This window comes from Nuphar pumila, chromosome 15 (genome assembly GCF_984573655.1).
Source record: "Nuphar pumila chromosome 15, dmNupPumi1.hap1.1, whole genome shotgun sequence".
Classification (NCBI taxonomy): domain Eukaryota; kingdom Viridiplantae; phylum Streptophyta; class Magnoliopsida; order Nymphaeales; family Nymphaeaceae; genus Nuphar; species Nuphar pumila.
In genome coordinates this window covers 63,497,544-63,569,632 of record NC_143263.1, presented here as the reverse complement: position 1 = coordinate 63,569,632, position 72,089 = coordinate 63,497,544, and the positions used below count along the sequence as shown (strand labels likewise).

Genomic DNA, 72,089 nt, shown 5'->3' with positions numbered 1-72,089 from the left:
GTAGTATTATCGGGCTTTCCTACAGCAATTTGTAGTATTTGTAGTGTCTTCCGTAAATCGCGAAACGCTATAGCGATTTGTAGTGTCTTCCGTAAATCGCTATAGCGATTTGTAGTGTATTCCGCAAATCGCTATAGCGATTCGCAACACTTGCTCGTCTATTGTGTTCGTAGGCAAGGCGACAGTTTGCGCTCGATTTGTAGTGTCTTCCGCAAATCGCTATAGCGATTCGCAAATCGCTATAGCGATTTGTAGTGTCTTTCGCAAATTAGGATCAACTTGTCAGAGCCATATCTCCCTAACCGGAGGTCATATTCCAAATCCGTAAAAAATGGTGTCTTCGTTATTGAGTCTAGTTTATTTCTGTAAATTTTCAACAATTTCTATTGTCATTTCATTCCCCATTTTAACTTCAACGATACATTAAAACCATAATCATCAAAAGAAAGATTGCCCAAGCTAAGAGTCACCGTTCTCGCCCTCCTCCTCGACAGCAACCCAGTCGGTGCAGTCGCGCTGAGGATGGTCAGCAGAAGCTCCACCATGTCGTCTTCCTCTCCCTAGCGAGGAGGTCTCAGCGGAGCCGTTGATCTTCTAATGGATGTGCACAGAAGCAGAAATAGAAGGGAGAGAGAGAGAGTAAGAGGGTTGATGTTCATGGCCTCCTCCAGGAGAGATTTCTTTTTCGGATAATCCTCCAGTGTAGAGACTGGGTCTTAAATAATCATCTTCGGGGCACTTAAGTCTTTACAATCACTCCTTTTCAAGAACCGTCATTTTTTTTTTGCACCATTGGAGGAGAGGGTACTTAAGTCTTTGCAATCGCATCAAACTCCAACGCTAATTAATGCTGACCAACATGGGGATACGAGACGCACATGCTTACATACGTGGTGCTCTTTGGGACCCCGATCATGAGATGTAGCTAACTGCCCTGTTCGGGGGGAACATATAACCTGCTTCGAAATTTTATTCATCAATGCCCTTTTCCAACAACATAAAAAAAAATAAAAGAGAATATTCCATTTCTACTAAATTTCTTGAATCCAATCATGTCCTGAATGGAACTTAAATCTATTTGAGATTAGGACGACTGAACCTCTAAATTCATGCAACTCTGAAGGGCAGGCAGCCTACCAGCCAAAATAGGGAAACCCAAATCCCTAAAATTAAGGACTTTTGTTGGCCATTACCATTTACCAATACCCGAAACAGGCAGCGGCATGAAGATCATTTTGGGAAAAGAAAAAAGAGAGTCACCGCCATACTGAACCCCTACTGCCTCATGCAATAAAAAGCTAAAAACTAAGGGCAAGATGGTCACCGAAAAAAACAAAGAGAGAGAGAGAGAGAGAGATTCAAAGTCATTTAATTAATCAAAAGAGTGGCGGTTTTGGAATTATTGGAAAGATTAGTGGCGATTTTTAGTATTTGATGAAAGAAGAAAAGAGCAGCAGAAAAAGAGTTGTGGGGAGAGAGAGAAAGTAGAGAGAGAGTCCGAGAGAGAGAAGGGGAGAGACGATGGGGATGGCGATGACCCTAATTCCCATGATTTTCTTCATCGAGTAGTCTTAAGTAAATTTTCTTCCTTCCTCTCTCTCTCTCTCTCTCTCTCTCTCTCTCTCTCTCTCTCGGAATGGAAATCCCTCGTCTCCATTGGTGCATTTTGTGATCCCCCAGTATACTTCTCCCTGTTGATTTCTGTTCGCGGTGGGTGTTAATCTCAATGTGCTTGTTTGTTAGTATGTCTGAATTTTTATGCGTATTTGACAAGTTAGTATCCTTAGGGTTTTGCTTGCTTCTTTATTTTGGTTTGTGCGGTGGGATTGATTCTGTTGTGTGGAACTTTGTCATGATGGGGGATCCCTTCATTTGAGAAAGATGGGGAACTGTAAATTGTTGTATTCTTAGTTACATGTTTGTTTGCTAGGCGGTTGGAGTTGCTAATTTGAAAAGCTTTTCATCGTTTTCGTTTCTCTCCTTTTTTTTTCTTTTGTACTTGTAAGGAAATGAGTTTGGTTCTGTTGTTTTGATTTTGTGGTCATGGGGTTTGTTGGATTTTTGTTTTGTTGCTTGTAGGGAGTTTATGGAATCTTTGGGTCCTTTTTCTTTTTTTCTTCTATTTTACTTCTTTTGGTGGTATTATAATGACAGAATTAGTTTGGTACTGATGTTTTGGCTTATGATGCAGAAAATCGTGAGTATTTAATGTTGGTGATTGGGATTTATTGTTCTTTGGAACTTTTTCCTTACCATGTTATTCTTATTTGTTTTTTCTCTTTTTATAATTTTGAGTTTTGATCTTTTGCACCGCCCCAGAGGTTTTTGCGATTCTGTTGAGAGCATAGGTCAATGCGTTGTTATTAGTTGGATTCGAGCTTTATTTTATATGTGCTATTCGAAAATAGCATCTTAGTGTGATCATAGCACCCATTGTTATGCTTCTGTTAGGTTGATGTTTAATAATTGTATTGATGGTTACAATGATAATAGTGAACAATGGTCATCGTGATCATTGCTCTTGATTCTTACTTTTTTATTTCAGCCAAGTAATTCAATTTGGTAATTGTCCTTGTATTTTTTACAGAAAAGGAAAAATCCTTTTGATTTTTCCTTCCATATTGATTTGTTCCTCATTTTTGGGATTTTTTTTTTGTTTAACTCGTCCGTTCAAAAGTTCAAGTTGGCTTTGGTGGCATCTGCATGACATTCATCTTTTTGGTTTCTCAAATTGATCCCAATTTGTTGTTTTGTGGTTTGTAAACAACCACAATGAGGGGTTGTTAGCTAGGATATTTAAGTGACCTTGATTTTGAAAACATCTGCATGGCATTCTTTGATCGTTGCTGATCTTATGCTAGGCAGATGTAAGTGCTTACATTTCAGTCCAAATTGGTCATTTTATATGCAATACTTATTTGTTCCTGCAATGATCATTTTTGTAATTCAGAACTGCATGTGCCAATGGTTTTTAGTGTTCACATATTTCACTGTTTTTCATCCTCGCAATGTTTAGGGGCTTTCTGTGTGTCGCCCTTCTCATTCCCATGCTTACACATTGATCTTTTTGTGCAACGTGTTGTGTCAGGATGAAATTTTCAGAGTTCCTTATTGCACGATATGAAGTAATACTATGTTTAGGCATTGAGGTGCAGATAACTCAATGTGTTTGAGTTGTCTTCTCTGTGTATTGTGATAAAAATTTTATCTTTTAATGTGGGCTTATGACAGGTTGTGATTTTAGTAGTGCATGATTACTTGCTAATGGTACTTTATTTCTGAGATTCATCATGTTGGCTTGGTTGGAATGGGAATAAAATTGATTGTTTTTTTTTCTAATTCTGCATTTGTGGCCGTTGTTCTAGATTCTATAAATCAGCAATACGTTGTTCGCTTTGTTCATCTGCAACAACATGCAGGCTCAACTATTATAGTTAAAAGAAAATGCTGGTACAAAGGAAACTGCACACCCATCTTTGATCTGTTTGATGGAAGCTCAGACATAGCGCTTGGGCCTGGAATAAGTGCAGCAGATTGTTGGCATCTTTATTTGATCTAGTTCTTTAACGATGGGTTCAAGATTCCCATCTCATCAGCTCAGTAATGGGCTGTATGTCTCAGGCCGGCCTGAACAGCCTAAAGAGAGGCCTGTAACAATGAGCTCCACAGTCATGCCCTACACGGGTGGGGATATTAAGAAATCTGGGGAGCTTGGGAAAATGTTTGACATTCCTGTAGATGGTTCAAAGTCAAGGAAGTCTGGACCTATATCTGGTGCACCTTCAAGAACTGGATCATTTGGTGGTGGTGCTTCACATTCAGGACCAACCACTGCTAACTCTGCAACAAGGGCTGGCTTCTCTACATCTGGTCCTGTTTCAACTGGTTCAGTCCCAGGTTCGGCTCAGGGGTCTAGACAAAAGTCCAACTCTGGACCACTAAACAGACATGGAGATCCTATCAAGAAGTCTTCTGGGCCTCAATCTGGAGGTGTGACTCCAATAGTACGCCAGAACTCTGGCCCTCTCACTCCAGTGCTTCCTACCACGGGTCTTATAACTTCAGGCCCAATTTCTTCGGGGCCACTTAATTCTTCCGGTGCACCACGCAAGGTCTCTGGTCCATTGGATTCTTCTGGATCAGTCAAATTACATAGTGCATCTATGGTTCATAATCAAGCTGTCACTAATCTCAGTCATGAGAATGACTATTCCTTCAAAAGGAGCTTCCCAAAGCCAATCTTTTGGTCATTGATTCTACTCTTTGTGATGGGATTTATAGCTGGTGGATTTATTCTTGGAGCTGTGCACAATCCCATTCTTCTTATTGTAGTTGTAATCCTCTTTGGGGCAGTTGCTGCAATCTTCCTTTGGAACACTTGTTGGGGAACTAGGGCAATTACAGGTTTCATTGCCCGGTACCCAGATGCAGAGCTCAGGACTGCTAAAAATGGGCAGTATGTCAAAGTCTCTGGGGTATGTACACTTCCACTAAGTCCATTTAAGTAAATGCATTGAGGGGTTTCATTGTAGATGTTTGGATATTCATATTGTGTAACAAAAAGAGCTGGGCATGTAAGATCATTTGCATTTTAGGTGCCTGGAGTTCATACCAATCATGTCTGCATGTGTCTACATCTACTGTATGAGTGTTTAATGAGATAGTTGACCTAGTCAGGTCCATACATCATTTCATCACCTGGCTGAGGCCAATGCTAGACAGCATTCAGTGATCTGGTTGAGATCTTGCCTGGAAGGACTGACGCCTTTCAAGCAAATAACACAATTTCATGATTTTTGGACATGTAATTTGGTAATTTTGGTGATCCCACAGTTTCTCAATCATTTTGGATTAGAATTGCAAAAATGTTATTGTAATTCCCATTCTGTATGTTTTTGCTTGTCACTTCTCATGCTAATGCTGATCTTTATTTTATTATCCTAGAACTCATGGAATGATTGAACCTTTTGCTATTGTAATCATGTTCCACTTATTCCTAGTATAAAGAAAAGAAAAAGTATGCTTTTATTTGATGTTACAATCTTGTGCTAGATTATCATTTCTGTTTAGTATTTGTACAAAATAACTATTTCTCAATTTTCAATTTCTTTATGTTTTTTTAGTTGATAGAACCAGTCTTTATTTACCCTAGTGCCTGGGCATGATAAGACCTATTGTTGAGGGCATGCTTGGTGCTTTTGATAAACTTGCAAACTACAGTTGTCAAACCTGCATTCTGTAGCATTGTCAGAGTCCTTGTCTTTCTAGAGTTCAGCATACCAATATCTCTGGGCACTTGCAGTCCTTGACCTGCAATATGTGAACATGGCAATTATAGGTTGATCATTGGTGGTGTTGTAAGTGTTTGTGTGGTGCCAGTCAGCAAGAATTTGAAGCCCTTTCTTTTCTTGGTGTTTATCTTTGCAATAGCTGAAATCTTAACTGCTCTACGAATAGGGTGTCTGGGTTATCTCTGAAACTTTTTTCTGCACAAGGCTTGTCATAGATATTACAACTTCCTTTCTCAGAAGGAAAGATTCTTTTGAAAGCATAGGTGACAAAAAAGAGAACAAACACTGGCAGAATTGGTCGCGGGACAGCTTAGCTAAGAAGCCATTGCAAATATATTGAAAGAAACAGAGACCTAACTACCTAGAAGACAGGTAGCCAGGTACGGGTAGGTGAGTTTAGGGTAGACGGTTCACATCATGGACTTGTGGTAGGCTACTTCTAGGCTCAGTTGCAACCAAAAAGCACTTGCAAAGCTTTGCGTCAGCATTATTGAAATGGGAGAACGTCTTCCATTTGATGACTAGCCTCGTCTTTACAGGAAACCTCTGGTTCCCTCGTCAATAGATGCTTCTTCTTCCCTTCATCTGCCTTTTTCTTCCTGGCAGTTTGCCTTCAATCAAATAGGCGGAACCATGGTGAACTGTTTTATTGTCTTGTTGAATATGATGTTTGTCATTGGACTCATGTAGCTCTTTGAGAACTTCATAGAATTATTCAAAACTAGTGAATCTTCATTTAAATTCCTCCCCCGCTTTTCTTGATGCTTCGACTATATTTTTAGCATTCTGGTCTGAGTCATTTGATTGAAATTTGAACCATATTTGCTTTGCAACTATTGTACACTATCTTGTTAGATTTCCATTTTAGCCGAACTGTATTTGTTGATATGACAAGTTTTGATTCTTTTCAGGTTGTTACTTGTGGAAATGTTCCACTGGAATCATCATTTCAGAGGGTTCCTAGGTGTGTGTACACTTCAACAAGCTTATATGAGTACCGTGGATGGGATTCAAAAGCTGCTAACACTAATCATCGTCGCTTTACTTGGGGACTTAGGTCTTTGGAGGTTGGTTATGAATGTCATGCATACACGCTACGCTTAGCATTTGATAATATTGTCTATGAACATCTTTTCGAGCTTTTTCCTTTTTTGCTAAAACCCTGACACTCTTTTGTGAGACAAGTATGAAATCTGTTGGTTTCTTGGTTTTTTGACTGTTGAGGATTTGCTTTTGAAGGATGTCTTTGAAGTATGAAAATCACACCTAATAGGCTTCTATTATTTTCTTTGCATTGAGAAGTTTACTCAGTGCTAGTTTGTGAAGAAATAATTCATCTACCATGTGTTTTGTTGTGATTTGGCATGTAACAGAGCCTCAAGCTTTCAGACATTTCCCCCTTAAAAAACAAAGATATTTTGTTTGCAGGAGCATTTACGAAGTATATGAGATTTTGGAGATAGAAAAATCTCAATGTCTGAGTGCTGAAAACTTTTGACCTAAGAGATTGTTTACAAGATTTTCAGCATTTATTCTAGCTTAGAACCATGTAGTTAGGCTGCCAATGAGATCTCGAGGATCTAATTGAGCTTAAACCAATGATATTAATCTGTTCTTTCAGTATTAATGTTGCTTTCATAGTTATCAACAGCTCCATATTGTACCCTTTATATTTTATCACTCAAGTTTATGTTATTGTCTTCATCATAAATAATTATGTCTTTTGATCTGCTTGGTTCAAGTGCTTGGTTTATCATGTAAATGGTCTTTTTACTGTTTATAAGCATGCATTACTTTTTGCTAGGTTGTCTTTTGTGTTCCTGTTATTCTTTTTATCTGTTATGCATTTTCTTGCATGAATTTCCTGTCCTAACGTTGAATTTTTTGGCAGAGGCATGTGGTCGACTTTTACATCTCTGATTTTCAGTCCGGATTGAGAGCACTGGTGAAAACTGGCTATGGTGCCAGAGTTACTTCCTATGTTGATGAGTCTGTGGTGGTTGATATAAATCAGAAGAACAGAGAATTGTCTCCTGAGTTTGTTAGGTGGTTAGGGGAGAGAAACCTGTCAAGTGATGATCGTAGTATGCATATGAAAGAAGGGTGAGCAGAACTTAAAATATCTCAGTTTCTAATTAAATATATTACTCTTTCACTTCCTTTTGCTTTTGATTTGATATGCAATTTTTTTCTGTATTTTACCATAGTATTAATGTTCCATCATTAACAGATAGGAACACATTCCCACTGGTTCCCAAAAAACGATTATCATTAATTTTGGACATTAATAATTCCAGCATAGAAGTATTGAAGAGACCCATATAAGCAAAGAGTTTCAATTTACAAATTATATGTTAGGTAGTTGCTGGCTTACAAACTTTTAAAACCATCACATTCACAACCTGATAAGAGCTTGTGTGGCTTTAAAATCTTAAATCTGCTCATGACTTTCACATGCAACTTGAGCTATTAATCAACCCGTTGCTAACCTAATTTTTTAAGAAGTCATTTCATGCTTTAGCCAAAACCACCTAATTGTATTATCTTTATATAATGATTATGCATTTGTAGCTCATTCGTATTAAGCACATGTCTACGTGAGGTTGTATCACTGTCAGTTGCTAGAAATTAGCAATGGTACTGTCATTGGATTTAGGTATTAGTATTGGGAAACATAAATCTAAAAAGTTTTGAGCCTGTTTCCCTGATTTGTATGGTTTTAGAATAGTTGGTATAGGTTTCCCATAAGTACTGGTACAGTTTCTGGAAGAATAGACCTGAGTTTCTAGACAATTTATATGAATTTTTAGAAAAGGAACTTAAATATTCTCATAAAAGTGCAAAAAAATTGGATCGTCAGTATGTGTACTGGTACTGGGTTCAAGTAATGTTGCTATTAATAAGTCTAAATTTGTTTTCTTACACCTTTATTTAAAATGTATATTAGTCTTGTTCCTTCACCCAACTAACCCACATTTTCTGGAGAATGCCGGACCCTCCTTGTTGAGGTTTCTACATACATACATCATGCTTCAGTTTTCTTTGATCTGGTCATATTCAGGATACCTATTGATCATGGAATTCCTTTTTATTCATTTCATCAACAATTCTAGCATGCCAGCTGTCTCCCCATGCTTTTCATACCCCCAATCATCAAGTTCCCTGAAACTGTTCCTGCCTTAATTAACCTTTTGCTTTGTCCTTCCTTTCACATGTTACTTATCTATCAATACCACATTCCTCATAACCAAGTCTCTCTAAGACATCAAATATACACAACTGGTAAGCAGCTTTTAATTTTCCCCAATTTGGCATATTTTCCCATCATGGGTCCCAGAATAAGGTTATCCAATATGAATCAATGCATCTGCCAGGGTGGCTGCCAACAGCGGAGGCTGCCTATGACTGAAAAAAGAAAACCACAAATAGTGAATGATGCAGTCATTTAGCCACTTGCCTGATAAATAGGAAAACTACAAGGGATCAGAGGTGGATTTGGCAAATGTCTTCCATGGATAGGAATGAGGAGGATTTGTCACTAACAGTGCCCATCCCAAATTTTTAATGCCTTCAATGCCCCCCCCTCCCACCCAAAAAAGAAAAGAGGTGGCCATTTCTGGTCCCTGGAATCACTGATCTTGATTATTTGCGGGGGGGGGGGGGGGGGGGGAGAATGCACATTTTGCTTCTCTATGTGAATCTAACTAGCCTTTTTAGGTCGTGGTGCATAAACATTTGCATTGACGTTACACAATACAAGTGGTATACTAGCATTTTGGTTGGCAGGGGAAAAACAGCCTTTAACCAGAGCACTCTGTAAAGTATTGTCATGAGGGTCTAAGTAGGTAGGCTTAGCTGTAATTTGTTTTTTTCTGGTTGGCCTGATGCAGTTTCTTAGTGCCCCTCTCAAAAGTCCAGTATCGGAGTGATATTATTGAGAATGTCTATTCTCTAAAGGTGGCATTTTAGTCGAGGCACTAGAAATTTGGGGGAAAATGCCATGCACTTGGTATATTTATAGGTAAATTTACTATGAATAAGTTTATTGCTATTTGGTATGTGGTTCATCCTATGATAACACATGTACTTATAGGTTATTTTCTTGCACGTGTGAGTGTAATGCTGGTATTATTGACAATATGCACTTCTTTTAGGTCATTAATTTCTTCCTCTTTAAATAGATAAACAACATATGGTAAAGGTATTCTATTACTCACTTGGATATAAATGAATGTCACCCTTTTCAGAAGCCTAGAAAATCCTGGCCGCATTGGGCCCCCAGTCACCTCTTCATGTTGAAATGTATTCTTGACGGCTATGTCACACGGACTCTTCTAACAGGGCACTGCACCCGCGTCGCACCCGTACCCATGTGGGTGCGACACTTGGACATGGCTTCCTTTGTGTCAGGTGAAGTCAACCACACTAAGTTCCATTTTTGTCCAAAAGTAGATTCAGTTAACCCTAACCAAGTCCAGTTATATCTATATTATGTATATAAATACATAAATGCACGAACATACACATAGGGTTAACTTAAAACTGTTCAAAATTATATATACCCTCCCGCACCCCAGTTTTTTTAATGTGCCGAATCGCCGCATCCACACCCGCACCCGCACCTATGTGACATTAGCTTGACAGACATTGTTGAGGTTACTCTTAATTTGCGTCTATTGGATATGAGTAGACATTTTTTTTAACAGTTGAAAGAAAGGAAAAGCATGCCTTCTGTATTGCAATCAGTGACAGTTCACTCTTCAATTTAGTGATTGCTCATTTTTGTGGTCGACGTAAATCCATGTCATCATGGTCCTAGCTATGTGACACATTTGTTGCTCATAATTAATAACAATAGTATATGTACAATGCACCAAATGCTTTATAAAATAAGTCAAATTTCCCATCTTCATGAAGATCTTTTATTAACTCAATTGACCTTGAGTTTGTAGAGTCGTTTATTGGATATACAATAGATGTTGTAAATATGATGACCAATTGCAATTTTGTCCTCCAAGTCTCAAAGCTTTTATGGTTATAATAGTTCCATCCTAGACCAACTTGTTTGGTGGTCTTAGTTAGCATATGGATATTTGTAGCTTGCTCTTTCGATGTAAGCCAATTAAAATTTGTGAATGCTCTGACTCTGCTAAGAAAAATTCTGAACTCAAAAGTTGCCAGAATGAAAGAAATAGCTCAGACCATGATCTGTCTTCTAAACATTTGCTAGATATTTGCCGGTAACTTTCATACGATGCTTTTGTGGTTGTGGAGGTGAGCTAATTATTTCACATATAAATTTTTGGTCTCGTGGTGGTCTTGCACCTGAATAACTATGTGAATGAGATTCACATCCCTTGCAGATTTAATTAGTACTATGATTCGCATTCTTGTTTCTCTTTTGATGATTGTTACTGACTGGTAGTGGTCTTGCACCTGAATAACTGTGGATGAGATCCACTTCCTTTTCTGATTTAACATGTTTTTTCCAAGATAGTACTATTCTAACGGGTCTGTGATATACCTGCCATTCTTGTGTTTCTTTTGATGATTGTTACTGCCTCTTCCTTTTGTTTTCCTCTACTTGTTGAAAATATGTTCCTTGGTGGCTGACATTGTTGTTAATATTGTAACTTTAATAGTACGTATACTTTTTGCCCTGTGTTATTTTATGGTGTTAATTGCTTGTAGTATTGGGATATGTTTACCAAATTTTTTCTTTCAGACATTGATGAGGAAAGAGTAGATTGCTTTTATTTGCCAGGATTTATTTGTATATATATTTGTTAGTTTGGGAAGCCTCTTCTGACTCTCTCTCTCTCTCTCTCTCTCTCTCTTGTATAGGTACATCAAAGAAGGAAGCACTGTGAGCGTGATGGGTGTGGTCCAAAGGAATGAGAACGTGCTTATGATTGTGCCGCCTCCTGAGCCATCCTCCACCGGATGCCAATGGGCCAAGTGCTTCCTTCCTGTGAACCTAGAAGGAATTGTGTTGAGGTGTGAGGACGCGTCAAAGGTAGATGTTATACCCGTGTAGAATTTGATGTATGTTTCCTCAGGTAGGTGAGATGACTTTGGTTGTGAGATGAAGAGAAAGATGATAGTTTGTTGGTGTTGCTTGTATAGCTTTAATTTCTTTTCTTTTCTTTTTTTACTTGTCCTTTATTTATAGTGTTTCTCCTTTTTTGGGCCCTTTTGTTTTCTTGTAAGCTTTTGTAAGGAATGACTTGCTAATTGATAGTTGGGGGCGGGGAGAGAATTTTGTTCTTGTTTGTTGTTGAAGAGGTCGTGTTGGGTTTCACTGGAAATATTTTGAAGAATCTAGTGAGACTCTCTCTCTCTCTCTCTCTCTCTCTCTCTTTTGTTGATGAGTATTGATGCAATGATGCTGTACCTCTTGGGTAGTGGTACAAAATTGCAACATGCCATCCCTGCTGGGCTTTTATTATACCATTATACATTTTTAGTAACACCACTGCTAGGTAGAATGGAAGCTGGTTGGTATTGCCCTTGTCTAAGAGATTGACCGGATCCGTGCATGGTTCACTTTTTGAGTTATATAATAGATGCAATGTGCTATGTTGCTGGTTGCTGTTATACATCTTCAGCAACACATGCTGGTGAGACAAGGCTGATTGATATATGGCCCCTTTGTGAATGACTGACTTGATCCAAACATGGACCTGGTCCAGCCACACAGGCTCCAAACCTAGCTGCTTAAAAGCCATTCTAAACCTCTTAATAGTAATTAGAGTGGTAATGACGTCGACGGGGCAGCTTTGTGGTAGGTGTTTGGATGCACCCACTTGTCCGTACAGTTGGGATAAGCTTGAACTTTGCTTTGTACTCCATGATGCAAATTTCCCAACTTATCCTGATGTCCAATCACCCTCTTCCAACCCTGTTTATCCAAAAAGTTGAATCAAATGCCACTTCGTCTTTTAATTCACGTTGTAACGTATGTTATTTTTCTGGCATATGGTTGAATCCATGTTTTCTATCTTTGCAATGTTTGCACTTGATATTAGCTCCCACATGACATAAAGGGGCTTTCATAGAGGAAACTAAGTATAAACTTATATATTACATTACCTTCCATCATCACTCCCATGACAACTTTAACATTATTAGACCGAAGGGGTTTGGCGTAGTGGGATGGGGCCTAGATCTTTTGACGGGCAGTTTAGGTTCAAATCTCATGGGTGTCACCCCCTCCTGCGTAATCCTTACGGCAGGCTGATCCAGCATGGCTAGGTATCTGCTCCTGAGTCTGTTTTTTCGAGTAAACAAAAAAAACTTTCATCATTCTCACCACTACCATCATCACCATTACTGTCACAGCTACCATCGTCGTCACTGCCTTCACCATTGGCATTATTCTCTACTAATCTCTTTTTCTTCATTTTAATTTAAATAGCTGGTCATCTAAACATTTAGTTAATTAAAAATAAAGATTTTTTTTTATAAAATGTGTTCATTTTGTATATGTAGATAGTAAATAAAAACATGTCCAAAAACTGTCTTAAATTAATAATGAGAATAGGCAAATTGCAAGAACATGTAATGCACGGGAGGAAGGGGCAGGGGCTTTGAAGAAGTTTGGTTTCTTAAGGGATGTTTGTTTCATGCCCTTTCTTATGTAAGGGGCTCTCTTTCATAGGAAATAAGATATCTTAACTACAAAGGGTTGAAACAAACATGTCTATGACTATGAGAAATGTATGGTGGGACCCAAACAAATGCAAAAGTTCGGCTTTCCTGTCAGTATGGGTTCATACACCCCTCCTCTTCCCTTGAGTGGGAGTGTCTAAGGGCATGTACTAAGCTGTTTTGATGCCAAGAGTGGTTACGTTAATTTGCTTGCTTGCTTGCCACCTGGTGCAGGGTTTGGTGCAAAATGACCAGTTTGTTGTTTCCTTACCTCATTTGTTACCTGCCAACAAATTTTATTTCAATTAAGTTTGGATCTGAATCTATTGTCTATAAAATGCCCAAATAGTATCCCACTTTGAAAGGACTTTATAGGATTCACTAGAACCAGAGGGATGATGAAACGCATGTCTCATTCACAAAATCATGCTACAATGATACCTTTACAGGGTCTAGATCTCCATGTCTGGGTTCATACATTGGACACCGAGTCTGGATCAGATTCAGTCAAGGGATGTGTAACGCATATTTGCATCTTAGATCTGCACAGGACCCGACCCATTTAACAACATTGCACCCATTAGCAAAATTATAGTAAACATGAGTAAATTGAAGAGGGTGCCAATCCACAAAAGATCTTGATCTTGGTGTGATGAGATCCAACGAAGGAACAGTCATAGTTGCAAAACTCTGTTGAAAATGTGTCTTTTTCAATAAAAATCATTATAAAAAAATGTGGCCTTTTGAGAGAAATATCACCAAAAAATTGTATTTAAAAATAGTTAAGAAAACTCAATTATGAATATAATTGGATCAGATTTTTGGTTCGGCTGATAATAATTATTGAATTTGAATCTTATAGTTCCTATACCTGACTTTATTTTGAAGGAAAAATCTCATAATATAAGTTTGTTTCTTTGACCCCATTTTATAAAACTAAAACCGAATTAAACCTGTATATATCGTTTGCCAATTCTTTTGCAACTCGTGTCTTAATTTTTTCAGCCATCTTTTTTATTGTGAAGCCTTTCAAATTACTGTATCCAGAATTTAACGAGCGATCTTTTGCCACTTCATGTATTGTTGTTACCTGTGGGAACACTTGCTGCCCATTTACATCTGGATCCACATGGGTCCGATCCGTTTAGGGATGAAATGCGCCTTTTAAATAAACTGTAACAACTAACGAATATCTGAAACTGGGTCCAACAAAAGAGTTTTGTTTCTCTCCAATAGGTCGGTCTCTGATCAGTGGACGTCACAGGGATAGTCCCATTTTGCTCCCGTCACCCCTCCATTCCAACCTACTATTCTTAACGAAGAACTGCAGAAAAATCAACGTGTTCCGTGTCATATTGTGCGTGTCCATGTGACATATCACTATTTTGACTCGCTCTTCTTTTCTCAGGGGTCGAGCAGTCCGTTGGGGGGAGAGAGAGAGAGGATGGCAACTCTGAGGCTCTTTGCCAACGTGCCCGTTGATTCGGTGGTGGCGTCAGACATCCTCAAGGATGCAACCAAGGAAATCTGAATCTGTAAGCTCTCTCTCTCTCTCTCTCTCTCTCTCTCTCTCTCTCTCTCTCTCTTTAGTGTTTCTGCTTTCAATGGCTTGTTGGTTACTTGATTGAGTTTCCTTCCTTTTACTGTGACTTACTTTTCTTTTTTCGAGTTGTTAGCTTTACCACGCATGAATTTTGCCTATTTTTCTTGCTTTCTTTCTGCTTCCCTGGTTGTTTTGACGTGATATAATTTTGATGGGTGATTATTGCTTCCCTTGTTATCCTGCCTTTCTGCATCAATGGGTTGTGCAGCATGTGGTGATTTTTGAAGGCTGGGTTTGTATTTTCTTATTAACTTGCATTTTGAGGCACTTTGATGGCTCTTTTTTATTTAAGTGATCTTTTTATATGCTTCTGTAATAAACAAGTTCTTTTTTGGTATATGATGGTTTTGATTGATGAATCTGTGAACTAAGTTTTAGTCGTTAATATTGTTTACTTGAGATATTTTTTGTGGCATTTTTCTTGCTTGCATGGGCAGATGGGGTTGCAGTGTGGTGATTTTAGTAATGCTACTGAAATGAGCTTGAAAGTTTCTATTTTTTTTATGAATAGTTTGTTTCTGATGGGTCCAATTAAGTGATGTCTATTCAAGGTTGCCAAAGAAGAAAGTGGAATCGAGAAGCAACTCAGGAAGTGGAAGTGAGAAATGAAAGGTCTATATGTGAAGAGGAAAGTGGGAAATGACTAAAGCATTTTAGAAGTGAATTAAGAAGTTTCTAGAACGCATAAAAGAAGAGTCAAAAGTTATAATATATGTGCTAATTCATCCAAATTTTATCAACTATTTTATTTTTTTTATAAAGTATGATCATAATAGTCACACACTGTTACAGTATATAGGAAAATTGGAATATGTAAACCAGCAAAATATGTAAACTAGTATGAACCGAGATTTTCAGAGGGTTTTTTGCAAATCTAACCCTGCAGATGCATTTGGCATGGTGCATTTGCTTGGAATCGACTATTGGATCATTGTAATCGGATCAAGAAATGTGATTTTGTATGCTTGAATATTTAAAAAAATTCTGAGTCATTGATTTTCAAGCCTTAAAAGACCCTTCCTGTACATCTTAATCGGATGATCTAAGAGTCTGTCTCTATAAAACCAAGCATCTAGATCACATTTGTACGGTGAAATTCTAGAAGAAACAGAGAACTATGAAAATCTCGGTGCATTTCAGTTTTTATATTTTGTTGGTTTACATATTCCAGTTACCCTATGTGTGTGTATATATATACTGTTGAGAAGCAGTCACCGTATATATACATATGTATTAAGGGTAGTTTTGTCATTGTTAAATAGGCTGGGTCTGTCTTGTTTATTTTATTTGTAGCAAAGGGTATTATTGTAAATAGTCTATTCTCGTCTAATCTCTATTTAAGAGAGATTAGACCTAATGAGAAAAGGGGATTCTTCTTGCCGCTCTGGGCGTCTGATCTAATCGAGCTTCTCTCCCTCCAGCACAACCGCATATCTGATTGCTCACACCGTCTGCAGTGACTAGGTTTACGTATGTGAGCAAGAAGATTCACGTTTTTCTATCTGACACCAGGTCCAAGACAGTCTGGTCACCATGAAGAAGATGTGATCCAGACTGCAGCTTGGATCTGACATCATATCCTGTCGGTGGTGGTGGTGTGAACGTCGAAGAGATCTGAAGCCTACCTCATGGTGCAGACGAGTCACGATCTCGGTAACCTGCAAGGTTGCAGTCATGGATTAGATCAGATCTGATATTGGGTGTCGTGGTTGTGGAATATATTTTGTCGCAGCCCTGGATGTTTTCAGGCGTGGTCCAATTCAACTTGGATTTGCAAGATTCAGATCTGACGTTGAAAGTTTTTGTGGTGGTAAAGATCAGATCTGAGCAGCGTGCCTAAAATCTAGTCAAATTTTTAGTCGTTAGTGGTGTAGATCAGATTTGATCAGTGTGATTAAAATCTGGTCAGATTCATAGTCGTCAGTGGGTGTACACATCAGATCTGAGTTCTCAGGTGGGCTTCATAAACCCGAAAGCAAAGGTCCATCTGTGGAGCATTCTGGTTTAGATCAGACTCAATATTTTTTCTTTGTTGCAGCAGGATGTGTTTGCGTGTGGTAGTGCCTGCATTTTGGAACAAATCCATTATCTAATCTCATGGCTGAAACATAGAAGTCAGGTCTGAAGACTGAAACAGTGGTTGATTATAAAGCATTTGCAAACCCCTTTTCATATGGATCATCCTTAAAGCTGGACGAGACCAACAATGCTAGATGGTCTGGTACATTCATGATATCTGTCTCGGGGCATCGCAGAAAACATATTTTGTTAGAAAGTGAGCCTAAAGACAAAACTATAAAGTATGCTACATGGGAAGAGGACAATGATATCGTCATGTCCTGGATTATGAATAGTGTACAACCTCACATAGCGGATGGGCTTATTTATTACACGACTAGCAAAACAAATGTGGGACAATTTGTGAGATACTTACTCACAAGAAACTAATGTGAGTCATATTCTTCAAGTGAAACAGGAGATCTATCAATTGCAGCAAAGAGAGCAAACACTAGCCCAGTATTATGCCTATGTGAAAGCAACTTTTGAGAGACTAAATGCACATAGACCATTGTGTTGTGATAAGCAGAAACTTCACCAGGAGCACACCATGGTTGCGCAGTTCCTTACTAGTTTGTCAGCTAAATTCTTAGTTGTCAAAGTTCAAATGTTGACGGGCTCAGATGTTCCCACTCTTGTTGAGGCATATAATCGGCTGAGTAGGCTTGCCATGTCTCTTCCTTCTGTTAGAAAGTGGCTTTGAATACTTTAGGTTCGATAATGAACCCATACACATGCACATTAAGTGCGAATATACCCACTCAAGGGAACAACACAAGCATATCATGTGCTAATACATAAACCCATAAAAAAGGGTAAATATGACATAAAGTCATAAGTTGAATATTATTGAAGAAAAAGGAAGAAGGGGATAAAAACCCTATACAATGGAGCATAAGCTCCTCCAAGGAGTGAAGAATACAAAGGGGGCAAGCCCCTATTTATAAGCACAAAAGGGACCACCTTGGGGGCTCCCAAGGGAGACGTTGTTGGAGAGCCCCCAACGGTCACATTTGTGACCGTTGGGAGCTCCCAACGTCTCTATTGGGAGGCCCCCAATGTGGTACGAATACAAAAAATAAAAAACAGAAATTTAAAGGAAAAATTACAATGCATATTTCAATTGGAATATGCGTAAAATGACAAATTACAAAAATACCCTTGAGGGTATTTTAGGAAGATAAAATATATATATATATATATATATATATATAAATAGAGATACGTATACATATATATATATATATATGTATACGTATCTTTATATATATATAAATATATATATGTACAATTAAGGATTGTATTTCAACAAATATGTGTAGGAGTACATATATTTTAACACCCCCCCTCAATCTTTGCGGGGAAACGAAAAGATTGAAAAAAAGGCAAGACTCCAAGAGGCTTCGGTAGGGATGCAATTGAAACTTGAAAATGCCTTCCTCCAATAGTCTTCAAATGGTGAACACATTTCTCGAACCATCCAGGGTACTTCTCTTTGTTCTATCTCCAACATCCTGTGGAATAATAACAAAGAACAAGTAAAAAATATCTTTGCACTTTACTCAAATGGAACATTCCTAACAAGGTGCAAAAATGTATGCATAATAGGAAAATTACTTTAGCATGAAAAGAAAATTTAGAAAACCAAAGTTTCAAAAAACAAATATCATGTTAAAGAGTGAGCGGAAACGAATTGCAAGAATGCATAATGCATTCATAAGGTCCAACATTGGACAAACACAACCCCATAATGGGGAATAACAAAATGGTCCACTAAGGGACACCACAATAAGCCTACGAAGAGGCATAAGCTACATATGCTTTATTGAATGAGGGCCTAAAAGGCCATAATGAGCATATGCATATACTATCATAAAATGAATTAACACTTAAAGCAATCATTAATGACCATGCTCCAAACATACTTTAGTTAAAATGAACACAATAGTTCAAAAGGTTTTTAAAAGAACACGGATACAAATGTTCAAAGGCATGACGAATATGATTTTAAAAAAAAAAGGGCTTTATAAAGGTATATTTAACATGCATAATATAGTTTTCACATTTTTAGGGAGAAGATCTATGTCAAACAAATGTCATAAATAAGAAGCATGATTTGACTAAGTATATTAAAATGTTCACCCTAGATTCAAAAATGAATATCATTTGAGACAAAAGACTCATTGTGCATATCAAAAAGTCGCTGAAAAACTGAAAGCACTTAATATATAAATTAAATGCTACAATATCAATTTGATTTAAAAACATATCATGGATATGATTTACTTAAAAACCCAAGTTATGAATGAAATTTTTGTAATTTTCAATAGTAGTTCATCCACTACAAGCAACTACTTCATTAGTCATTCAAAACCCACAAATCAAGTGTATAAGCTACTAGATCAAGAATATAAATATAATGTCATTAAAGGTCAAATAACACACACAAAGGTGTGCAAAAGAACATCTTGTCTACATGTAATAATACTTGAAATGAGTGTATCAACGATAAGAACAAGAGAATACACGCCAACATGGACTAAAAGCATCTCTTGTCTATGTAAAAATACACTCAAGACCAAGTATGTTCAGCTACTAGAACAAGAGTAACAAGCCAACCATGGGCTAAAAACATAATACATCTCTTGTCTACATAAAATGGCACTTGAATTGAGTGAAAGAAGCCAACCATGGGCATATATCTCAGCGACTAGAACAAGGACACAAATGCCAACATGGACTAAAGATCACACACCATGGTGTGAATCAATGTACCTTGTCTACATATGATAACACTCAAGGCAAGTGTGTTTAGCTACTAGAACAAGAGAAACAAAGCCAACAAAGGGCTATCAACACACAAAGGTGTAATAAAATTCTTGTCTACATATGATGACACTTAGATAAGGGTTATAAAAGGAGAAGACTTTTGAGGCAATAAAACTTGCAATGACAAACATATAAATAAAACCTTGAATTAATAAAACAATAAAAAGAATACCCATAACAACAATGTTTTGGAATAAATGTGTGAATATACACACACCAAGAATACTTGTGTACAAAAGCACAAAACACAAATGTGCAAATGCACTCATAAGATTCATAAACAATAAAAGGTTGGGTAATAATCCCAAAAAACTTGATTTTAATATACCTTAAAACATTTAAGGTTTCAAAGATCATATATCCATCACATTTATATATAAATAAGAGCATCCATAAAATCAATGGTAAAAAACAAACGAGTGACACACTCATAATTAGAGATCATATACCAAATCATTCTAGAGTCCCAAGGTGCCCATAACTCACCTCAATCACCATCTATAATATGACAAGTGGACAATCTAAAATGACATAACACAAGGTGCCCATAACTCACCTCAACAACCATCTCTAATATAATAATAAGGCCATAAGAAAAAGATTGATGCATCATATAACATGTGATGGATAGAAGATAAAATGCCATAAAAAGGCAATGAACTCTTAGGGAAAACATTTTCCAAATATGTGATTTTTACAAAGAGGGTCGATTCAAAGGTCCAAATTAATCACAACAATATGTCATATAACAATAATGTTGCATATATACGAAATTATGTTCAATCATGATCATTATACAAAAAAGGACTTTAATAAACACAACATGAAATATTTAAGCTATGTCATGTGTGAGAAAGGAATTGGAATAATCCAAGAAACAAATCAACCCTTTATAATTTGCAATTATACGTATACCAAGATGTAAAATGGTAATAATCTTAAAAGTGCAAATTTATGACATGTACCAAGATATTGCGGAATGATAAAAGAAACAATCCTACAAGTCCATTAAAAAGACAAACACAAGCCCTAAAGAAGGCAATAAAAACATCTCTTTATTGAAAAGATAGTACCATGAAAAAATGTCTATGAATAGACAATACGCATACAAGCATGAATACTTTATAAAAGAAGTGTACGAAGACACTCTCACAACACTTGAACAAAATACGAAAAGAAAAACGTAATAACATCAAACATGCAATAATGCATGTATTTCATAAAAGATGCAAATGCTTGAGACTCTCAAGCTTTAATGTATTTTAAGGCAAAGAAGACCATATTATGGTCAATGTAGGCATCCTTAGAGATAAAATCAAGAGGTTTTTGAAACCTTATGTGAAAATACAAAATTTGTTTATAAAGTTGCATCATTAGAAGAAAAATCAAAAAATAAATGAAATCTTTTATACCAAAGGATGCAATAGATACACTATGCATTCTATATAGTGTGGGAAATTCCTTTTAAAAAAAATCTTTTACAATGGTTCGAACAACCTATTTATCAAAAATCCTTTAAATAAACCAAAAACATTGAAATATCTTTTAGGAGTTCTCATAAATAGTTATCATTAACAAGAACTAGTTAGAATTCATAACAAAGATTTAGATGTAAGAGATTCTTATGCAAAATGAGAAAGGAAATGATTCAACTTATCAAAAACACTAAATGTGCAAAAAAAATATTTTCATAATGTAAAATATGTTAAGAAAAGAGATACATACCGAAAACTTCTAAAAAAAGAGAGGAACAATGAATACTTCACCATTTCTTGAGCACCACGCTTTCCGTTGCGCCAAGAGACAACCCCATCGTAACCTAGCTTTGATACCATGTTAGAAAGTGGCTTTGAATACTTTAGGTTCGATAATGAACCCATACACATGCACATTAAGTGCGAATATACCCACTCAAGGGAACAACACAAGCACATCATGTGCTAATACATAAACCCATAAAAAGGGGTAAATATGACATAAAGTCATAAGTTGAATATTATTGAAGAAAAAGGAAGAAGGGGGTAAAAACCCTATACAATGGAGCATAAGCTCCTCCAAGGAGTGAAGAATACAAAGGGGGCAAGCCCCTATTTATAAGCACAAAAGGGACCACCTTGGGGGCTCCCAAGGGAGACGTTGGAGAGCCCCCAACGGTCACATTTGTGACCGTTGGGAGCTCCCAACGTCTCTATTGGGAGGCCCCCAATGTGGTACGAATACAAAAAATAAAAAATAAAAAACAGAAATTTAAAGGAAAAATTACAATGCATATTCCAATTGGAATATGCGTAAAATGACAAATTACAAGAATACCCTTGAGGGTATTTTAGGAAGATAAAATATATATATTTATATATATATATATATATATATATATATATAAATAGAGATACGTATACATATATATGTATATGTATCTTTATATATATATATATATATATATATATATATATATATATATAAATATATATGTGTACAATTAAGGATTATATTTCAACAAATATGTGTAGGAGTACACATATTTTAACACCTTCGTCTCAATCGGAGTCTCAAACCTTGACTCTGTCTGTTTCCTATGGTCGAGGCCGAGGTTCTACTCCTAACCTATGGGAGCGTGGACGTGGTCGAGGCACAGGAGGAAGAGGCAAACTCCAGTGTACCTACTGCGAGAGATTTGGGCATTTAGAAGATAGATGTTTTGACAAGCATGGACGACCTCTCGCATCTTCAGCTAAATTTGCTCCTAAGGCACAAGTTGCCAAACCTAAGTCTCCCTTTGAGTCTCCTAGTGATTCAATTACACTTACTCGTGTTGAGTATGATGAGTTGCTGGTCCATCGTCCATCTAGTTCCCCCGTGGTTGATATTGCATGTTCCGCAGGTGATGGATTATCTTGTCAATGTAGTAGGTGAATTATTGATTTAGGGGCATCTAGACATGTGTGAAAATTCATGTGATTTTTCAAATTTGAGTTGTGTTGCTAACCATAAAAAGGTAGTTCTTGCCGATGGAAGTTCCTCTCTCATTGTTGGCCAAGGAAATATTTCTATCCTCCCTACTCTTCAACTATCAAATGTTCTTCATACCCCTTCATTTTCTCAAAATTTGTTATCGGTTAGTCGTGTTGCCAAAGAATTGAATTGTAGAGTGATATTTGATCCTGCCTGTTGCACTTTTCAAGACTTACTCACAGGGAAGAGGATTGGTGGAGGCTATTAGGAAGGTGGGGTTTATTACCTACACCAACCGGTTGGATCTGTTCATTCGGCAAATGAGTCCTCTTCCAGTCCACCGATTTGGCATCATCTGTAATGAAAAGAGGCGGAAGCACCAATAGAGCAAAAGTCACTCCTTAAGAGTGACTACAAGAGCCAAGAACACAAACACCAAATGTGAACACACAAAACTCACAAATATAGGAAATGACTTAAAGTCATAAGTTAGATTTATTGAAGAAAGGAAGAGAAGGGTGTAAAAACCCATACATTTACAAGGGGGAACCTCCTCTTTAAATAGAGGAGGGAAGCACTAAAGAGGACCCATAAAGGGGGCTCCCTTCTAGTCGTTGGGAGCCCCAACGGTCATAAATATGACTGTTGGGGCCCCAACGTCTAGATGGGTGGGGCCCCTTTATGATTCCAAAAAGCAAAAAAAAGAAATAAAAAGGAAAAAGGAAAAAAGGGAAAAAGAGAAAAAAGTGAAAAATAAAAAGGTACATTTGGGATTTACCAAAATACCCCTATTGGGTTTTTGGTTTATACAAAACAGAAAAAGAAAATATAATTATGTATATATACATATATACATATATATACTTATATATATATACTAATGTATATATATATAAGTATATATATATATATATATATTTATATATACATAATTTAACACGCCCCCTCAAACTTTACGGGGAGAAGACCGAAAGTTTGCCAAGAAGAAACATGAATCGTGGAGTTGGGAGCGCCTTGGTGAAGAAGTCAGCTAGTTGATACTCTGAAGTGACATATGGCAATGTGATGGTTCCTTTGAGATATTCGTCTCGAACATAATGACAATCCATTTCGATATGCTTGGTCCGCTCATGAAAAGTGTGATTGCTGGCAATGTATATCGCACTCTTGTTATCACAACATAGCTTGGTGGGAGTGGAAATGTTGACGCCCATGTCACTAAGAAGACTTCTGAGCCACACAATCTCCATAGTTGTCATTGCCATAGCTCGATATTCAGCTTCAGTAGATGATAAGGAGACCTTCTGCTGCTTCTTGCATCTCCACGAGATGAGAGATTCACCTAAAAAAATGCAAAGACCCGTAATTGAGATCCGATCATTGGGATTTCCTCCCCAGTCAGCATCAGTAAAAGCAGTTAATTCAAGAGATGAGGAAGAGGATAAGAAGAGTCCCTTGGAGATGGTATTTTTGATATATCGCACAATTCTCATTACGGCCGCCATATGGACCGTAGTAGGAGCGTGCTGAAATTGGCTCGCTGCATGAACCGCATGAGCTATATCTGGACGTGTGATGGATAGATAGGTGAGGGATCCAATTAATTGGCGGTAGGGAGTTGGATCTTCAAGAGGAACACCATCTTCAAGTCTTAGTTTCGCATTGATAACTTCAGGGGTCTCCACTTTCTTTTCATCAGATATTCCTGACTTGGTACAAATTTCCGCAGCTAACTTTATTTGAGATAAGATGTACCCTCGCGCTGAATAGGCCACTTCAATTCCTAAAAAATATCTCAAATAACCAAGGTAGGTCAGACATATCAAAAGTATCTTTTAATATAGACTTAACATCATTTACTCCCTTTTTGTCATTCCCAGTGATGATCATATCATCAACATACAGTAGAAGCATAATAATGGAGTCACCTGTTCTTTTGACAAAAAGAGCAGTGTCAGTATAACAAGAACAAAAACCTAAATTGATTAGTACAATACTAAACCTGTCATACCAAGCTTTAGGAGCTTGCTTAAGTCCATATAAAGCCTTTTTTAATTTTAAAACTTTTCCATTTAAATTCATACCTGGAGGTGGTTCCATATAAACTTCTTCATTTAAATTACCATTCAAGAAAGCATTTTTAACATCAAGTTGAAAGATGGGCCATTTTTTGACAGAAGCTATAGCAATAAGGGCTCGAACACTAGTCATTCGAGCAACCGGGGCAAAAGTTTCATCATAGTCTACCCCATACTCTTGGGCATAACCTTTGGCTACCAACCTAGCCTTATATCTTTCCAATGAACCATCACTCTTAGTTTTTACTTTAAACACCCATCTACATCCAATGGGTTTCTTGCCATTGGGAGGATCAATGACTTCCCAAGTTTGTGCCTTTTTAAGGGCATTAAGTTCAAGCTCCATAGCTTCATTCCAATGATCATATTGTTTAGCATCATTGTAATGTGATGGTTCATGAAAATAGTGAAGAGCAAGAAGACATGCTCGATAATTAGGGGAAAAAGAGTCATAAGAAACAAATCTATTTGGAATCTTAGGAATGCGATTTGATCTTCTTTGAGAGGTTTCTTCTATCGACTCATTTTGAGAAAATCTTTCAAGGGCACATGGAGGATTTCTTTCATTCCTTCTAGAGTAGACTTGTATTTGTCTTGAAGCATTCTCTTCTAAGTTTTGATCATTATTTGGATGCTCAACAAGATCTTCAAGAGGTTCATTAAGATTAATATGATCATCTATGATGTTTTCTTGAGGTAACAAGTCAAATAAAAAGGAATAGTCAATATTTTCATTTGGTTGATGCGAAAAACCATTTTCTTCTTCGAGGAATGTGACATCTTTTGAGATATAAAGTTTATTATTAAGGATGTCAAAACATCGATATCCTTTTTGTTTTTCGCCATATCCTAAAAAAATGCATTCAATAGCTCTAGGAGAAAGTTTATCATTTTTGCGAGTTAAAACAAAGCATTTACATCCAAAAATTCTTAATCTTTTATAATCGGGAGACATATTGTAAAGTTTTTCAAATGGAGAAAGATTTTTCAAAGAGGATGAAGGGATTCTATTGATGAGATATGTTGAAGTTAGAACCGCTTCAGCCCAAAAGGATTTTGGGATATTTTTTGAAATCAATAATGTTCTTGTAGTTTCTATTATGTGCCTATGTTTTCTTTCTGCAAGACCATTTTGTTGCGGAGTGTTGGGACAAGAACGTTGATGACAAATTCCATTTTCTTTTAAGTAAGTTTGAAAATCATTAGACATATATTCACCTCCCGAATCGGACCTAAGAATAGATAGATTTCCCAAAAATTGATTTTTAACCATAGCATGAAATTCTTTAAAGAACGAGAAGACTTCAGATTTGCGACTTAAGAAGTATATCCATGTAAATCTAGTGAAGTCATCAATAAATACCACATAATACGAAAAGCCTCCTTTAGATAAAATAGGGGAAGGTCCCCATACATCGGAATGAACAAGTTCAAATGGCCGAGTGGCAAAATAACTTCTTTGAGGAAACGGAATAGCTTTTGATTTCCCAAAAATGCAATCTTTACAAGTCATGTGATTGTCTTTACAAGTATTGTTCAAAAAAGGGAAAAGAGACATTTTTACAAAATTTGGATGACCAAGTCTCTCATGCCAAATTCCAATACTTTTATCTTTAACAAGATTGCAAGATGACTTAGATGGAAGCATCAAAAAGTCCATAAAATAGAGATCACCCCTTCTATGGCCTTGCCCAATCAGCTTCCCTGACTGGAGATCCTGCATGATGCAATCTTTAGGTGAGAAAGAGACTTGACATCCATGGTCGGTGATTTGGGAAATGAAAAAAAGATTTAAATTAATTTTTGGAACAACTCTTACTTTAGGAACAAAGAAATTTTGAGAATTTTTGAAATCAAGTGTTCCAATACTTTCAATTTTTAAAGACGTTCCATCGGCCGTTGAGACATAGGAGGACATAGGTTCGGAGAAAACATTGGAAAGGGAGTTTTTATGAGATGTCATATGGAAAGAAGCACCAGAGTCTAGTATCCACATACCTGGAGGTGATGAAGAGTAGGCGATGGCGGCCTCGGATGTTGAAGGAGAAGACTTGAGAAGGTGTTGGAGAACTTCGGAGATATGATTAAGAGTTTCTTTGATATCTCCTTCTTTGGTACTTTCTTCCTTCTTTGGAGAATTTTCTCCAACCGCGGCAACCTTTCCTTTAAGCTTAGGACAAACCGGTCTAATGTGTCCCGGTTCATTACAATAGTGACATATGATTCCCTTTCTAGGCCCATTGATATTTTTGTTAAAGTGGGGAGGTCTATATGCTTTAACATTAGAACCAGGCCTATTAACGGCCAAAACTTCATCATTTCTAATGCTCAAGCCAAGTCGAGTTTCTTCTTGACATACCTCGGCAAGAGCATCTTCAATAGGTAGGGCTTTGCTTCTATGGAGAAGAGATGCCCTCACTTGTTCGAATTCTGGGCGAAGTCCATGAAGGAATTGAAAAAAGTGCTCCTTTTCAATTTGTTCCCTTCTTAGTTCAATGTCTTGTAGAGCAACCCATTTGGGCTCAAGAAGGACAAGCTCATCCCAAAGAGGAGTTAGAGAGCTAAAATAGTCCCGGACACTCATATCCATTTGTTTGGTGGAACGAATTTTTTCTTGGCAAAAGAATTGCCGAGCAAGATCCTTTTGGGTATACATACCCTTAAGAAAAAACCAAGCCTCATTGGCTCTTCTAAACTTGGCAATATTGGCACAATTTTTAAGATCTACGTTGTTCATAAACCATGCCAAGATTTTGGCATGGTTGCTTTCCCAATCCTCGATTTTGGATTGATGTTCATTAATGGCTTTGATGCGCTCATCGCCATCTAAAGCCTTTTCAACTTCATTTTCAATTTTGGTAAGAACAAGAGAGGGTTTGGGAGTAGTCCCCATAACAAAACCCCAAAGTTTCTTACCTCTTAGATGATTTTCCATAGCGGAGGCCCACATGAGATAGTTGGACCCATTTAGCTTGAAAGAGAGCTTCACTTTAGAGTCACGTTCCATCGGCACCAACTATACTTCCTTTCTTCAAAAACTTTGAGAGGCACGCTTTCCAAGATGTCAAAAGAGAAGCCCAATCACCAACCGAGCTCTGATACCATGTAATGAAAAGAGGCGGAAGCACCAATAGAGCAAAAGTCACTCCTTAAGAGTGACTACAAGAGCCAAGAACACAAACACCAAATGTGAACACACAAAACTCACAAATATAGGAAATGACTTAAAGTCATAAGTTGGATTTATTGAAGAAAGGAAGAGAAGGGTGTAAAAACCCATACATTTACAAGGGGGAACCTCCTCTTTAAATAGAGGAGGGAAGCACTAAAGAGGACCCATAAAGGGGGCTCCCTTCTAGTCGTTGGGAGCCCCAACGGTCATAAATATGACTGTTGGGGCCCCAACGTCTAGATGGGTGGGGCCCCTTTATGATTCCAAAAAGCAAAAAAAAGAAATAAAAAAGAAAAAGGAAAAAAGGGAAAAAGAGAAAAAAGTGAAAAATAAAAAGGTACATTTGGGATTTACCAAAATACCCCTATCGGGTTTTTGGTTTATACAAAACAGAAAAAGAAAATATAATTATGTATATATACATATATACGTATATATACTTATATATATACTAATGTATATATATATATATATATATATATATAAGTATATGTATATATATATTTATATATACATAATTTAACATCATCATCTTGGTCATCACCCGTTGCTTAAACTGCGTAGAGTCATCCCTCATATCTCTCCTTCCACTACCTTGTTGTGTGAAGCATCACAAGAGTTTATTTCCATCCAGTCAGAGTCCTTCGAGTCAAAATTTGTTTGATCTTCTTCGTGTTGATGTTTAGGTCCAAGTAGAATTCCTAGTCATTTTAGGTGTCATTATTATTTAGTCATTTTAGATGATTTTTCCAGATTATCTTGGGTGTTCTTGTTAAAAGAAAGGACTGAAGTCCCAATTGTTCTCAAATCCTTGATTATTGAAATAAAAACTAAGTTTAATTCTTGTGTCAAAGTTGTTCACACTGACAATGCTTTTGAATTCAAATCCTTTGAGTTACTTCAATTTTATAAAAAACTTGGAATCCAACCTCAAACTTCCTATCCTCATACCTCGCAACAAAATGGAGGAGCTGAGCACAAGCATAGACAAATTCTAAATGTTGCTCGTTGCCTCATGATCCAGTCTAATATGCCCGCGTCCTACTGGGGAGATGCAGTTCTAATTATGGGATACTGATAAACCGTATGCCTTCAACCTCTGTAGGGGATTGCATTCCCATTCAAATTTTCACTCCTGGAGTTGCTCTTTTTCCCATCTCCCCAAAGGTATTTGGTTGCGTGTTCTTTATCCATAAACTTGGTCCCAACCGAGACAAATTGTCCCCTCGGTCTATAAAATGTGTTTTTGTTGGGTATCCCAAGCACCAAAAAGGATATCGTTGTTATGATCCCATATCTCAGAAAGAGTATGTCAGTGCGGATGTTTCCTTTTTTGAGTCCATCCCTTATTTTTCCAGTACTTCTCCTCGATTACATGCTAGTCAAGGTGATTCCTTCCATCTTCTTGTTCCTCCCTTTCCATTGGAGTTTGTCCCTCTTGAGCCTCTTGTTTCATGTTTGGCTGAGTCCCGTTACAAAAATCCTCCCATGGTGTACACACATCGAGCTCCACCCAACTCTATGACTTCGCCATCAGCTTCTCCAGAGGTGAGTGTACCTGATCCTACTAAAGAGCCAATTGTTGATGATGATTTACCTATTGCTCTTCGGAAGGGCAAGAGGCAATGTACGCTTCACCCTATTTCTCAGTTTGTTTCAGAGGCAAGACTTGGTGTTAATATGAAGAATTTTATATCCACATTATCTGCTTCCTCAGTTCCTCTCAATCATCATCAAGCCTTTTTGGACCCCAGATGGACGAAGGTCATGCAGGATGAAATGGATGCACTTCTCTCTAGGGGAACATGGGACTTAGTTGATCTACCACATGAGGTTGATATTGTTGGATGTAAATGGGTTTATACTATTAAGTATAACTCAGATGGATCGATTGAAAGGTTTAAAGCCTGCTTGGTTGCTAAAGGCTATACTCAAACCTATGGAGTGGACTTCTTTGAGACATTCTCTCCTGTTGCTCGCCTTGGGACTATTCGTCTTGTTTTGTCAGTTACAGTGCATCATGGTTAGCCTCTGTGTCAGCTTGACGTGAAAAATGTCTTTCTGTATGAAGATTTGGAGGAGACAGTTTACATGCAGCAACCTCTGGGGTTTGAATTTCAAATAGAGTGTCAGAAGGTATGCAAGTTGAACAAGGCAATCTATGGTCTTAAACAGAGTCCTCGTGCGTGGTTCTCCAAGCTGGTTGAGGTAATGTCGGCCTTTGGGTTTGCCCGGTTAGTCTCTGATCATTCTCTTTTTTTTTAAAAAGACTTGTGCAGGGATTGTGGTTATGGTAGTATATGTTGATGACATTATAGTCACAGGAAGCAGTGAAAAAGACATCTCTGAGACAAAGGCTCATCTTCATAAATACTTTGTGACTAAGGATCTGGGGCCACTCAGATATTTCTTGGGTATAGAGGTTACAAGAAGTAGAGAAGGATTGATTTTGTCACAGCGGAAATATGTCTTGGATCTGCTGAAGGAGACAGGGATGTTAGGGGCTAAACCTGCAAGGATTCCTATGGATCCTAAGGCTCATCTGTTTGATGAAAGATCAGAGTATATGGACAATAGCAGTTATCGCTCCTTAGTTGGTAAGCTATTATATGTGACTGTGACCAGACCTGACATATCTTTAGATGTGAGCAAGGTAAGTCAATTTATGGACAAGCCTATAAAGGCTCACTGGGAGGCCGCAATGATGATTCTAAAATATCTAAAGTTCTCCCTTGGTAAAGAACTATTGTTTAAACAAAATCCTTCTTTAGATATTGTTGCCTATTCATATGCAGATTATGCAGAGTCGATTGATGATAGGAAGTCAACAACTAGATTCTGTGTGTTTGTTGGAGAGAACCTGGTTACTTGGAGAAGTAAGAAAAAAATTGTTGCTGTCAGGTCGAGCGTTGGGTCAGAGTATCGGGCTATGGCTCAAACTGCTACAGAGATGATGTGGATTAAATCTGTGTTGACTGATCTCCAAGTGAAAGGTTTGTTACCCATGGTGATGATATGTGATAATAGATATGCTACTTACATTGCTAACAACCCAGTGTTTCATGAAAGGACGAAATATATTGAGGTGGATTGTCACTACGTACATGATCTGGTACAGACTGGGTACATTTGTACCAAGCACATATCTTCAGAAAATCAAATCACTGATGTCTTCACCAAGGCCCTAGCTAGTTCTAGTTTTTCAAGGTGTTGTGACAAGTTATTGATATCTATGCTCCAGCTTGAGGGGGAGTGTTGAGAAACAGTCACCATATACATACATATGTATTAAAGGTAGTTTTGTCATTGTTTAATAGGCTGGGTCTCTCTTGTATATTTTATTTGTAGCAAAGGGTATTATTATAAATAGTCTATTCTCGTCTAATCTCTATTTAAGAGAGATTAGACCTAATGAGAAAAGGGGATTCTTCTTTGTCGTTTTGAAAATATACATAAGAGAGAAAAATTGGTAGTTGCTCACACGTTAGGTGCTAAATGGGTTTTCTTGCTCTTCCGGTGTTTTTTCGTAGTTTTGACCCCATAAATGTGTTGGGCATGGTTGATTTACGAGGAATCCATACCTGGATCATGTGTTTTTGATGAAAAAAATTGATATTTGGAGCATTAAAAATTTACAAAGATTTTAGACTGTTGATTTTTCGAACCTTATAAAAACCCACCCATGTATCGGAATCGAATGCTTCAAGAGCTGATCCCTATAAAATTAAGCACATAGATCACATCTATACATTCAGAATTTATAAATAAAATGAAAAAAGACTGAAAAATCCATTTAGCACCTAACATGCGCGTAGCTGCCTATATATATATATATAGGGGAATGAAAACCTCAAACCCTCCCAAACCAATCCCAATGGATTTTTTTTTTGTTTTTCTCAAAATTTTGACCGTACAGATGCGTTTAGCATGATTGATTTACTATAAAACGACACTTTGATCTTGGATTTTGATAGAAAAAATGTTATTTGGAGCTTGAAAAATTTATGAAAATTATACGCCCGTTGATTTTGAAACTTATAAAAATCTATCCATGCATCAGAATCAAATGCTCCAAGAGCAGATTCCAATAAAAACAAGCATATATATCACATTTGTATGGTCAAAAAATTGAAAAAAAAAAAACACCAAAAATCCAATAAAACGTCCATTAGGGAGTTTTGGGAGGGTTTTTCATTTTCCCATATATATATATATAGTCACAAATATTGGTATCTGTAATATCTCGACAAAGTATAATATTGGGATATTATCAGTTCTTGGAAAATTATCAGGTTTTAAAAAAAAACAAAAAAATAAGAAAAAATAAATGTAAAGCAAATGAGCAATAATATGACATACATTTTTCTTTCTTCTTTCCTTCCTTTCTTCCTTCCCTTCTTCTTTCTCTTCTTTCTTTCTTTCCCTGTTCACGTTGATTACAACTCGAGGAGACGAAGCAAGCTGGAACGACAATGATGGAACTCGAGCAGATGAAGCAACTTCTTTCTCTTTCTTTCTCTTTCTTTTTTAAAAGGTGACACCTAGGTACATAACCCCCACAAAAGTAAAAAATGTATAAACTTTATACCCAAACTAACCTATTAAGAAACTTAGGAAAGACATATGTATCCCCCTTTTTTTTAAACCTAAAATACCCTTACACCAACTGTTTTAAAAAAACACCATTGTTGTGCTGCGATCACGATAATATTGCAATATTATCGCGATATATAAATTCTTGATATTTTGAAAATATCATGTTATTTTACCTTTAAAATTATTTTGCCATTGTACCATGTTAATATCACGATATTTTTAAAATATTGGCGATATCTGTGACTATGATATATATAGGGTGAATATTGGCTACTAATGAAGGTATGAAACTAATGAGCTAGAAATCATAGGTGCAAGTTGTATTGACTCAATCTAGCCACATAGATGTGTTCAACAGGTTTGTTTGCTAAGGATCAAACCTTGGATCATGTTTTTCTGATGTAAAAATGTGATCTTTTGAGTTATGAAATTTTGGCACATTGTAGGCCATTGATTTTTGGGCCCCTTTAAAAACCTAATTACTTGTCATAATCACATGATTCAAAACAAATTTCCTACTAAAAACCCCACATATCATATTTGTAACATTTGATCTACAAAAAAATGGAAATTTTTTAAGAAAAGAGTGATTTCTACTCATTAGTTTTGTACCTTCATTAGTAGCCAATATTAACCTATATATATAGGTAATGTCCATTAGGGGTATTTTTATCTTTTTACTGAATATAATTAGTTGTGTTCACTAGGGACACTTTAGAGATCTTTTTCTTTTTCTTTTTCTTTTTTACCTTTTATCAAGGGAATTATTGTCTTTATAATACCCTTGATTCAAAGAGCCGTTGGGAGTATATATATATATATATATATATATATATATATATATATATATATATATATATATATATATATATATATATATATATATATATATATATATATATAGGTAATGTCCATTAGGGGTATTTTTATCTTTTTATTGAATATAATTAGTTGTGTTCACTAGGGACACTTTAGAGGTTTGTTACTTTTTATTTTTTGCTTTTTATCAAGGGAATTATTGTCTTTATAATACCCTTGATCCAAAGAGCCATTGGGAGTGCTCCCAACGGCTATATTTCTAGCCATCGGGAACTCTCCCAATGGCCCTTTGGGTCCCTTTTTATGTATATTATAGGGGATGAACCCCCTCTTGTAAGTATGCTTGTGTCCACCACTTATTGAAATAAGATCCTATATTTTTTATATATGTTTTTTCTTGCCCACTAGTGGGTTTTTGTGTTTGTGTTTGTATCTTGACCCATAAGTAGTCTTTGGTTGTGTATACTTTTGTGTGTTTGTAAAGCCGATAAGTGGCATCCTATAGTTATTTCTTGTATTTCATGACACACACACACATACATATATATATATATATATATATATATATATATATATATATATATATATATATATATATATATATATATATATATATATATATAGAGAGAGAGAGAGAGAGAGAAAGAGAGAGAGAGAGTAACTGGAATATGAGAACTAGAAATATGGGCATTTCCATACTTTTTTTGCAAATCCAACCATATGGATGTGCTTGGCATGGTGAATTTGCTAGGAATCAACCAATGGATCATGTATTTTCGATGGAAAAATGTGACTTTTGAATGCTTGAATATTTATGAAGATTATGAGCCATTGATTTTAAAACCTTAAAAAATCGTGTTTATGCATAAAAAATGGATGATTTAAGAGCAGGTTCTTATAAAACCAAACATGCAGATTACATCCATATGGTTAGATTCAAGAGAAAAGAACAAAAAATCCATAAAAATAGCGGTTCATGTTAAAATATGATTATATATATATGTCTATCTACATGTATAAATATATATATTTATATATTTCCTTTGTAATACCCACTAAGGGTAAAATAGTCTTTTTACCATTTCAAGCCGTGTATATTTTTCTCCTTTCTTTTTTCCCTTTTCTTTTCTTCTTTTCTTTTTCTTTTCTTTTTCCTTTTTCCTTTTACCTTGGAAAAGCCCCCCTTGAGGGACGTTGGAGCCTCCAACGTCCCTTAGGAGCCCTTCCAAGGGTCCTCTTCTTGTGCCTATAAATAAAGGGGTTCTCCCCCATCGTAAGAGGGCTTCTTTGAAGCCCTCTTGAGTGAAATATATTTTTTCACTTTATTTTGTGTGTTTTTAGCACTTTTGTGGTTTGTTGTATTTTTGCCCATTAGTGGCTACTTGTGTATGTGCGTGTTTTGCTCTTGGAGATTTCGCTTCACTCATTTGGCACTTCATTACATGGTATCATAGCAAGGTTAAGAAAGCTTCATCAGAATCTCACTTGACAAGTAATATATATCCTTTCTCTTTCCTTTAAACCTATGTCACATGGGTGCGGGTGCGGGTGCAGGTGCGACACGGGTGCGGCGCAATTTTAAAAATTTTGGACACAGGGACTCTGTTATATATATAGATATTTTTTAAAATATATATATAATAATATATCCAGTGTGTGCATATATGTGGATATTGTCCTCTAAAGTTTGGCACCAGCATGAGTGTTTTTTACAAACTTTGCAAATTGTACTTTTGCCCTTATAGAAAGGGGGGTCCAGGGGCTCCCCCCGGCACGGGTCCCGCTGATTGTATTTTTTTTTCTGGGGCTTATGTTTGAGACTCATGCTATATATATTTTATAAAAAAATATATAAAAAGATCAGTTTTTTTGCCCTAAAATAGACATTTTTGGACTCAGTCAACATTGACCGAGTCCAAAACAAGGACGGACTCGGCCTTGACTCGTTGACCGAGTCCGACTCGGTGTTGACCGAGTCCGACTTGGCGTTGACCGAGTCTGGGCCGTGTCCGAAGCCGCACCCGTGTCGGGGCATGTCGACTCGGGTGCGGCGCCTCCCTAGCCGAGTCTGTGTGACATAGCTTTAAACCTTTTTTTTATAAATGGCCGACAAGGATGCAAAAATCGATCTCTCATTCAAATTGAATGGGACCAATTACCGAATGTGGGTGACCGCTATGGAAAATAACCTCAAAGGTAAACAACTTTGGGCGTATGTGTGTGAGACCATTCCGGAACCTCAATTGAAATTAACTAAGTTTGAAGGCAAAGAGGAAAAAGCTTTGAATGAAGAAGAAAAAGAGAAGGTTATTCTTGACTTCTCTTAAAAAATGGAGGATTGGGAAAGTGAACATGCTAAAATTCTAGCATGGTTCATGAATAATGTGGATTTAAAGATTTGCGCAAATCTTGCAAAGTTTAAGAAGACCAATGAAGCTTAGTTCTTTATGAAAGAAATGTACATGCAAAGAGACCTTGCTAGGCATTTCTTTTTACAAGAAAAGGTAAGAGAAATCAAGCAAAGTGACATGAGTATTAGGGACTATTATAGTCCCATATCTTCTTTGTGGGATGAACTTGTTTTCCTTGAACCTCAATGGAAAGGTAGTGCTATTGCCATGAGACAAAAGCAAATGGAGAAAGAAAGATTCTTTCAATTTATTCATGGGCTTCGTCCTGAATTTGAGCAACTTAGAGGATCCCTACTTCATAGGGCTTCTACTCCTCTAAGTGATATTTTGGACGACTTATGTCAAGAAGAAACTTGTTTGGCCTTGAAAAGAGATGTTGATGAAGTTCATGCCGTATCTAGACCCGACAATAATGTTAGATCGTATAAACCACCCCATTTTTGAAAGAATAATGGTGGTGGAGGAAGAAAGATTATTTGTCATAATTGTAATGAACCGGGTCATATTCGCCCGGATTGCCCTAAATTCAAAAGGAAGGTTGCTTCCGTTGGTGAAATTTCTCCAAATACAAATGAAGATTCAAAGAAGGATGGAGACATAAAGGAGTCCATTGCGCATCTTACTGAAACTCTTCAACAATTCATAAAGATGAACTCCTCTACATCATCTTCTTTACCTTCCACTTTCGGTGCCACCATTTCCTCTTTTCCAGGTATGACTTCTTGGATCCTTGACTCGGGTGCCTCCTTTCATATGACTCCAAATGCATCGCTTTTATCAAAACCAAGTCTAAACAAATTTAAATCATTTGTTTCAACCACCGATGGAACATCCTTGGATGTTGAAGGCATTGGAAACCTTGAGAAAACTTATGACCAAAACAAAGGTTTTTTTATTCCCAAAATCTGAATTATTCCAAAACTTAATTTAAATCTTTTTTTCATTTCTCAAATTACTGATTTTGAATGTAATGTCTCTTTTTCACCAACCCATTGCTATGTGCAGGATCTCCGGTCCGGGAAGCGGATTGGGCAAGGCCATAAAAAAGGGGATCTTTACTATATGGATTTTTTGTCTTTGCCATCTAAATCATTTTGTAATCATGTTCAATCTAAAGATATTGAGACTTGGCATAAGAGGCTTGGACATCCTAGTATGTCCAAGTTGTATCTCTTTCCTTTTTCGGAAAAAATTTGTAATACAAATACATTTACATGCAATAATTGTATTCTTGGAAAGATTCATTCGCTTCCGTATTCGCATAGTAATTTTGTGTCAAAAAAATCTTTTGAACTTGTGCATTCCGATGTATGGGGGCCAACACCCGTTATGTCCAAAGGAGGATATTTCTACTATGTTACCTTTATTGATGACTTTTCTAGATATACATGGGTATACATTATTAAAAATAAATCTGATGTCTTCAATATTTTTAAAGAATTTCATGTTCTTATTCAAAATCAATTTCAACACAATATAGCGATATTTAGATCCGATAATGGAGGGGAGTACATGTCTAGAGATTTTCAAAATTATTTTAAATCATATAGAATTTTACATCAATGTTCTTGTCCTAAAACTCTGCAACAAAATGGTCTTACGGAAAGGAAACATAGACACTTAATTAAAACCACAAGAACACTTCTAGTCTCTAAAAATGTTTCTAAAAATTTTTGGGCCGAAGCTCTTCTTACAACAACATATCTTATCAATCGTATGCCCTCCTCTTCATTGAAGAATGTATCACCTTTTAAAAAATTATTCAAAATTACTCCTGATTTTAATAGACTAAGGATCTTTGGATGTAAATGCTTTGTGCTTGTTCAAGGACAAGACAAATTATCACCAAAGGCCCTTTGAGTGTGTATTCATTGGCTATGATGAAAATAAAAAAGGTTATAGATGTTATGATCTTCAAAACAATTAACTCTATGTGTCAAGAAATGTAAATTTTTTTTATGATCAAAATGGTTTCGATATTCACACATCTAAAGAAGACATTGATTATTCCTTCCTATTTGATTTAGCTTCTAGAATTGAGTCCCTAGATACAATTATTTGTGATAATACTTGTGATGGGATTTTACATCATGATGACATACCCCAACATGATGAGGTTTTTCAAAATGAAAACCCTAATGATTTAAATGTATATACCTGGCGGTTAGGAAATGAACATCAACCGACCCTTGAAAGATATTCTCAAAACTTAGAAGAATCTATTGATGACAACCAACCTAGAAGGTCTTCTCGTAATAGTAGGCCACCACAAAAATTTTTATCTTATGAATCTTTTTCACCCAATTATAGAACTTACCTCATGATGATACATTTGTATCATGAGCCTACCTCTTATAAAGAAGCTAAGGATCATCCTCATTGGATTGAAGCAATGAGAATTGAATTAGAGGCTCTTAACAAAGCCCAAACTTGGAGCATTATTCGTCAACCATTAGGAAAAAAGTCTATTGGGTGTAGATGGGTATATAAAGTCAAAACCAAATCTGACAGATCCCTTGAAATATACAAAGCTCGTTTGGTTGCAAAAGGTTACGCCCAAGAATATGGGATAGATTATGAAGAAACCTTAGCTTCAGTTGCTAGAATGACTAGTGTACGAACGTTAATTGCCTTAGCCTCTATTAAACAATGGTCAATTTATCAACTTGATGTTAAAAATGCCTTTTTAAATGGAACTTTATGTAAAGAAGTCCTTATGAAACCTCCGCCAGGTCTTGAAATTGGTAAAGAAAATATTCTTAAGTTAAATAAAGCTCTCTATGGTCTCAAAGAAACACCAAAAGCTTGGTATGATCTTTTTAGCAAAGTAGTTCTTGATAATGGTTTTTCTTCTTGTTATACTGATACTGCTTTGTTTGTTAAAACTTCTAATGAAAAGATAATAATCTTGTTGCTTTATGTTGATGACATGATTATCACAGGTAATGACAAAAAAGGTATTGATCTTATTAAGAATATTTTGAAACAAAATTTTGATATGTCTGACCTTGGTTTTCTAAGGTATTTTTTAGGTATTGAAGTTGCATATTCCCCTAAAGGGTATGTCCTCTCCCAAATGAAGCTTGCCTTCGATATCATTGTCCGGTCTAGGCTCACGGATGACAAAAGAGTGGAGACTCCAGAAATGATCAATGTCAAGATGAGAGCCAGTGATAGCACTCCTTTAGAAGATCTCACGCCTTATCGTCAGTTAATTGGGGGTCACTAACATATTTATCTATCACCAGGCCAGACTTTTCTCATGCGGTTCATAGTGCAAGCCAATTTCAGACTGCTCCTATCATTCACATGGCTGCAGTCATGAGAATTATCAGATATTTGAAGAACACTATAACTAAAGGATTATTCTTACCCTCTTCTTCACATCTTACTTTACTTGCTTATACTGACTCTGATTGGAGTGGTAACTCTGATGATCGTATTTCCACCACAGGTTATTGTGTATTTCTTGGAGAGTCACTTATTTCATGGAGGTGTAAGAAGCAGCAAAAAGTATCCCTCTCTTCTATAAAGGCCGAATATCATGCGATGACCACTACTACCACTGAGATTATATGGTTAAGAAGTCTACTTAAAGATATGGGCGTTTTATTCTCAACTCCTTTGAAGCTGTGTTGCGACAACAAGAGTTCTATCTACATTGCCTGTAATCACACCTTCCATGAACGAACCAAGCACATTGAGATGGATTGCCATTATGTTCGTAATGAGTTCCTCTGAGACACTATTCACTTGCCATATGTTCCTACCGAATACCAGTTGGCGGACTTCTTCACCAAAGCTTTGCCATCGCCTCGCTTTTACTTTCTTCTCAGCAAAAACTCTTGGTGACCTCCCCGTGTGTTTGAGGGGGGATGTTAAAATATGATTGTATATATATATATATATAGATCACGAAACATACACATATATATATATATATATTACATATATATATATATATATATGTCTATGTGTCTATCTACATGTATAAATATATATATTTATATATTTCCTTTGTAATACCCACTAAGGGTAAAATAGTCTTTTTACCATTTCACGCCGTGTATATTTTTCTCCTTTCTTTTTTCCCTTTTCTTTTCTTTTTCTTTTCTTTTTCCTTTTTTCCTTTTTCCTTTTTCCTTTTACCTTGGAAAAGCCCCCCTTGAGGGACGTTAGAAGGGCTCCAACGTCCCTTAGGAGCCCTTCCAAGGGTCCTCTTCTTGTGCCTATAAATAAAGGGGTTCTCCCCCATTGTATGTAAGCTTCTTTGAAGCCCTCTTGAGTGGAATATATTTTTTCACTTTATTTTGTATGTTTTTAAACTCCGCCTGTGTAGTTATACACTGCCGGTCCCAAGCCCGGATAAAGGAGGAGGGTTGCGGTAGGCCTGTGACAGCCAGCATAAAAAACTTTGTCATATCCTATGAAAATGAACCAATATGAGAATTTCGTTGGGGCGTTCCCTACTGAGCGACGCGCTGTACTCTCTAGGCCCGGAGGCAGTGATAAATGTGCAAGGGTTGCTAGGTCGTCGCCCAGAAGCGACGCGTCACACCGGCGCCCGGGTGTGGTGTCAAATAGGCAAGGGTTCCCTCACTTTGTTGGACGGGTGGGGGTAAAGAAGTTAGTCCAAGACCATAAAATTAGGTTAGCCACTTGGAACATAGGGTCTTTAACTGGTAAGTTGGTAGAGTTAGTAGATGTTATGTGTAGGAGAAAGATTGATATTTTATGTCTTCAAGAGACCAAATGGGTAGGTGAGAAAGCTAAAGTGATAGAACCTTGGGGATATAAGATTTGGTATACAGGAATAAATAGGAATAGGAATGGAGTAGGGATTGTTATGAGTCGTCAGTTTATAGATAATGTAGTTGAGGTCCGTAGGAAGGGTGATAGAATTTTACTTATTAAATTAGTATTAGGTACGGATATTATTAATATTATTAGTGTTTATGCACCTCAAGTAGGTTTAGATGATTCCATTAAGCATCAATTTTGGGAAGATTTAGATGGAGTAGTACAAGAGACATCTTATGGAGAAAAGCTTTTCATCGGCGGTGACCTTAATGGACATGTAGGCATTAGTAGGGATGGATTTGAGAATATCCATGGAGGCTATGGTATAGGAGAAAGAAATGAAAGTGGAGAAAGGATTTTAGATTTTTGTTTGTCCTATGATATGATCTTAGCAAACACCTGGTTTAGGAAGAGGGAGTCTCACCTAGTAACATTTAAAAGTGGGGTTAATACGAGTCAGATAGATTTTTTCCTACTTAGAAAGAGAGATAGGGGTTGTTGCATCGATTGTAAGGTTATACCAGGAGAAAGTGTAGCTACACAACATAGAGTCTTAATTTTAGATCTTAGAATTAGACAATGCCGCAAAAGGGATAGACATAGGATAGATCCTAGAATTAAGTGGTGGGCACTGAAAGGAGCTAAACAAGGAATGTTTGTAGAGCAGGTAGTTAAGGAAGTTGATTGGTGTCTCGAGGAGGATTCAGAATCAATGTGGAATAAGATAGCGGGTGGTATGAGAAAGGTAGCTAAGGAGGTATTGGGTGAATCTAAAGGCGGTGCACCACTAGGTAAGGATACATCATGGTGGAATGAGGATGTCAAATTAGCTATTAAGGTTAAAAGAGAGTGTTATAGAAATCTAAGTAAGAGTCGTGATAATGAGAATTTGGAGAAGTATATGATAGCAAAGAAGGAAGCTAAAAAAGTTGTTCGAAACGCGAGGGCTAAGGTATATAAGGAGGTTTATGACAAGTTGGATACCAAAGAAGGCGAGAAGGATATTTATAGGCTTGCAAAGATGAGAGATAGGAAATCGAAGGATTTGGGTATGGTTAGATGTATCAAAGATGAAACGCAAAGGGTTTTAGTCAAAGATGAGGAGATTAAGGAGAGATGGAAAGATTATTTTGATAAGCTATTTAATGATAGTCATGCTCAAGATCTTGGAGACTTCTCCATTCCTTTTCATGAGATAAATCGTGACTTCATGCGCAAGATTCAAAAGAAAGAAATTGCAGAGGCTTTGAAGAAAATGAAATCAAGAAGGGCAGTTGGCCCAGATGGTATACCTATCGAGGCTTGGAAATGCTTGGGAGAGAAAGGTTTAGAATGGTTGACAAATCTTTTTAACTTGATTTGGCGAACAAATAAGATGCCTAATGAGTGGAGGAAGAGTACTTTGGTGCCTTTATATAAGAATAAGGGTGATATACAAGATTGCACAAACTATCGTGGTATAAAACTCATGAGTCATACTATGAAACTTTGGGAGAGGGTGATTGAGTCTAGGTTGAGGAAGGTTGTCATGATATCGGAGAATCAATTTGGTTTTATGCCTGGAAGATCAACTATGGAAGCTATACATCTTCTTAGACAACTTATTGAAAGATATAGAGAGAGGAACAAAGATTTGCATATGGTTTTTATTGATTTAGAGAAGGCATACGATAGAGTACCTAGGGACGTTCTCTGGTGGACAATGATGAAGAAAGGTGTTTCTCTCAAGTACATTAGTATAATTAAAGATATGTATGAAGGAGTAGTAACCAATGTCCGCACTTGTGGAGGGGTGTCAACCAATTTTCCGATAACGGTTGGGTTACATCAAGGATCTGCTTTAAGCCCTTTCCTATTTGCGATAGTGATGGATGAGCTTACGAGATCAATTCAAGAAAATGTACCGTGGTGTATGTTGTTTGCTGATGATATTGTTTTGATTGATGAGTCTAGAGCTGGGGTTAATGCTAAGTTAGAATTATGGAGACAGACATTGGAAGCTAGAGGTTTTAAGTTGAGTAAGAGTAAGACTGAATATATGGAATGTCGGTTTAGTAAGCAACGAAGTAGTGATGGGAGTGTAGTGAAGCTTGGTGAGCAAGATATACCGGTGAATGATTATTTCAAATATTTGGGATCCATCATTCAAAAGTATGGAGAAATTGATGGAGATGTAAATCATAGGATAAAGGTTGGGTGGATGAAATGGAAAAGTGCTACTGGAGTGCTGTGCGATCGTAGAATGCCATTGCGGTTGAAGGGAAAGTTTTATAGGATGACTATTAGACCCGCTTTACTATATGGTACGGAATGTTGGGCTGCCAAGAGACATCATATTCAAAAAATGAGTGTAGCTGAGATGCGGATGCTTAGATGGATGTGTGGAAATACAATAAAAGATAAGATTCGGAACGAAGAGATACGTAAGAAGGTAGGTGTTGCACCCATTGAAAATAAGATGCGAGAGAATCGTTTACGGTGGTTTGGACATATTCGGCGAAGGCCTAATGATGCTCCAGTTAGAAGGTTGGAGAAATGGGAAAATATATTAGTTAAAAGAGGTCGGGGTAGGCCTAGGAAGACTTGGATGGAGATGATAGGAAAGGATATGAATGCTTTGAACCTCACCGAGGACATGGCGTTGGATAGAAATGATTGGAGGAAAAGGATTCATGTGGAAGACCCAAAATGAATTTCTTTTTTGGTTCATATCGCTGACCCCAATTGTTTTGGGATGAAGGCGTAGTTGTTGTTGTTGTTGTATTTTGTATGTTTTTACTACTTTTCTGGTTTGTTGTATTTTTGCCCATTAGTGGCTACTTGTGTATGTGTGTGTTTTGCTCTTGGAGATTTCGCTTCACTCATATGGCACTTCATTACAGTGCACACATTAGTTCTCATATTCTAGTGATTCTCTCTCTCTCTCTATATATATATATAGGGAAGGAGGACCATTCAACATATATAGGTAAGGGGGACCATCCAACCGAAGGAAGGTCCAAAATCTACAACCAACGACGATGAGATGGCTCCCCTTCTCAAATGCTTGAGTATCTCATCAATCGGACCTCAAATATTTATTCTTTATAATTTATTTAGTAAGAAATATGCTTTGCATGATGACTTTACGATATAAAGACATGTTTTCCGCATCGTGAAAAAATTGACGGTTCACAATGCATTTAAGGCTTTAGAATACAAAGTATTGTGGGCCGTTGGTTTTTAACACTTTAAAAAACGCATCTAAACATCGAAAATTCATAATCCAAAACATGTTGCTCACTAAATGAATGATAAAAATCTAATATGTAAAGTCAGATCGATGAAAAACTCAATTGTTAGAGAAGAAACGCCATCAATTATCATCGGTTGTAGATTTTGGACCTTCCTTTGGTTGGACAGTTCCCCTTCCCTATATATATATATATATATATATATATATATATATATATATATATATATATATATATATATATATATATATATATATATATATATATATATATAAAAGAAAATTTTATTATCTATTAATGTATAATAGCTAATAAGCAGTAAATAATATAAAACACATAAATTATATACAAGCAAATGCACAATAGCACACATGTTTTATCATGAGAAAAAAGTTTTGAACATTTGTGCCTTGACATATAAGTCAACTAGGGTATTGTTATTATAGGAATCACAGTTCACTAATTATGTTAGTGTTATTTTAATGAAAGTTCAATTTTCATGTTGGAAATTTGATGTCCATGATAAGGGAACTGTGTTTCAGAAGTGTTCAATTTCCGACTTCTGAAATAACTTTCCTGAAGTGATCTTTCAAAGATAGGTAGAAGTTCCAGTAACCATGTGTGGTTTTACCTTTTGGGTTTGAGTTTTTCCTTTGATGGATAAGTTTGTCTATGGTAAACACGACGATTTTGCATCCTTTTTGTTCAATTTAGGGGGTTTCCCGATATGTGTTGTTATTCGTGATCATTCTGAAAGCAGACAATCACAGATTTTTTCCTTTTCTTCTCTTTATTTATTATTATTATTATTATTTTTACTTATTTGATGATGTGTGGGGCATGTGATATTCCTAATGAGCATAGATGTAACCATTGCATTGATTTAACCTTCTTTCTATTGGCATTGAATATTCAATATGTGATGATTATACTGAATGGAAGTGTGCCCATCGCACTTGGTGGAAATGAAGAGCCTGCTGCATATCAGGGGTTGATTTGCATTGGGGCCTTGGTTCAAGTGTTAATGAAAAGCTCAGTTCAGTTGTCACAGAAATTCTTGAAACCAAATTATCTATTGATGGTTCAAGATTTTATATAAAATTCTGTGACGTGAAGGTAAATATTAGGATTTTTGTGTTTAATTCATTTTGTTATGCATTGTTTTCTTGTGTTAATCTTTCATTCATTTTTAGTGCCGGAATCAATGACATAAATGTGAAGGTTATTATATAAAGTATTTAGTGGTAAATGCTTTATAAAATAAACAGCAGCTTGTCATGCAAAAAAGGCCCTCATGATCTTGATTTTGGATACACTCCATAGATGGACTAGAAACACCATGAAAAAAACTCTAGAGAATTTTACATCTGACACAAGTTTTGTGCAACAGCTGCAAGGATATTAGATGTGCTTAGAGCTATAACCAGGAGACGTGTTTCATTATGCATCCATAGGAAATTGTTGAATGAATTAAATGTGGACAAAATTTTTTAATGGAACCAGCAAAAAAAATCAGATATATGCTCATGGTATCCTCGTGGGAGAATGTTAAGAATCCATTATCTTTTCGACCTTTCAGTGAGATACTTTCATGTAAAAATAGAATTACTTTGTTATAGAACATGTTCAGATACGAACTATCCATCAGATAGATGATTATTAATTTATATTATAATATTTAGTTTATCAGTTCTTTTTTTGGAAATTTGTTTGGAAGAGACAGAGAAATCTAAGAGAAAAGGACTCGGGTGATCTTTTTCGGGAAAGATAGCACCATAAGTTGAAATTGGAGGTACATGATGAAGGTAGACATAGTATGAGCTCAACGGGGGAAGCAACTGACAAGTTACAAATGCTATGTGTTGCATTTGGAGATAGAACAGTTGTTGCTCATGGTAATATTCAATATTTCTGCAAACCTAATGGCATAGCTATTGCTAATCTTGGAAATTGTTGTTAGGATGATGCATATTTATTACTGCTTTTACAGGGATAACCTAATCCTTACACGGGTAAGCCATCACGAATAGAGGAAACTAGCTTCACTGCATATGCAATTACAAATAAGCAGATTTTGATCCTCTGCTACATGCACACTCAACAACAATCCTAGTTCTTATTTCCAGCTTTCGCTGTTATTTATGTGCATCTTGTGTAGGTGGCATGTGTGACAAGGCCCTAGAGGATCTCTATAAACCCTTTATGAGTTGCCTGTTAACTGGGAAGATAGGAGCCTTCTTATCTATGTCACCTGGGTGTGGGTGTGGGTGTGGGTGTGGGTGTGGGTGTGGGTACTGAGGGGGTATGGGTACTGGAGGGTACGACATGGCAATTCCAAAAAATATGGATGCGGGGACACGGATATATATATATACATCACATAAATACAAAATATATTTAAAATAAACTGAATATATTCTAAACATATATGCTATATCTAAAATATATATTATATACTGAAAATATAATTATAAATTATAAATTAAATACAAACATGTATGTTCAGAGGGTAAAATGGCGTGTCCGAGTGTTGACGTGTGTCGACACAGGGATAAGTGTGTCGACACGGAGATAAGTATGTCCACACAGGTACGGAGGGCAAAATGGAGTGTCTGGGTACCATAGCTTCTTATGCTTCTTAGTTTTCCTGAGAGTGGGCCAGCCGATCAATTCTCTCTGTGTGGATGGCACCCTAGACAACCTTGAGTTATGAGTTGAATTTCTACATGTAGCTAACTTTTTCCTCTAGTACATCCCTACTTTTCATGCCAAAAACTTGATGAACTTGTAATTGGGCTAATTCATAACTCACCAATCTTCTTTTCTCTCCGTTTTCTAAAATAGGTTAAAATAGGTGAGTTATTTGAGTACTAATCGAATCCAGCTACCAAATTTTAGTTTCATGAATAAAATGCAATTATGGAGCTGATTTAAATTGACTTATGTGTGCAGACAATGAACTTGGTGAGTTGTGACAACCAAATGTCCGTATATGCCATGTTGCCCAAACGTTTTGCTTGTTGATTCTATTGGAGTTTGTCCAGATATCTTGCAAAGATTATGTTGATACGTTCAGGCCTTTGAATGCCTTCCAAATTGGAGCTCTTTGTGAAGACAGAAACTTGAGCAATAACAGAGTGTTCCGGCATGAACTCCTACCAAAACAGAGTAAAATCATGGTCTTATTTTTTCAGTTCTCTGGGAGCTGAGATCAGTCTTAATAGTTTCAGTAGATTTACAGATGCCATTGCCCAACTCAGTGCAGGTCTGAGCTCTCTAAGCTTGAAATTTCAAACAAACAGCAACACTTCAATTAAAGCTCTGGACATGTAAGCCTTACATTGAATCCAATTTCTGAACTGCGTGAAGTTGTAAGCTGAAAGATGGTTTTTAATATTGAAAGGGCAAGCCATAGTTATAATAATCTAACTGATGCTAGATGTTGCTTAAGCTCTGCATGCTTCACGAATAATTGCTCTCATGAGCACTGGTACTACTTCACCATTTCCTGGAAACAGTCTGATTCCATGTATTTCTTGGCATTGCTTATTGTTCTTTTATTTTTTTCCTGTCATAATTTTTTCTTGAAGGGAAACTTCTTTGGATTCAATGGCTCCATATTCTAATCATTTTGCTGGATGCACCAGTCAGACCATTTTTCTAAAGATTGTCTCTGGTGACAAAATTCTGGCAGAGTTCTAATTTGTGGCTTTGGATCTAGGGAAATAAGAGTATGTGACACCCAAATGAATTAATGTGCTTGTTGTATTCTCTTTCTTGGACTAATCAGCTTGTATTCCCTTGTTAAACCATATCATATAAATCTGACAAGTATGACAGAATTCATTAGAGTGTATCTAGTTTTCCATGTGCAGGCAACTTCAGGTTTCTAAGGAATTTATCTCATATACTGATGTTACCAAGATAATTAGCGATGGCAGTGATCAAACCACAAAATCTATTATTATAGGAAATTGATATAGTTTGCCTAATTCTAGAGGTTCTTAAGGGGAACTATGACCAGATCTGCAAAAAAATATTCAATAGACAGTCTTCTTGACAGCGGCATTAAAAATGGAATTAACACTGTTACTGTAAAGTTGACCTGGGGAATATGCAAGATTTGGAATTAGTCATCCTTGTTAAGTTAGAAAGCAAGGCCATGATATAGCTTTCATTCGACACATCAAATAGTTTGAACAAGGCCACAATATAGCTTCACTTGACACATCAAATATTTTGAGAGGCTACAATTTTTTTTCTACAACTGAAGCACAAGCTCTGCAAGGTACAGGTCTGCATCAAACCTCAATCCAGATGACTCTGCTGGATGAATAACACCATCCACCATGCCACCAAAAATGTAGATCCTGCATCTAGACCTATCTGCACATGTCCTATGAAATGATCTGCTGTTTGGGAGATGGCCCTCCACATTCAGTCTCTTCCACATTTTTCTTGATACCCTCTTTGCTTTTGATGATACTTCAGACTGAACACTTACAGTTGAGGCTGCACCAGGATCAAGAATCCAAAAGTCATTTTTTTTGTACCTGTGTGAATCTTCGCCTCCAAAAATCAGCACTCTTCCTCCTAGTAACCAGGTTGCGGAGTGACCAACACGAGGAAGTGGCACATCATGTATGTTAGAAGGCACAGACAGCTCAATCCAAACTGGATGTTCACTGGTCATATCTAAGAGCCACGCATCATTCAGCACCTCATAACCCAACCCCCTTCCTCCAAACAGAACCATGCGAGAACCGCCAATGTACGTTAACGTGTGCCCTGAACGAGCTAAAGGAGAAAGAGGGGTCACCACTTCTCGCCATGCCCCTGATCTACAATTATCAGATAGCTCCAGCAGCCAGGTGTCTTTTAACCGGACTCCATCCAGACCAATCCCGCCATGGATCACCATCCTCCTTTTGCCTGCATAGCATCCTGCATGGGCTCCACGAGTTGGAGGCAAGGTGAGACCCACTTCCAATGGCCTCCAAGGGATTTTGAGGCCATGCAGTTCATCATGCATGACATGCCCGATCCATGTATCATTTTTGCGGATTCCATTGTCATTTATGCCACCAAAGAGGACTAGCACGTCTGCAACAACAATGCAAGTCTGTCCAAATCGCCCACTTGGGGTGCCTGAGCCAAGGTACTGCCACTTGACACCTCTACTTATTTCTTTTCCAGTGCAAGCAACCCATGTATCATCAAGATGGAGTCCTACAAAGATAGTACATACTTGACAAAGTTACATAAGATGAAGACTTTAAATTCAATGACCAGTTCAGTAGATTCATAAGACTTTTAGGTTCTAACAACTAACAAATTTCGGATTTATGAAGTTCCCCAACAACAATGAGCACCACTTCAATACAACGAAGTTTCTCTGTTCTTTGCAGAATACTGGTTGTATCATGCTGGAAGTTGAGGTATTAAGTGTTTTATGAATCAAGGAATACTGCTTTCATATGATGTAAATAGCAATGCCATCGGCTGCTAAAAAAATGAAAATGCTCACTAAAATGCTAGAAATCCAACTGCAGACTAAGAAACAGAAACTGCCAACCATAAATATTTGGTGCTTTCAAGTTCGAACATGGAAACATGTGACAATAGAATGACTCATTTAGGGAAGCTAGAAAGCTCTTCCTCGTGGTGATAAATGAAACGGCAGAGATGCACGCATTTGCAGTTGCAGTTGCAGTTGCAGTCACATCCCCAATGTGAAATTAGTTTAAATTCTATCACCAAAAAAATGGCATAGGGCCTGGGAAAGAAGGTAGTAGCCAAACCAAGCTAATGTAGACCTCCAGTACCATTATGCATTTTCATTTACCATGTAAAAGGAAAAGTAACCAAGAAAGACATTGTAAGATTATGAACAAAGGTCAATTATAGGAGCTCTACAATTGTAAAAGCGTGTAATAATTGATGGACATAAAGTCTGCCTCTCATAAGTAGTTCCTATGGTACTATCATCTTAGAAAGTTGGAATAATACTTTTGTCTGAAAAACAAGAAACCATAAGAAGAATAAGCAGCTCCAAGTCTCAAAGGGTATTAAGGGGACCACTAAACCACTAGTTTATTGTCTCTTTTGAAATAAGGGAAGAAATTTGAAGTCCCTTTTTATGGTTTTTTTTATGATGAGGAACCCTAAGAAACAACTTAATTAACCTCCAAATAGCAAGATAAACAACTAAAAGATAAATAATTATCATATACATATTCCAACGTAATCATACCATGTGAAGAAACCAGATCATGGCTATTGTTGAACTAGTGAATATTTGGCCAATGGTTTTAATGATTAATGATTAGCTTATCAAGCCAATCGTGGGTGCTTAGTTGAGTCTATACAAAGAAAAAAAAGGCAGCCACAAGCATACCTCCTCAACAAAAGCACCTAGAGAAGACTTCCAAATTCATTATTTGGGTCCATTTCTAATTGGAAGACTACAATAAAGGTAAAAGCACAAGTTGCATTTCTCTGTCATGATGTCCTGTTCTCAACTAAAAGACCTATGGGTAATGTTCCTGTGAAGTTTAACCCTTTGGATTAAGGATTTGGAACAATCAACCATGAGTAGTACTTGCACAATTTCGACTAACATTATTTGTTCTGTAGGTTTTGCACAATTTTGACTTTTGCTTATCACTCTTAGGATAGTAAAAGTAATCATCGGTTTCCAATTGTCTTGCCATATTTCATGATCCACTAAATTCTTAAACAAAGGATAAATGCACGTGATTGCTAACCTACTTAGTACCTCCATATAAATTTAAAATTGAGAAGCCGAATTGCAACCAGAAGGAATACCGTTCGTAACCCCCACTAAGGAAAAAGAGAAAAATCAAATCCTGATTTTCAATATATAAATAAATTTGATAAACAGAGAAGTTTGTCATTCTATTACATAAATTATATTAGTCATCATAACCAGTTTTGCAACAGTAAAACTTAGTTATTGTCACACAAACATAACTAAAGAGAAAAGACGAAGAAAAAGATGTATCTAAAAACCTCCAGTACTAATGATCATTATAGCACCAACAATTATTGGAATCATCATTAGTTCTACTGCTCTTATTTGTACCACTTATAGCTGTATCTGCAGCATTATTTTTGTCAATACCAGCATCACCATCATCACCATACTGCCACTACTGCTGCTACTACTGCTACTACCACTACTGTTGCTATTACTATTATTTTGGTAATGAAATTTCTAGAGACAGATGAAGACAGAATACGCTCAGCACAGAAGATAAAGGTGGAAGCAGCAAAACCGAGAGTTTGGTAACAAACAATAGATAAACATGGAAGAACAATAATAACAGCACCAATCTGAAATATAAAAGGAAAACCCCAAAAAAGCAACATCAGCACTTTCAATTGTTCCCCAGAGAGAGAGAGGTCTGACCTCCTTCACATCCGCCTCCAAAGAGAACAAGTGAATTGCAGATGAAATTGAGGGAGTGGGAGGCCCTGGGTTGAGGGGCGGCTCCCCTCTGCGTCAGCCTCATGGAAGAGAGGCAACCCATCTGCTGCACCTGCTCGTAAGCCCTCTTCCACGACCACCCACTCTTCCTCTTCTGCTCCCCTTCCGACGATGATGGCGGCGACAAAGACGACGACGATGGCAACGAAGAAGAAGAAGGACAAGAGTTGATGAGCATGCCGTCCACGGCAACGTTGCCCCAATCCCTCCTGCAGATGGACTCCCAGAGCCTGTCGGAGTAGCAGATGTCCCTGAACCTCCTGCACGTCATCCCAAATGCAAGCAGGGAGTCGAGAGGCAGCAGCTGCGATATGTTGATAATCTGGTCCGCATCCAAGAATGATATCCAGCAGCTCTTGCCCATCCCTCTCTCTCTCTCTCTCCAAGTTTCTTTGGTGGGGTGGCTATCAAAGTTTCTAATGGTTTTCACAGAGAGAGAGAGAGAGAGAGGTGAGGATGGCTATCCAAGTTTTAATGATTTTCATATATATATATATATATATATATATAGAGAGAGAGAGAGAGAGAGAGATTGGTGAGGATGGCTATCCGTTTTTAATGCTTTTCATATATATATATATATATATATAGAGAGAGAGAGAGAGAGAGAGAGATGTCTGGAAATGGAGATATTTTGAGAGAGTATTTTGGTGCTTGGTAAGTAAGGAGACTTCCTTTCATTCTCCATAATTCTCTTTCTTATGGCAATTGGTAATGAGACAGCCAGACAGGTGAGGGTGAGCCCCAGCACCCAGGCTTCTTAATGAGTGGGGCTCCCTTGTGTCGGACCCATATCCTAGGACGAGACTTTGAGAGACCTAAGACTTGGAAACCTGTTGTTTGTGATAGGATCCAGATTTAATATACCGATAAGCTTTGATGACTCATGTTGGACCCTATCCCAAAACCATTCCCTACGATTAGGGATGGCAGTGGACTGGGGGACAATGGGGCTCTGCCCCGCCTTGCCCCGTTTGGACCGGGGATGAAGGGCATGAAACGGGGATGAAGGTTAAAATCTATCCCCGTGTGGGGATGGAGACGGAGGTGGACTTACGCTTTCCCTAGCCCCACCCCGTCCCCAATCCTTTAAGGGATGACTATAAATTAAGGGGAAACGGGGCTCCGCATGCCTCGCCCCTGTTTGAACCGGGGATGGAGGCAGGGGTGGAGGTTAAAATCCATCTCCATGCAGGGATGGAGGTTCGGATTTTGAAACAGGGCAGGGGCCGCCCGTGCCCCAATCCACTGCCATCCCTACCTACGATGCAATGCGCCCCCAACATCTGGATCTATGGTTCTGATTTGATGGATGTCGCAAACATGGATCCTCAAAATAATTTGGCGTCTGTTAAAAAACTTATTTTGGATTCAAATCAATGGTATTATGAGAATCAGTACTGAACATTCCTTTTGTAACAGTACAAGGCTTGTGTCCCAAAATGAAGGATATATCATATATGTTAAGCCACAAAGATATCTCCATACAAAGACACGTGACACGAGTTAGAAATAGGACATATGGACAGGATTTTTTTTTTTTTTTTAATCAACAAAAACTATTTGTATGATATTTTAATTGTAAAATGTATTTTTATTAAAATAATATTTAAAATATTAAAAGAATGTGCGTACGTGTCAATGCCTGTGTTGACATGTTGGAGCGTCTGTTCGTATCACCATGGACACACACCCAAAATGGTGACATGGGATATATATGTCGGGCAGATATGTCAAAATCTTGGTGCAGCCATATTGATCCAGTTCAAGGACAACTTAGTTACTTTATACAGAAACAAGAACTAGTACCCCCATGAATCGATTTTGCTATGTTGGGTTGGCATTTGGATCTGAACAAGTGGGTGGTGTAAAAACTTGATCCATAATCCAGTTGGTCGACATATGAATGTCAATATTTGAGATGAAAACGCTGGATGAAATATAAAAACATGTAAGATGATAGAAGTGCCAAAGCTGCCTTGATGCAAGGGGTAAGCCTAGAGAGTTTTTATGCTGCCAAGACAGTGATCATAAGTATGGCATGCAGCGCCAGCGCCGTTAGGTCTATTGATCCTGAGGACAGTTTCTGTGTAAATATTAAAAAAAAAAAATTTGTTAGATGGTGAAAGTTGTTCCTTTAAATAGGAATAAGCTAACAGATAGGACTGTAAAGCCAACTCACTCCATATGATAGAGACGAGGCATAATGATGATGATGAATGTCATTAGCAATTTATTTTATTGATAGAATTTATATGATTGGCAGACCTATTGATGTGATCATTTTGCAAAGACTATTCCCTTTGATAGGTGGACAATTTCTCCACCAACCATCCCCGAATTGACCTCTCCAAACAAGGGTTTTGAGGGGGGGAACTTGAAATGAATTTATATTGTTATGTGTATCCAAATGAAGTGTTAACAGCTCCCAGCACTTCAAGAGGCAAGCCTTCGTCTATATTTCTCAAAATTAGCCTAGAATAGTATTTTTTTTTTTTCGTTTTGAAAGGCAAGCTGGGGTTAGGCGGATGCAGAGGGTGAGGAGGGGCTCGAGCCCCTTGTCAAGTTTTGGAATTTTTCAATATAGCATAGATCCATGATTTTTTTTGTATGATTGAGGGTTTTGATTTAGATTTTTTCAGATTTCATGAATATTTAATTAAGGTTTTAAGGTTTTTGTTCTATTTTTTTTTCCAATTAGCATTAAGCACCCCTTCTAAAGTTTTGAAAATTTTCAACCGAAGTGGAAAAATTTTCAATTAGAATAGATCTATGAATTTTTTTATGATTGTGAGTATTGATTTAGATTTTTTTCAGATTTTATGAGCATTTAATTAGGGTTTTAAGGTTTTTTATACTATTTTTCTTTTCAATTAGCATTAAGCATGAATATATTGATGACTGTTTTATTAGTAATGGTTTTAAGGTTTTACGTAGTTCACCCGCAAAGATGTTTCATCCATGAGCAAAAAACAACACTTCACTATTAACAATGAGATTACTATCATCTTCAGCTCCTCAATTTGATGAGAACCCGAACACCCACAATTACTTTCACCTCCATTTGTGTGATTCGAGAAATCATCATGATGGTAAACAGACACACTTAAAGAGTAATGGGTGCCTGCTAAATGAGTTTTTCAGGTCTTTTTGGTTTTACTTTTAAATTCTGACCGTATAGATGTGATCTATGTTATTGATTTTATAGGGATCAGCTCTTGAAGTTTTTTATTGTGACACATGGGTGGGGTTTTTATAATGTTCAAAAAATCAGTGGTATAAAATCTTTGTAAATTTTTGAGGCTCTAAATATCATTTTTTCAACAAAAACACATGATCGAAGTGTGGATTTCTTGTAAATCGACCATGCCCAACACATTTATGGAGTCCAAACTGTGAAAAAAAACACCAGGAGAGCGAAAAACCCATTTAGCATGTTTCATTTAGCATATACCCATTTCTCTACACTTAAAATACACATTTGAGCTAAAAAGTTTGGATATGTAAAGGTTTATAAAATAAAATTCTATTTTTTTCTTCTACAATGAGAAAAACTCACTTTTAAGGATTAGGACTACCTACCTTTTTCTTTCTAAACTTAATAAGTACCTAAGGACCAAAAAATGCCCCTCAACAATGAGAAAAAGACTACTTAATCTCAAGAGGCACAAGATGGATGAATTTATATTACCTAAGCCAATAATCTCTACTATGACCATAAATCACGCACTTGCCATTGTCAAACCATTAATTTCACCTTACTTTGATGCATGAAAAAATTAAGCTTCACTCTAACTATAACACTCCAAAATCTTAACTCAAAAATTTATATAAAAAATTAAAATTTTAACGATGATTTTGCATTTCGGGTTAAACAACTTTGGGCGGGTCAAAGGTGAATCAATAATGTAAGATTAGAGAATTTATTTATGATCCAATCGTGAATAGTTTATGACAAATCAAACCATTTATATATTATTCATAAAACATGATGAAATAGATGGAAAGGACAAGAGTTGTAATTAAACCAAGTACTTAATATCAAAATAAATATTATAAATAAAATCTTAAGTCTATCCATGGATCCTTTAGAAGTTAGGGTCCATCAATCGCCGCCTTTCATCCTGTCACTCACATTTTGGTATTTCATTCATCACCTAAAATGTTAAATATAGACTGGGTCAAAATAGCGCAGTCTCATAGGTACACATCAAACATATCATAACATTAAAACATACCTCCAAATATAAGATGTCATGGTTTTTCAAATCAAATATTCATGAAAACAGCTACTTATGATAAATATGAAATGTTCACAATATTTGAAAGTAGTGCATCATGTTATTATTTAATAAAATCAAGAGGTATGTTTTCAATATGTTTTAACAATAAGGTCTTTGTTTCTCTTTATTATATTTCTCTTGGGTACTCTTGATAAATCATTGTAACAGTTGATATCACAACAGGTATTTATTATGCAATGTATTTTTTTTTTTTGCCCAAAGTGTATAATTGCTCTCATAAAACATGTCATATGTTACTTGAGGCTGTACCACCTACCCCTCCAAGGTAAATATAAATTTGAATGGGTTACAGGGTTATCTTTATTAAAGGGACTTATCATTTTGAGTGTCTCATACCAATAGGCAATTCATAACTCCATAGCCCAAATGTCCCTCCCAGGTAACAATCACATTATGATTCATTCATATGGACTTAACTCATTCAGTATTGCTTTAGCACATTTAACTCATACGAGCATTTCGCCTGAAAAGACGGATATAACATATTGAGTGTATGTGTATACATACATTATTCATAGTATGGTGCCTCATTCTCCCCTTATGGGTTCATATCAACCTCAAGCTCATATACGAGCAATCACAAGTATATACATGATTTTTTTTATGTCTTACAGTATAGTACAGGTCACATACCATACAATCTGATGTGCTCAAATAGCACTATAAGGGTTCATTAAACCACAGACTAACATATGAGCTATTATTCATACAAATAATACATTATTTTATATGGCATAAAAATGTATATAAGAACATGTCTCTCATATCCATACATGTACCATGAGCTCCACCATGAGCCATAAACAGTTATTGCATGCATATATACATCATATCATGAAGCATTTTAACATTATATATATATATATATATATATATATATATATATATATATATATATATATATATATATATATATATATATATATCACATGCATCGTAACGTGGTCACATGAAACATCACATTCCAATATTCATTGAAATATCAGTATTTGGGTTTTCCAAAATATATTTGTATTTGAAAACCAGCAAGGGTCATAGGAGAAATTAATATAGTCAAAACAATACCTTAATCTCACATCGGGGTATTCCAGATTTCTCGGATGCATATCAAAGAACTCGATCTACATGTGATGGCAGTCCACATAATTGAAGTCCCGCAATTGCACAGTTAAAATATGTCTATTGTGTATTCTAGAATTGTATATGCATCAAAAATATATTTTTAAATAATGTATCGTTCAAGACAGACATAGCTATGTTCGTAACATCTATTATTCACATAGGCATCATTCCAAATGTGAAACATGCATAATTCATGTGTCATGATATTTCATAATTTATGCATCAAGTTTGAGACATGTGTAGAATCATCGAAATTCATGCATACGTACAAATACACATAATGTGCGCATGTGTATTATAGCTCATGTATACATAAATCAGAACATGCCTATTAAATATCATGCATTTATATTTATATGTAAAATATATGTATTTAATAGTTTTACATACCTCACAGCATGTATGAGTATTTTATACATATTTCAAAACGTGAAATTATATCATTATATATATGTGTGTGTGTGTGTGTGTGTGTGTACATATATATTTGTATATACATATTTATGCATTTTCTATATAATCTTTACATAATATATATTTTAATTTTCTATAACTATCATATGATTCTCATAAGACTCCTTACCTCAAAGTCTGTGCAGGTTTACGAAGCAAAAAATCTAAAAAAAATATTCAGAGTGATTTTCCTCCAGAAATGTTTTATGTGGGTCACATTTCTTTGATGGTATGAACACGGGCAAGGCCTAGAGAGTGCCTCGAGTTCCATGTCACAAGTATGCACGCGTGTGATGTCGTATTGCTTAAGTAGGTCTACAAAATGAGATGGTGGCAGTTTGCGAGATACGATCAAAAGAGCAGAGCTCGGCTTGGGTTGAGCTTCGGTTTGGCAGAGGTGGCAGCAAGGTAGGCGAGTCCCAATAAGTAGCTTGGTTCTCAGTGAAGTGGTGGAGCAAGCAGCTTCAGATGGCGTTGGGGTCGCCCAGCAAAACCATCGAACCAAGGTGGTTCAACATCAGCTAAACCGGGTGATTGGGTGTTGCTCAGCTTGGCTGAGAGTGGCTTGGCTGGGTTGAGCCCTATTTAGTTCAGTTGTGAGGGAGCTTGTAGTGGCGATGCTCACTGTCATCCTATTGAAAAACACATAGAGAGGGAGAGGGAGGAGGTGGCAACAATGCTCACTACCCTCCTATCAGAAAATACAGAGAGAGGGAGGAAGGAGGAGGCAACAATACCCGCTTTCTGGCCTCCTGTTGAAAAACACACACACACAGAGAGGAAGCAACAACGATGCAAGTTGCCCTCTTACTGAATAGAGTGAGGGAGAGTCTAAGAGAGTGAGAGAGAGATAATTGAGAGGGGGGGTTGCTTGAGGTTTAAATAGAGGAATGGGAGAGAGAGGACAAGGGTAACATGGGAGGGTAACTCGAGAGAGGGTGACGACATGAAGGGGGGTAAGGGTGGCAATGGGAGAGGGGTCGAGTGATGGAGGTGACATTGGGTTGGGTTGGATCCAACCAATATGGTTTTAAGGGTGAGTGTTGTGACTTGGGTTAGATACACTTGGATCCAACCCATATGGTAGGTGGGGGGTTCGACTTGGATCCAACCTCAACCCATGTGGATTAAGTGAGTGGTTGGTTTTTGGTTTGGGCCCAACCCAAATTCATTTGGGTTGGCCCCTTTTTAGACTGATCCAGTATAAATCTAGAAAAGGGTTTGTTACTTGGATCTCCTATATCCAAACCATATATTTATATGTTTATAAATATTATTTATTTATTTATTTATTTTGAATTTTGTCCATTAAATGGATCTAATTCCAAACCCCATGTGATGTGGAGCATCCTAAAGATCCGAGCTTTGAAGACGAATTGGATCCAAATCCAATTCCAAATATTTGATCCAGGATGTGATCTGTGGTAGATCCAATCATGCAGGACCATCTGGGTCTAATTGGATCTTCATGTATCCATATCCGTTTTGAATATCATGTTCCAATTTCTAGGATATTTTGTTTTCTCAGAAATTGTATTTCTATGTTTGATTCTATTTTGTATGTCTGGAATCATTTATGCTTTTTTTATGTATTTTATTTTATGTAATTTTTATTTTTATTTTTAGGTGTCGGATTCTACGGATCCAGATAGTTTTAGTGCCTTGTAGGATTATTTTGCGACACTAGAGGGTGTATGGGGTACTCAGGGTAGTTTTCTTTTTTTTCGATAAAAAAAAAAAAAACAATACCGTGAACGGTTTTTGGAGCAAAAATATCATTTGGAACTTGAATCTTATCCAAGATCCAATTCAACCCAAACCCTAATTGGCACCACTTTGGGTTGGACACATATAACCTCTTTTTGAATCAGTTTGACCGTAGGAGGTCAAAAGGAGTTGTTAGAGAAGCAATGATAGTCATTTTTGAAAGGAGCCCATGCATTAAGCAAGTGGGCGGCGACTTGGGCAAGTCCACCTCCCTTTGTGCATGATTGGAGCAAGTCGGTGGCACCATTATGACACCTTTTTGAGGGCTCAAGAGCCTCATGGTGGTCGATCATGGGCTGGTGGCTTTTGTTTTGAGAAAAAAAAAGAATTCGAAAATGGAGTGGAGAAGAGAGGTTTGAAGGTTGACGACAATCTCAATATTTTGGTTGTATCTCCCTAAATACTAGTCTAAATTGTATGATCTTTAGCTCTTTGGAAAGCTAAGATCTTGCTCTACAAGTTTGGTTTTTACCACTTGGCTTGATTCGGCTCAGTTAAGCCAGTAAAGTCCATGAGAATTTGCCTACTGACGGCATCCATGATTTTTGTGAGGAGAGTGGGCTTTTGAGAAGTCATTCTTGTGGTGGTTGTGACAACATTGGTTCGTGGTTACTGACCTTCAAGGTGTTTATTCAAAACTGTCTGTGGTTCAATATTGGCCTTGGTTGCTTCCCACCAACGGCCATTGTCATCTTCAAGCCGGATATTCGTTGGTTCATCATTCTTGCTTGTTGTTAATTTTCTTGCATGAGTCTTGTTACTTAATACATTTGCTTGTAAGTGTGACCAGTTTATTATGGATTTCGAATGCATGACTAGGAAGAATTTATGTTAAAAACTTGGTTGCTTTAAAATATTTCCTGGATTGTTACCTGCGTTTGGAATTCGTTTGCTAAGAGAGAAACTCGTGGAACGCTGACTTGGGTTGTTAGAGACTTCCCCAAAGAAGCGATCATATCGACCTGGATATGGATCCGTTTTGAATGTTCTTTAGCTTCCCAAAAAACTAAGACGATTGTCTCCAACTTTATAGTGGAACCCATCTCGTGATTTGTCTGTTTGCTCCCTTGAAATTTGTTGTCAAGGTGTCGAACTAACGAAAGTCCATTGTTACATTCTTGTTACAGAACTATTCTAGTAGTGTTCAGTATATTTTTGTTATTTGGAAATTCCCTGCATGAAATTTCATTTTTTTTGTGAAAAGCTAGAATCTAGATCTACATCTTTTATATTTTGAGTTTTAATTGAATCGTTATCTTTGTTCATCAAAAATATCAATCTCTCTGTTGTTGTCATATATTTGAAGTGTTAATATCTCATATCATTTCATAAATTCAAAATTTCGTAGAGGATTGTAGACAACTCAAAAAATTCTGACTCTTAATGTTTTGAAAAGGTTTGAATCTGACCTTCGTTTTGTTAGTTGCGAGTTTTTACAAACTCTAACGTTTGAGCGGTCGAAAATCCCTTCAAATAGTTTGTTCATGGAATTTGATAGTTTGTCTTAGACTTGTTTATTAGTCCCGCTTCGGAGTCTGTGAAACGGACATTTCTGGTCCAAATCTGGTGTTTTTAGATTCATTGGAAAGTTGTGCGAGTCGTGCACAACTTTTATTTGGACCACCTCTATCGAAACAGAGCGCACAGGTCCCGAAAATCTGTTGTCCAGAGTTCTGTTCAGACTCTGTATCGTATAAGCTTCTGCGTGCATTTGGATCCTAGATCATGGATCGGTGTGTACCGAGTCCACACTGTACCATTGCATCACCATGGGTTTATCACTTTTTACCACCCCTAAGTCCAAACTTGATTGGGATTAAATCCACCTAATGGAACCCAATCATGTGGATTGATCAATATGGATCTTCTCCTAGATCCAAATCTGAAATCAATTATTTTTAACTTGGGTTGGGTCCAATCAAATGGATCTGAATCTCTATCATATTGGTTTATTAATTCGGATCTCTCCCTAGATTCAAACCAAATAATTTTAAGATCCAGTTGGATTCTATGTGTTTCGATCAAATATTTTGAACTGGATTTCATGTGGGTTGATCCTCTTGGATCTTCTATCGAGATCCGAACCCAAATACATTTTGAAAACCTCATAAGTCTTAATTAAATGTTAAATAACTTATATAATTTAAAATCTAGATATCAATGTAAAGCACAATATTGTGAATACTTTACTCAAGTAAAAAGCAATTTCAGTAGAATATGTGAAATCTTGCCAAAATTTGGCAAATCTACTTACGAAAGGCTTTTTACAAAAAGTCATTAAAAATGCATCTAAGCAAATGAGATTAAAACATACTAAAAATTAGCCATGACTAGGTCAAAGTCATGAAAAAAACAAATTTACCCATGTAATATGTTGGTATATTTTAAGGGTAGAAAATTAATTTTCAATTAACACATTAGGTGAAAGGAGGTATGTGTATGCATGAGTTGATATGATATTGAATATAAGACGTTATATGTCACATAAAAAAGTATATCATCAAGCATATCGTATTTCAAAATTAATTCATGGCTTCATTTTATTCACCTAATAGTTTTTTGAAAACTATTGTTATGCTTTCATCTCTTGAGCTTTCTCTATTGTAGATCTTATTACGAATGGCACCAACCAAACCCATGTTTAAGGATACATATTTGTAATATTCTTCTAGTGATAAATATTGATATTTTTGACAATATTATGTTTTAGGTACACATCTCAAGGTTGGGCACAATAACATGGTAAAATATAATATTCTATATCATTGGTACTTCAAGTTTACAGATTCTCAAAAATGGTTGAAAAATGTTTAATTGTTACTGTCCCAAACCAAGCTCTCGGAATGGGGCATGTACACAGAGTGAAAAATACATAGAGTGTAGAAATGTGTAGTATGTCTTGGGTTGATCGGTGATGTGTGGTGGTAGCATGATATGCGATAGACAATGGCATCGTCGTTGGTGTGTCATGTTTATGCAAATTTACGCAGCTGAAGTATGGTTGACCGAACAAGGAAGCAAGTAGTTAGTTGGGTGGTATGGGTCATCTTGTCGATAGTACGCAAAGATGTAAGGTTGTTGTTCAATTGCATAAGAAAACATAAATAAGTCAAAGATTTCTGCCAGTTGTGCGTCAGGCTCACAGGTAGAGCGTGACATTTAACTTGTGCATGTAGAGAATGAACGTTAGATTTGGCTGGATGGATTTTCACCTTTGAATATGAGAGACTTAATTGAATTTTTATGTTCTCTCCCAAGATTGTGGGTTAGTAGAGTTCTCATCTTGAGCAGAATGCTTGTTGTTTTGGTTATTTGAGATTGACAGTTCTTCTGTAGATTGTGTGTGAAGAAAAAATCATTGTCCGTAGCATGTTGGTTTGATTCCTGCAAGACCGTGTTTGTTGGGTCGAGATGAGAGTTGGAGCATGCTGGCTCCAGATGTGAGTTACAGCGTTGTATCGTGAGTTGCCCCTTGTGTTGATGAGTGACCAAGAAGATACTTTGAAGGACCGCTTTGGGGTGATACGCAAGTAGGCATCCCCACTTGAGAACTAAGTTGGACTAATTACTTTAAATGTGTCAGAATAATTCTATTGTATTCATTTCAAAATTTTAGAAATTTATGGATATTATATTAATATTATTTATTTATTTATTTATTTATTTTGAATTGAGTCTGTTAAATGGATCAAATTCCAAACCCCATAGGTTTATCACTTTGGACCTCCCCTACAACCAAACTTGATTTGGATTGCATCCACTTAATACATCCAAATTTCAATCTTGTGAATTGATCAATCTGGATTCCTTTCTATAACCAAATCTGAATTTAATTATTTTTAACTTAGGTTTGGTCCAATCAAATGGATCAAAATCCCTATCATATTGGTTTATTAATTTGGATCTCTCTCTAGATCCAAACCAAATAATTTTAAGATCCAATAGATCCTATGTGTTCCAATCAAATATTTTGAGCTGGATTTCATGTGGGTTGATCCTCTTGGATCTCCCGTCGAGATCCAAAGCCAAATACGTTTTAAAAACTCATAAATTTTAATTAAATGTCAAATGACTTAATTAAATCCCAAAATATTATCGATAAATAATTGACAATTTAATCGATAATTAATTTGTCAACAGATTATAATTAATTATGCTAAATGTGACAGAATAGAATAATTCCACTTTATTCATTTCGAAATTTCAGAAATTTCCGGGTATTACACTAACTTCTCCATTTGAGCCACCTTGGTTAGCATATCTTATTCTACCATTGGATACCTGAATTTGCTTATCTGTGAAGTTTTGCATGCATGGTTCTAACATTTAATGCCTTTACTTTTTCATCTTCAGCTATTTCACTAATGTAATAATATTAAACCGCAATATGTTTTGTTCTCTCATGCTAAACGGAGTTTTTAGCTAAACATGTTGAATTCATATTATCGTAAAATAAAATTATGAGTTTAAAATGCAAGTCAGTTCTGCTAAGGTTGATACCATGTAATCAACCTTGGTAGTAGATAATGCTATCACTATTTGAAACTTCAACATCTAACTAATTCGGGTGTATCTGCAGTTTTTAGAGGTGGGCCAAGTAAGGCAGGGTAGTCGTGGGGCCCCACTCCGGGTTTTCCTTGCTTCGGCGATGGTTATCGTTAAAAAAATGGCATCTAACTAATTGGACTATCATTCCTATAATGTAATACACAACCCATAGTTAACCTTATTTTGTCAAAATCATCACTAAAGTTTGCATTCACATAACCATAAAAATGAATTAGAACCTTTGTTATATATCATATAGTATAAACATTCAGACCTAATAATTATTGAAGTACCCATTAAACCAGCTTCAAATTATTTTTTCTGGAATTTGCTATATATTGGCTTAGAACACCAACCATATATTCCTCATTTAGATGACAGGAAGCAAAACTTGGTTTTGAGAAACATAGGGGTCAACCCTCACGTTTTACTAAAAACTCAAGCTTAGAACACCAACCAATGTTGCATTCAAAAACCGAAGTTTGTGTTTTTGCCTGTTTGGCTGACAAAAAAACTTGGTTTTCCAAGCTTATTAATAGAAAAACATTTTTAAAAAGTAGAGGTGAGCCATGTTCTTTCATCTGCCAACTGGATAATGGTCCAGCTGGCACTGTGTCAGCCTAGCCATTTTTACTAGTAAATAGCTGGAAAATGGTCAAAAATCAAAATATAACAAAAATTAATGAAAAAGATGGCTATTATCAAGCTATCTATTGGCCAAAAACTGTCTGGACTAGCACCAACCGGCATGCTTTTTCTTTACTTCAATGCCTTGCTTCTTTTTCCTTGAGCTTGATTCTGTTCTCAAATTGTTTCCAAGCTAATAATATTTTTTCGTGTGACCTTTTTTGTTATAAATGGAACATACATTTTTGTTATACTAGCCTTTTTTTTACTTTGATTGAATTTGGATTTGCTTCTTTGAATTGCATTTTGAGACCTTTGTCATTGTTTCCTTGGCAATGCATATTGAAAAGCACCCCCTTGGACAAACCCAGTTGAATTATTGATTAGATTTTCTTAACTAATTATCATATCGTGCTACCATCAAATTTCTCTGCCTTAAACTTGTGGATACCTTCTCTCAAGTAAATCAACAAGTACTTTGTTCTAGTACCAATTGTTATGGCCTAACCACTCCTAATTCAATCACTTGAATCGATTTTGATGACACTAGATTGATTTAAGGAATCTATAAGAATAACCCAAGTGTACATAAGTAGTATTAAAGAAGTTGTGTATAAAAAAAAAGATAGCTTAAAGGACAGTATGGAGACTTTTTCCCATAACACAGCACGAGGACTTTACATGGTTTACTTGCAATGGAGTTACATCCTCAAGTAACACCAACAAGCAACCCATTAGCAACAATGAGATTACAAGTGATTACAAGAACAAGGATCAACAATCTTACCTCCCTAATATGACCAGAACCCCAACACTCACAACCAAATCCATAACAACAAGAAACAACCACACTTTCACCTCTATATACACAATATGAGAAAGCACTGTGATGCTAAACACACCCCAAAAAAATGCTTTTGGGCCCTAGGGTTTAGATGTAAGAATGTTTATAAGAACAAAAATCATTTTTCTTCTCTTTTTTATAATGAGAAAAACTCACCCCTAAGCATTAGGATGACTCATCTTTTCTCTCTAATATTAATAAATACTCATTAACCAAAATTTCCCTTAACAATAAAGAAAAAGACCCATTGACAAAAGACTAGGTGTGTAACTAGGTCGGGTATACCCGACCCGACCTAATGTCCCAAACAGATTATAACATACCCGAAAATATATTGGCGGACTTGTGGGTTTGGGTTGGGTCCAAAATATAGACTCGTAGTGAAAATGGGTCAGGTCTTGGGTATTGTAAATGAAAACATGAACCCGAATTAATGGACCCAACTCGATTATGTACCCAAACCAAAATGGTTCTCCAGATTTTAAAACCGAACCGACCCAAACTGGACATAATTATGTACCTGAACCCATACCCGACACAACTATATACATGAACCAACCCATGCCCGAACATGCTTTAACCCGATCCATCTGAAAGTTTCTAATTAGTAAATATTATATAAACATTTAAAGATGTTGATAAACTTAAAATTAATATGCATTGCATTTTAGTAATCTAAATTTTAATTAATTTTTGCATATACTTCCTATTGCCCTTTTATTTTGAAAATTGTTGACTGAAGTGAATCCCACAATAATAGTTGAGAACTCGTTGAATTTGATATATTTTGAATATGATATATTATTGTTTTATTTTTTCTTCAATTTAAAATGTTTGGGGTGTGGATGTATTCTTTTTATATTCAGATTTTAACATTACTTAAAATATTTATTCTGCTTCTATTTTGTTAGCATGTAATCTTCTTAATAAACAGTTGTTTCATTAATTTACATATTTATATTGACAGGTAATTAGGTCTAGAATGTCCATCATATCGAGAGTTAAGCTAAAACCCTAACCCATTAAGACCCAAACTGCTAATGCCCAAACCCATTAACCTGTTGAGAAACTCGGTTTTGATGTCACATAATATGATACACTGTCTCATTTGATTTTATAAGATATGATAATATGTTCTCTTGAAATAATGTTATATTATGACTGAATATGTTTTGCCATAAATCTAACGAGTATTTGATGCAAGGATATCTCACCCAATAAGGATGGAGACTCACTGTTCAAGTACAACTATGGTGCAATCATACTCCTTGAAGAAAAAGCTTGATGAGCCATGCTTTCCTAAAGTTCAAATGAAGAGATCGGCTACCTCAAGATGAAGACTTTTTTCTTCTTTAGAGTCATTTGTAACAGAACCTTCAGGAACTTGCATATTGCATATTACATACTCATTCATAAACACTATATCATAAAAGTATATGATAGTTTCAAAAAGCTTCTTTTTGAAAACTAATAATTGTACCTTCTTACAACCTTTCATGAAAAAAATATTTTGTCATATAATAATTGTACCTTATACTATATACAAGACAACATAAAAAAAATAAAAAAAGAATGTAGGAAAAAGACAAAAACATAACATCGACTACATGGAGAAAACAAATATAATATGTTTTTGAAAAGACTTTAGTTTCCCTCTTTAAAGAAATATTTTTTTTATAAGAAGAAGACAAAAACATAAAATCGACTACATAAGAAAAACAAATAAAATATGTTTTTGAAAAGACTTTAGTTATCTTCTTTAATGAAATGTTTCTTAATACAAGAAGAAGACAAAAACATAAATCGGCTACACAAAAGAAAAACAAATAAAATATGTTTTTGAAAGGACTCTAGTTACTTTTTCTCATAACCATAGAATGTCGACTTACTTGAAGTCATCATTCTCTTTACAAAGCATTAAATGCCTTCTGTAACAAATCCTTGTTAATATCCTTCTCAAAGAATGTCGACCTTCTTTTGGTCCTCATTCTCTCTGGAGACTTTGAAATACACAACATAAAGAAAACACTTGACATGACTATGTACAAATAAATATCTCAAAGCACTCATAGTACTTACACTCATTTAAAGTAAAGAAGTACTAATGTACCTCAAATCATTAATTAGAATAAAGACAAAACTACAACCCAACGTTCAATGTACTATTGTAAGAAATAGACTTTTTACATAAAATATGTATTACATAAAATATTACAATGACTAGTGTACCCTCTATTTCACCTTTATGGAAAAAGGCATTCTCGAACTTCTCTAAAAGATGTTTTTGAAATGACCTAACATTTCACATTTCAAAAAGTTACAATTCCAAAATGTAACGACTACTTTTTATAAGCTATATAAACACACACAAATAAACTATTCAAACAAGGGGAATGGAATAGACGTGTGAGCTTACAAAGAGAAAAATTTCTATTCGTGATTTGAAAAGAGAGCCTTGAAAAAGAAAGAGAAAAAGAAAAAGAAAGAAAAGAGAAAAAGTCAAGTCCAGCTCTTTGACAAAGAGTATCCTCTGAGTGACAAACAGAACATTCTTAGAATCCTTCATTCGTGCATTCATATCATTCTGAAGGTTCTATAGGAAGTATTGTAACTCTGTTATTCACTGTATTCCTTCTTTGTTTAAAGAAGTAGATCTCTGTGAAAGAGGGTGTTGCCCTTCTCTGTTGAGAGAAGAAGACCTCTTGGGAAGAGGGTGTGCCCCTTCTCTGTTGAGAGAAGAAGACCTCTTGGGAAGAGGGTGTTGTACTATTTATCCGGTGACTCGGATGTTATAGTGGAAATCTCAAGTGGTTTGCTTGGGGACAGGATGTAGGTCTGGATACTGACCGAACCAGTATAACTTCTGTGTTTTATGTGTTGTGCCTTATTGCTTAATTATTTTTATTTTATCGATCATAATCATATTTCACTATTCACCCCCCCTCTAGTGGAATTTCATTTGGTATCAGAGCAGGTTTGCTGGTTTCGACGTAACAAGTCTTCCAGCACAAATGGCATCTACCTCTTATGCTCGTGATATTGAAGGTCAACACGCATCTCGTCCTTCTTTCTTCAATGGATCCAACTATGGATATTGGAAGTGCAGAATGGCTATCTTTCTCAAATCCATAGACTTTGTTGTATGGAAAATTGTTGAGCATCCATACACATCTCCATCCGCAGACTATAACTTATGGTCTGATGAAGAAAAGAAAATGGCAAACCTAAATGCAAAGGCTATGAATGCCTTATATTGTGCCATTGATCAGAATGAATTCAACAGAATATCTATATGTGAATCTGCATATGACATTTGGCATTCTTTGGAGGTTATTCATGAAGGAACCAACAAAGTAAAAGAAGCCAAAATATCATCTCTTGTTAGAAAATATGAGTTGTTCAAAATGAACAAAGATGAACCCATCACAGAGATGTTTACCAGATTCACCAACATCACCAATGATCTGAAATCTCTGGGTGTAACATATTCTCAGACTGAAAAGGTGAAGAAAATCTTGAGATCTCTCACAACTGATTGGGAGAAAAAGACTACTGCTATTGAAGAAGCTCAAGATTTATCTAAACTTACATTGGACGACTTAATAGGCAATCTTATGGCCTATGAAGTCCACATGAAAGAAAGAAGGGAAGAAGAGCAACCAGTAAAGAAAACTCTAGCTTTCCCAGCCCTATCTGAGAATGAAGACTCAGATAAAGAATCAGAAATTGCGCTACTTACCAGAAAATTCCAGCGCTTCATGAGAAGGAACCGGCTTCCAAACAGGCACAAGGAAAGAAAAGATCTTAAAGAAGATCCCATGTGCTTTCAGTGTAATAAGCCAGGCCACTTAAAACGTGACTGTCCCCTTCTCAAAAGAAAGTCCAAAACTGAGGAACCAAAGAAGAGGTTCTTCAAGAAAAAGGCTCTGCATGATCAATGGGATGATTCAGAACCATCTACTAGTGAAGTGTCAAGTGATGATGAAGCCAAAACTGCAAATATGTGCTTCATGGCAAACGAAAGTTCGGTAAGTGAAATCTCTGATTTTTCCTTTGAAGAACTTCTAGATGCTTTTCAAGAACTATTTGAAGAATCTAGAAAATTGAGTTTCAAAAATAAAGTTTTAAAATCTGAAAATTTAAAGCTTTCTCAAGAGAATGAAAAACTCAACAGTGAAAATTCTGAGTTGAAAAAGAAAAATCTTATGCTTATATCTGAAATTTCTTCTACTAGCTCCAAAACTAAAAATATGCAAGTAGAAATTTCAGAGCTAAAAAGTAAAACTGAGAACCTCATGAAAACGGTTTTCAAGTTTACTAAAGGTAAAGAGAACTTGGATAAACTCTTATCCTCTCAGAAGGTCTCTTTTTACAAGAATGGTATTGGCTATTCTCATTTCAAAAAACCTTCTTGTATAAATCAAAAGACCACGTTTGTGAAAAGTTCATCTGAACCAAATAAGGAGTATTATAATGATAATCTTTTTAACTCCTCTAAAGAGATAGACAAACCCAAATCCAAATGGATATGGGTTCCAAAGTCTAACAAAAAAGGACCCGATTGGGTACCAAAAAGGAGATTTACTTAATGTTTTGCAGGCTCCAAAGAAGAAGAACAGATGGATACTAGATAGTGGATGTTCAAAGCACATGACAGGACATCCAGACCTTTTTGCTGTTCTTCATCATAAAGAAGGAGGAACCGTCACCTTTGGAGATAACAACAAAGGTTTGATAATTGGTATTGGAAATATTGGTAACATAGACAAACCTCTTATCAAAGACGTTCTCCTTGTTAAAGGCTTAAAACATAACCTACTAAGTATCAGTCAAATATGTGACACAGGTTATAATGTTAGCTTTAATCATGATGCGTGCCTCATAGCTGACACCAATGAAAACATCATCTTAAAAGGTATAAGAAAGAATAATATATATGAACTATAACTAGAAAACATCACAGAACATTGCCTCATAGCTAATAATGACACTCAACATCTATGGCACATGAGAATGGGCCATGTCAATTCTAAATACATGTCTAAACTAGCTAAAGATAAGTTAGTACGTGGGTTACCCAACATATTTTTTAAAAAGGATTATTTTTGTGATGCATGTCAATTAGGAAAATTGTCAAAATCTTCTTTTAAATCAAAAAATGTCATTTCAAGTAAAAGACCTTTAGAGCTTCTCCACCTGGACCTTTTTGGTCCTTCTAGGGTAGCTAGCCTTAATCATAATAGATATGCTTTTGTCATTGTAGATGATTACTCAAGATTTACTTGGGTAATATTTTTGAAAAATAAAAGTGACACGTTTTGTCAGTTTGAAATCTTATGTAAAAAATTACAAAACGAAAAATCGTGTTCTATTGTTAAAATTCGTAGTGACCATGGAGGAGAATTTGAAAATGAACTCTTTGAAAATTTTTGTAACTTGCATGGTATTTCTCATAACTTTGCCTTTCCTAGAGCTGCACCTCAAAATGGTGTAGTAGAAAGAAAGAATAGAACCCTTCAGGAATCTGCCAGGACTATGCTCCAACACAATAATCTTGCAAAATCTTTTTGGGCAGAAGCTGTTAATATTGCATGCTACATAACAAATAGAGTTCTCATTAGACCCTTATTAAATAAAACTCCCTATGAACTATTCTATGACAGAACTCCAAGAATAGACTATTTCAAAGTCTTTGGATGTAAATGCTTTATCCTAAACACAAAAGATAGCCTGGATAAGTTTGATGCTAAATCTGTTGAAGGCATATTCTTAGGATATTCAAGTCATAGTAAAGCATACAGAGTTTTCAATAAGAGTCATAATACTATTGAAGAATCTATGCATGTTAGTTTTTGTGAATCTATTGATCAATCTGTTCATATACAAACTAATGATGATGATGTTGAAAGTACAGATTTATTTTTAGATAACACAGCTAAGTCTAATGAAGATGATCATCAAAGAATCTTTGTCGATATCAAAGATCATCCTCAAAAGCAGATTTTGGGAGAACTAACAAAGGGGGTTCAAACTAGAGCTCAGCTAGAACGAATTGCAAACATAGCATTCATTTCTCAACTTGAACCAAAGAAGATTGATGAAGCCATCATTGATGAGTTCTGGATGCTAGCCATGACTGAAGAACTGAATCAATTCCAAAGAAATGACGTTTGGAACCTTGTACCTAGACCAAAGGATCATCCAATCATTGGGACAAGATGGATCTTCAGAAACAAGCTAGACGAAACAGGTAATGTTATAAGAAACAAGGCCAGACTAGTAGCTCAAGGATACAACCAGGAGGAAGGTATTGATTTTGATGAAACATTTGCTCCTGTTGCTAGACTTGAATCTATTAGAATGCTCTTAGCATATGCAAGCTATATGGATTTCAAGTTATTTCAAATGGATGTTAAAAGTGCTTTCTTAAATGGATTTATAAATGAAGAAGTCTATGTAAAACAACCTCCAGGATTTGAAAATGAACAATACCCAGATCATGTTTTTAAACTCAAACGTGCTTTATATGGTTTAAAACAAGCACCTCGTGCTTGGTATGATAGGCTTAAAACTTTTTTATTAAAAACTGGTTTTTCTGTTGGCAAAGCAGATTCTACACTATTTGTCAAAGTAGTGAATAATCATACCCTAATTGTTCAAATTTATGTCGACGACATCATCTTTGGATTTTCTAACAGCACTCTCTGTGAAGATTTTTCTAAGTCCATGCAGAAGGAATTCGAAATGAGTATGATGGGAGAACTCACCTACTTTCTTGGACTGCATATTAAGCAAACCAAGGATGGAGTTTTCATCAATCAATCTAAATATGCTCGTGAACTTCTGAAGAGGTTCAACATGAACTCAGCTGCTTCAAAATCTACTCCTATGAGCACTACTACTGTGTTGGATAAAGATGAAGATGGTAAGTCTGTTGATACAAAGGTATATCGAGGTATGATAGGATCACTTCTTTATTTAACTGCTAGCCGTCCAGATATAATGTTTAGTGTTTGCTTGTGTGCTAGATTTCAGTCAAATCCAAAAGAATCACATCTTAAAGCTGTAAAAAGAATAATGAGATATGTAAAAGACACAGTTGATTTTGGATTATTCTATTCAAAATCCTCTACATTTGATCTAATCTCATACAGCGATGCTGACTTTGCTGGAAGTAAATCTGACAGAAAAAGCACAAGTGGAACATGTCACATGCTAGGGCACTCACTAGTATCATGGTTCAGTAAGAAACAAAACTGTGTATCCTTATCAACTACTGAAGTCGAATACATTGCTGTTAGCCTAGCCTGTACACAAGTCATCTGGATGAAACAAACTTTAAAAGATTTTGGTTTAAATTTTGAAAATACAACTATTTTCTGTGATAATACTAGTGTTATAAACCTATCTAAGAATCCTATT

At 36.3% G+C, this 72,089-nt stretch overlaps 2 protein-coding genes and 1 pseudogene across 3 annotated transcripts; 2 read left to right on the top strand and 1 right to left on the bottom strand.

Annotated features, from left to right (window-relative positions):
• The first annotated feature begins 1,452 nt into the window (after window positions 1–1,452).
• Window positions 1,453–11,634, top strand: LOC149815458 (protein SHOU4-like). 2 transcript variants are annotated; one of them, XM_089989449.1, is made up of 5 exons: window positions 1,453–1,575; window positions 3,366–4,475; window positions 6,203–6,358; window positions 7,183–7,394; window positions 11,136–11,634. In XM_089989449.1, the coding sequence occupies exons 2-5, from the start codon at window positions 3,570–3,572 to the stop codon at window positions 11,326–11,328; spliced, it is 1,467 nt and encodes a 488-aa protein (XP_089845575.1). In that variant the 5' UTR covers window positions 1,453–1,575; window positions 3,366–3,569; the 3' UTR covers window positions 11,329–11,634. The 2 variants fall into 2 exon arrangements, with proteins under 2 accessions (XP_089845575.1, XP_089845574.1); XM_089989448.1 differs by having other exon boundaries at window positions 1,462–1,710.
• Window positions 11,635–14,385: 2,751 nt separating this feature from the next.
• Window positions 14,386–47,347, top strand: LOC149815457 (uncharacterized; annotated as a pseudogene).
• Window positions 47,348–47,637: 290 nt separating this feature from the next.
• LOC149815456 (F-box/kelch-repeat protein At1g51550-like) lies at window positions 47,638–51,466 on the bottom strand. Its single transcript, XM_089989446.1, has 2 exons — window positions 50,925–51,466; window positions 47,638–48,721 (listed from the first exon to the last, which is right to left on the bottom strand). Exons 1-2 carry the CDS (start codon window positions 51,364–51,366, stop codon window positions 47,754–47,756), a joined length of 1,410 nt encoding a protein of 469 aa, XP_089845572.1. The 5' UTR covers window positions 51,367–51,466; the 3' UTR covers window positions 47,638–47,753.
• Window positions 51,467–72,089: the final 20,623 nt, after the last annotated feature.

Bases quoted from the DNA above. Each gene is read 5' to 3' on its own strand.
- LOC149815458 (XM_089989449.1), top strand. From the start codon at position 3,570: ATGGGTTCAAGATTCCCATCTCATCAGCTCAGTAATGGGCTGTATGTC. The intron at 4,476-6,202 runs GTATGTACACTT...GATTCTTTTCAG, and splicing joins AGTATGTCAAAGTCTCTGGG to GTTGTTACTTGTGGAAATGT. The intron at 7,395-11,135 runs GTGAGCAGAACT...TCTCTTGTATAG, and splicing joins AGTATGCATATGAAAGAAGG to GTACATCAAAGAAGGAAGCA.
- LOC149815456 (XM_089989446.1), bottom strand. From the start codon at position 51,366: ATGGGCAAGAGCTGCTGGATATCATTCTTGGATGCGGACCAGATTATC. The intron at 48,722-50,924 runs GTCAGACCTCTC...CTATCTTTGTAG, and splicing joins TGGAGGCGGATGTGAAGGAG to GACTCCATCTTGATGATACA.